Source organism: Gadus macrocephalus, chromosome 22, assembly GCF_031168955.1.
Source record: "Gadus macrocephalus chromosome 22, ASM3116895v1".
Lineage (NCBI taxonomy): Eukaryota > Metazoa > Chordata > Actinopteri > Gadiformes > Gadidae > Gadus > Gadus macrocephalus.
The window spans coordinates 10,231,460-10,293,702 of NC_082403.1; the positions used below are offsets into that span (position 1 = coordinate 10,231,460).

Here is a 62,243-nt window from a genome sequence, read left to right on the forward strand (position 1 = left end):
TATGCCTGGTCGAAAAGACGTGGGCGATAATAAATAAAAGAGAGAGTCTTGGAGTCTAGATGGGAAAAGGGGTGATACACTGCAGGAGATGTATCGCAGTGAGAAAGTAATCCATAATTAAACAAAAATGTAGATGTATATGAAAAATAAACGAGAATCAAGGCATTAATGGAAAAGAAACTTGAGAGAGTAGGAAAGGTCGTGCTTTGGTGGGCTTAATGACCTTTAGTACGGAGTGACTCATGACTCATGGCTAATGGCTGCATGGAGGTGTGTGTGTGGGGGGGATACGTGGGTGTGTGTGTTTGTACCCCAGTCTGGTAAAAGAAAATCATGAGCCAAATATATAACGCAGATAATCACCAATAAGAAAAATCCAACGGACAAACCAAAATAATGCGACCTGCATCATTTGGTCTAATTTTAACAGAATGCCAGAGAACAGGTACAGGCTCAGGGATCATCAGCTGGCTAGAGAAGCGTTGTCATAGACAGGCCAGGCTGCCAAGAGAAGGCTGACTGTCTGATCAGGTACACAGAAGAGCAGCCCGAAACAGAGCTGCACTTCTTAACCTCCTGCAGACTATATGTAGACATCAGGAACACTTATCTCCCTGGGATCACTCTGAGGACTGTAACAACACCCCAGATATGAACAAACTGAACAAACTCTCTGTCAGGGATTTTGCAATCACAGCAGCACGTTTTGTCACCAGTGGTGATGAGAAGAGGGCATATGACACATCACAAAAACTGTCAGCACTCTAGAGATGCACCTAAAATACATCTCTACTGTACATGTTTGCTATGTCACACTATAATGCCTATATTAATTTACTCTTGCAATACTGCAAGCACAATTTGACATGCAACCTTCATAATAATTGTTTCAGGAAATATTGTCGCATTCTATTTCAAACCCTGTCATGCTATTTTATATTAATCTTATATTGTGCATCTACATTGTACAGAGGGCATAGGGAGATGGGTGAAGACTCCTTCTGTGGCCCGAGCCAGGGAATACTGTGATTTACTCACTCACCATTATCTCATTTTGTGCACTTTGTACCGATAATTGATATGTTCCTTAGCTCTTTTTGGCTGTTATTTTCCTTCCATTAATTGTTTAACTGCTTGGCAATGCAACAGTTTTATCATGCCAATAAAGCCTCTTTGAATTGAATTGAATAGAGAAATATAGCAAGTATTCACACAACAACAAGGTGAAACGTGCCGGATGCAATCTGTGTTAACTATGTGCATATATAGGCTTTGAGATTAGAATGTGTGCATGGACCCATATCTTTTGAGAATGTTGATATGCATACGCGTGTCTATGTTCCCCAGTGTGTGTGTGTGTGTGTGTGTGTGTGTGTGTGTGTGTGTGTGTGTGTGTGAGTGTGTATGCGTGTGTGTGTGTGTGTGTGTGTGTCTTTAAGTGACACAATGATTGACAGTTCCTTACCGGCAGTCTCCATGCCAGAGATGTCAACATGGTTTAGTTTACCCTTCCATGCGGAGCCGAGCCACTCACTTTGCTGTCAATTCATGAAAGGGGACACGTGCACATGCTACACACACACACAAACACACCCATAGTGCTAATGAGCAGCAGCCAGTTAATCCAGGTGCACGGGGCTTTCTGAGACACCGGCCCACCTCCCCCGTCGGGACACTCGCCCGGAGTGACCGTTGGGTCGTCATGCATAAACCAATGACACGGCAGCATCTTGGTTTCGCTTCCTGATTGACGGCGCTCGTCCAGCCAATCAGCTGAGAACAGGTCACGCTCTATTTGAGGATTATCTCTGCATCTGTCCCTGAATGTCTCAAGACTCTCTAGTAAAACCCAGGCACCCAATGTCAACACAGACCCATCCTGCTGCTACTTTTTCAGGGATTTTGCCTCGAGTTTAGAAAAGCACATTTTCAACGACACAACCCTTAAGCGTTAGACCTTCAAACATAAACTCAATATTCCCTCCCGCTGTGCAGACATTTCTTGTGGTTTATAAAATGATTAAATCTCCATTGATTTCTTTCTTTATCCACCGCTGGGATGACGACTCATTAGAATAGCTTGTATGTTGTATACACAACCCCTTTTCTGCTTATCGTTCATCGTGAATGTGCCCAGCACTTAATAGAGGACACGATTACAGCAATAAGCAGCAGCCCATTAAAACACATCAACACAACATTTAGAAACATAATGAACAACATTATATCCATTCAGCGACAAACCAAATAAAGTCGAAGACGATGACCCCCCTGCCATCTGCTATTTTTGCTAATTTCTGATGACTAAAAGAAGGAATAAATACGTTCACGCGTGACTAAGTGTTAAGGAACAACATGGAGGGGAGTGAGGATAGGAGAGTGAGAAGGAAAGGAGAGGGGGGGGGGAGGGAGGAGGTGACACACAAGAGAAAGAGATGGAAGAGAGGGGGAAAAAAACGATAGAAGCTGATTTTGCAGATTAATCAGGCAGGATTAATGGCAGCCGGAGAGATGGATGGGGATGCGGAACAGCCGGCTGTGTCTGCATGCTTATTGCCCCCGCGCGCAAGTGCACACACCGAAGTGCGGCATCAATAAAAATGGTAATCACTTAAAAGAACATCTAAAAAAAAGATTAAGAAAACAGTAATAAATACACTTTTCACTTTCCATTACTCAAGCCACTTGACAGCACAAGAGGAGGGGGGCAACAATCTCCACCTCCGTCTCGTTAGGGCTGGCTTTGTTTTTTCGCAAAAAGCCTATTGCGTCGGTAAAGTGATTTATGTGTGCCTCCTATCGTGATTTCTGTCCGTTTTCAGAAATCCCCCAGTATTTACAGAGTGACTCTAAATCCTTCAGTCTGCTCGCGGTATATCGGGCTGTGCAGAAGAGCCAAGAGGCTCTCCGTTGAAGGCAGCCCAGTTTCCCCTTGTTCACCGTTCCTGCCTGATGAACCAAATCCATCCTAAACCGTCTCTTCTTCTTCTGCTTCTTCTTGTTGCAGGTGAGTCCAGCGCAGCCCTGTCTCGCCTACAGCGCCCCCTGTCGGCCCGGACGGCTCACCATGCCCCGGCGCCTGTGAAGGGGTACCATGTCAGCCGCAGCATGTCCCAGCACTCCTCCGGGGGCGGCGGCGGCGGTGGCGGAGGAGGGGGCGGGCCCTGCCACTGCATGCCCGAGGACCTGGACCCCGCCCTGGCCCGGGAGTTCTACCAGGGCCACAACGACGCCGGGGGCCACTACTACCCTCCCTCCGAGGCCCTGGCCCTGGAGCGCCATCACTCCCACTCCCACGCCCACGCCCACGCCCACGGCCACTCGGGCGGGGGCACCTTCCCCCGCTCGCACCCCAGCCAGCAGCACCCGCCGCTGCAGTCGCTGGACTCCTGCGAGGAGTGCGTCGGGCCCCCGGGCCACCACCACGGCGCCAAGGGCCACCGCGCCCCGCCGGGCCTGGCCGACCAGCTGGAGAAGCAGGGGCCCTTCCACCCGGACGGCTTCCACACGCTGCAGTACCAGCGGGGTCCTGGCGGGGGGGGCGGGGGAGGGGCCGGCGGAGGGGGGGCCGGCGGGGAGCCCCGCAGCGAGAGCCCCTCCCGCATCCGCCACCTGGTGCACTCGGTGCAGCGGCTCTTCGCCAAGTCCCACTCCCTGGAGGCGCCGTCCAAGCGAGAGCTCAACGGCACCCGCGACTACCGCGGCGAGCGCGGAGGGGGGGGCGGGGGCGGCCACCGGAGCGGCGGGGAGGACGGGGGCGGCCCGCCGGGACACCACTCGGGCCACCAGTCGCGCTCGGCCCGCCGGAGCAAGTCCCGCGAGCGCAGCAAGAGCGGCGACTCGCGCCACGAGTCGGGCCGGCGCCACCGCAGCCGCACGGCGGGCTGGTGGAGCTCCGACGACAACCTGGACAGCGACAGCAGCTACATGGTGGGCGGGGGCGGCGGCGGCGGCGGAGGCGGCCGGCGCGCCCCCCCCGTGGGCCACGAGAGCCTGGACGCCGCCATCCAAGATCTGACCATGAGGAAGCCTAAGGAGAGGGGTGGAGGAGGGCATGGGCACGGGCATGGGGGCCCGGGCCCCGGGGAGTGCCTGGCCTGCAACGCCATGGCGGGGAATGAGACGGGCCATCACGGGGGCCACCACCACCACCACCACCAACAACAACAACAACAACAACAACAACAACCACAACAACAACAACAAGGCCACCACTCGCTGAAGAGGAGCACCTGGTCGGCCATGACAGTGAGCCAGGCCAGGGAGGTCTACCCCTCCAGCCGGGGGCAAGGAGGAGGAGGAGGAGGAGGAGGATATGACAAGGCCCTGGTTCCCTTGGAGAAACAGCTGAAAGAGAGGAGCTTCCACTACCTGCAGGTGTGTGTGTGGTTGTGTGTGTGTACGGGTGAGTGTGTGTGTGTGTGTGTGTGTGTGTGTGTGTGTGTGTGTGTGTGTGTGTGTGTGTGTGTGTGTGTGTGTGTGTGTGTGTGTGTGTGTGTGTGTGTGTGTGTGTGTGTGAACATGTGTGGGTGTGTTTGAGTGTGGAGGGGGAATGCCTAAGTGTTTGATTCTGTGCACCTGTTCACTGAGTGTCTTTGCACATTCATGCGTGCTGTGTGTTTGGACAGGAAACGTCAGGAGGTAAAATAGGGGGGTTCACCACGTCTATACTCCCCACCTGTATATCTATACCTGTATATATCTGTTCAATCGGCTGTAAGTAAGCTCGGTGCCAATACATCCATAGGGCACACATGTCTGTACACCATGTGCGTATTAGACGCCATTGTTCGACAACAGAGTCGCCGTGGGGACAGAGTCTAGCAGACAGACGGAATCACCATCTTGGAGACCGTGATTGACACGGCTCCCCCTCTCTCTCTCTCCCTAGACCATCTGTTTCCCTCGTCCCTCCGGGAGCTCTCTCTCTATATATAGATATCTCTCTCTCGCTCTCTTTCTCGCTTGCTCTCCCAATTTCTATCCCATCGCTCGCCTTCTTTCCAAGTGAGTAGAGAGGGAAATAGAGAGAGAGAGAAAGAGAGAGAGAGAGAAAGGCAGACACACACTACACTGAACATTATTTTGATGTGCGTTTTGTCCTTTGTGGTTCAGTTTGTATACATGAAGTCCCAGAGTCCCCAAAGTGAAAAAGTTAATGGTTGCTTCAAAGTACCGGCATAGGCAGCTGAAAGGACACACACACACGCACATCAACATGTATAAATACACACACCAAAAAGTTCTGCCTTCAGCTGTGCTGTCATTGGACAGCCTTGCGAGGTGCGTTTCTACGGTAACTGCCTCCACAGGAGCTTTCGGTGCTTCAGATCTCATCCTTTGAATCAAGAGACAGAGTGAGAGAGAGTTTGAGAGAGAGAGAGGGTGAGAGAGATACACAGAGAGTTTGGGAGAGAGAGAGAGAGGGAGAGGGAGAGAGAAAGAGAGAGAGAGAGTTGGAGAGAGAGGGATACACAAATAGTTTGAGCGAATGAGAGAGGGAGGGAGAGGGTGAGAGAGAAATAAAGATTCAGAGAGAGTTGGAGAGAGAGAGAGAGAGAGAGAGAGAGAGAGAGAGAGAGAGAGAGAGAGAGAGAGAGAGAGAGAAATACAGAATTGGAGTGAGAGTGATATAGCAAAATATATAGACAGAGAGGGAGAGAGAAATCCGGAGACAGCTATTCCATCCATTTCTTTTTCAAGGCACACCCCTAAAATAGCCTGTTTCTGTGCTATAGGTTCGGAAAGTGCTTTGACGACTTGCTCTTTGCGGCTTACTTTTCAATCTTCCGGCTTGCTGCTGCTGTATATATACATATATACAGTGTGTGTATATATATATATATATATATATATATACTGTATATATAGATGTATATGTTGGTGGCGAGGGTGGAGGTGGTGGTGGTGAGGGTGCTCGGTCATCCGCAGGCACACAGCAACACTAGCTCCATATTAAAGTAATAACTTCACTTTTATAACCCCCGGACGAGGCGAGGCATAGCCAGCGTAGCAAACGTTAGCAAAACATCCTACCCCTGCAAAACGACAAGTTTAGCACTAATGCAGTTTTCTTTTGGTTTTTTTTGTCCAACTTTGTGGGAGAGATTCCACAGACAACACAATGAGAGTGATTCCTCATCGGTGCAGTGCACTCGCAGCCCAGCATGTCAATTGAGATCAGATTAGATAAGATAAGTGTATTTATGTATTGATTTATTTATGACCCAACAAGTTTTCCTCGCCCTCAATCTTAACTCAGTTTACTTCCCCAGAAAACAACAGCCTGGCTGAATCTCTGTCCTGCAAACAAAAACAAAAAAGGGTTTTAACATAAAATGTCATAACGACACATGTACTAGACACCTTACACCCAGGTGAGGTCACATCACACCAGCCAGCCCCCTTGAGACCGAGAGCCACATCAGCTGCCACCGTTTCAACCAGCGAGAAAAATCGGTGACATTGGAATTTGAACCAAAAAGAGTGGTGGTGGTTTAGCAACGGGGGAGATGCTTATCAAAAAATAACGGAGAAAGAGCATGGAGGTGGTCGATCACCAGCCCCTAATATAAATCACTCTCCACATGTTCAAATTGTTACCCGCAATTCCCGAAAGCAATTATTGGGCAGCTCCCCCTGTCCCCAGCCGGTTGATTGTCGCCAGTTCTGGTAAAGCAGGCCAGAATACAGGAGAGGCTTCAATAAGTGAAAAGAAAAATGTCACAGAATCGCCTTTTTCTTTGGTGAATCTTACGCAAGTCGCGTTGAAGGAGCGTTGAAAGGGCAGTTCGGTTTGGCTCTCAATGGGAATTGTCTCGCACCCCCCCTGAAGCCATCCCCACCATCACCACCACCACCCCGTGCCTCCTCCCCCATGACCCTCCTCTTACGCAATCTGACAGATAAGGACGGAGCAGAGGAAAGAGACGTGGAACTGGATCTGAAGATTGAAGGGGAGGGGGTCAGGGGGAAGAACATGTGTGTGTCTTTGTTTTTGTGTGTTTGTGTGTGCGTGTGCGTGCGTGTGCGTGTGCGTGCGTGCGTGCGTGTGTCTGTGTGTGTGTGTGTGTGTGTGTGTGTGTGTGTGTGTGTGTGTGTGTGTGTGTGTGTGTGTGTGTGTGTGGGTGGATGTGCGGGGGCTAGGTACCGACGAGAGGGCGATGTTAACAGCACGAGAGAAAGAGAGAGAGACATCTACTGAGAGAGGACGAGAGACAGACAGAGAGAGCGAGAGAGAGAGAGCTGAAATTACAAGGGGAAGATAACGGAGGGGCCAGGGAACGTGGATTAGTCTGAATCATCTCTTTTATGTGATGACCTTTAAAAACAAACTTCAGAGGCAGGATCCCTGCGGCCTGTGTGTGTCTGTGTTTGTATGTGTGTTTGTGTGTGTGTGTTTGTATGTATGTGTTCATATGTGTGTCGTGTGTGTGCCCATGTGTACTAGTGTGTGTGTGTGTGTGTGTGTGTGTGTGTGTGTGTGTGTGTGTGTGTGTGTGTGTGTGTGTGTGGGTGTAAGTATGTGTGTGTATGTGTGTGGGTGCGTGTGTGTGTTTGTGGGAAGATAAGTGTGGTTGTGTGTTAGAGACCTCTATATATCTATTAATTTACTATTCGCTTATCTTTTCGATTGTTTCCCTGCTTCGTGCCTCTTCTTTAAGCCGAAGTGTATCTGTATGACTGATCTGCCTTTTCTCTCTCTCTCTCTCTCTCCCTCCCTCACTGTGTGTTCCCGGCCCACAGCCCACAATGTCGCTCACTGTACGTCTTCCTATTAATCTCAGTCCGTCTGTCGGTCTGCCTGCGTCTTTCACTCGACTTGTCCAAGTCTGCAGATATGTCTGTCTTGATGTGTAGATAATATCTGCCGATCTGAAGGCCCGCCCACCTGTCTGCCTGTCCATCCGTCTGTATGTCTGTATTCTTGCGGGTATCTATCTGCATGCGTCTCAGTTGCCTGTCTTGTGTCGCAGTCGTCCGATGTTACCGGCCACCTATTTCCGTATGTCTGTTTGTCTCCGGCTCCCTGTTTACCAGTCTGCGTCTCACACTGTCTGTCTGAGTCTCAACGAATCTGTCTGTTGGTCTGCTCGTCTGTCTTTCAATCTGTCCGTCTGTCCGTCTTACAATCTGGACTTCCATCTATCTGTCCGTCTGGCTCGGTCCCGCCCATTGGTCTGTCTGTCTGTCTGTCTGTCTGTCTGTCTGTCTGTCTGTCTGTCTGTCTGTCTGTCTGTCTGCCTGTCTGCCTGTTTGTCTGCCTGTCTGTCTGTCTGTCTGTCTGCCTGTCTGTCTGTCTGCCTGTCTGTCTGCCTGTCTGTCTGTCTGTCTGTCTGTCTGTCTGCCTAACAGACCGTCCGCTGGTCCGTCTGTCTGTTAGCTTCTTGCTTATTCTCTGTTTATTCTCTTCTTCTGTCAGTGTTTCTCCAGCTGTCAGAGTTACTCTCTCTCTGTAAGTGCTCTCTGCCCTCTCCTCCATCCTTTTCCCATACGCCCTCACTTACGTGTGCACGTTTTTGTTTGGCGCGTGTGTGTGTCTTAAAAGAGCACAAGAGCACGGCCGTGTGGTCGGGCTGCCCGGCGATAGTGTTAACATTGTTCAATTCACAGCCGTGTGTGCGTGGGTTTGTTTGTGTTTTCTTGAGCTCATTAGAGAAAAAAATTCAATTCAACCCAGGCAAACATACCTGAGATATTTAAAGTGGGAACAATGTGGGAACAATGCAACCTTAAACTTCTATCTTATCCGAAGTTTAAGTAGTCTTGTTGTTAAAATGTCTTCACTTTTGTTACCCTGCACTTATGTAACAAAAAGTACTGATATGATTATTAATTATAATCCTGCAATGACCTTGTTTATTACTTGCCTTTCCTGACCCAGTAGAAGAAGAACTACTCACTTCCAAAAAACTCATTTTTACATGTCATTTTGTTTGATTGTCATCAAAAAAAAAAAAAATGTTTTCCACATTCTCATTTCCACCCTGCATTCTGTGTGTGTGTGTGTGTGTGTGTGTGTGTGTGTGTGTGTGTGTGTGTGTGTGTTTGTGTGTGTGTGTGTGTGTGTGTGTGTGTGTGTGCATTTCCGTGTGTATGTGCGTGCGCGTGTCTGTGTCCATGTGTCTGGGTATATATGTTTGTGTGTATACCTTTGTGCATGTGTATGTGTGTGTGTGTGTGTGTGTATGTGTGTGTGTTTTTATTGTGTGTGTGTGTTTATGTATGTTTGTGTATGTGCGTGTGTGTGTCTGTATGTGTCTGTGTGTTTATGTATGTTTGTGTATATACGTGTGTGTCTGAATGTGTTTTTATCGTGTATGCATGCATGCGTGTGTGTGTATGCATGCGTGTGTGTGTGTGTGTGTGTGTGTGTGTGTGTGTGTGTGTGTGTGTGTGTGTGTGTGTGTGTGTGTGTGTGTGTGTGTGTGTCGCTAGGTCCCGTCAGACGAGTGGGGCGGGCCCTATCCGGGCGGCGTGGCGGACGGTAGCGGCGGTGAGATCCCGTGCCGGCGCATGCGCAGCGGCAGCTACATCAAGGCCATGGGCGACGACGACAGCGCCGACTCGGACGCCCCCAGCCCCAAGACGTCACCCAAGAGCAGCCTGATCGCCCAGCGGGACGCCTTCCGCCGCTCCATCAGCATGGACCAGAGGTCTGCTCCGTCACAGCAGCACGGTTAAACATAGCAGAGTGCACAGAGAGTATGGTAGAGTAGAGAGTAAAGTGCGGTAGAGCAGCTCGTCCATCCTTGAAAGAGCTATTTTAGATCTCACGGGATTGAAAATAGACGCTGTCGCTAAGTCACGCCCCCCGTCGTTACCATGACGAACTCGGACTAACAAACCAGACCCGATAACAAAAACATACGGAAATATGTCAGCTGACAGTATATCAAAGCAGGTTTTGGAGAGGTTTTGGGTGAAAAAGGATTTAATTTCTGCCAGGATGAATTGAAAGGGACTACATTACGCTATGGAGGGGTATACTAAAAACTTTCAAATACATACAGACGGTAACAAGCTTAAATTCAGTCGGTATTCTGGCCTGCCGCACAGAAGCCGCGTTTAGATGGAAACTTCTCCGATTCGATTTCAAATCGGAATAAATCTATTCCTATCATGCGATCCGAATGTACTGCCTTTACAAAAGTGGTAAGCGCACGTTCGTATGTCTCTCGTGCACACCTGACACATCTGGACCGGCGGCAATATTTTTAGGTATTTGATTTTAATGAAAGCCCAGCAGGAGAGAGCTTTCCTCTGCCTGCTCCTTCATTAAGATGGAGGACAGCATAGCGGCATCAGCTTCTCGTCCGGTCTTTATATCTACCCCCTCCTCCACCGCAAACAATACTGCCGCAAACTGTGCTGTTATGTAAGGGATAATGTTCAAAACGCTGGTCATTATCAGGGAAATAAGCCCCGACAGGGCTTGTCTTTTTACAATTACCATTCATACTGTTCATCAGCAGAGAAATAGTCTGCCAAAGACGTTGAGGTCGCTTACTGTACGTCCACACCAGAAGCGAAATGAGCGACCAAATCGCCGGAAGTCATTCACTTTCTATGGGCAAGAGCGACCAAAGCGACCACAGCGACCAACGCTACCAGCGGCCAAAGTTGAGCGACCAGAGCGTCCAAAAAAAGTTGAAAACTGTTGAACTTTCTGCAAATTACTATGGCGCGTTTCAGCGGCAAAACACTGACAGACAATCGGAATGTAGACGCTCTTCGCTTGCGTGGATTCCAGGGAACACCGGCAGGCACTTTTGAATTGTACGTCATGAGCGACTTGAGCGACCAAAGCGAACAGAAATATTCGCAGCGAAACTTTATGAGCGACCAACGCGTCTTTGACGCGTTGGTCGCTTCTGGTGTGGACGTACAGTTGATAAGTTGCCGGACTACTTGCGGAGTGATAAGAAAGACGTGAATCAGGCAAAAAAACACTTTCCTAGACAGCGGTCAAGTTCGGTTTGCATAAAAGTACAGACGGACCAATTGATTGCAAACTACTGCAGCTGCTGATGCCATCTCTCTAAGTTAAAAAATATTCGCACCCACCCCAAACCAATCAGAATAAGTGTATACATGTTGATTATAGCGGACTACACCACATCTTCTGTTCCGCATGAAATTCTATTCCGATCAGAGAATTGTATTCTGATTGAGGCGTATATATGATCATTTTTTATTCCGATTGAGCTATTCTTCCACTTCTAAATGGATCAGAAGTGTCCATGTAAACGCGGCTAGCCTGATCCACATTACACACTTTCTCTTGTCCCATTGTGGCTGGGGAAAAGGAATGAAATATACCCCATTCTGCAGCCTCTCGGGATACATTGTTTGACCATGTTTATTTTTTTTACACAAACAACATAAATCCACCATTTAATTGTTATATTATGCCTCCTCCCTGTTTCCAATGGAGTTGTCCGAGCCGATGTCGTATATAGTTGAGGCTGGAATGTCATTAGCTCATCTGCGTTCTATGGGCGGAGCTTAGCGACAGGTCAGTTCCATCCATTATTGCCATTCAGCGCACTTGTCGCCATCAAATCAAAAGCGCGGAACACACTGGAGGTGCACAACGACTCTAGACTGGCTTCCACTCATATTACACCTGACTTTCCAGCCCTTGCCGTGGGTATGCAAGCCCAAGGTTCACATTAATCAATGTAGGCCTATTAATGCCACGCACTGTACGCTACAAATTTATTATTAAATAAACAAAAAATAGAAAATTATGGTTATGTACTCCACTGCAGTAGAGTACAGTATAGTACAGTATAGTAAAGTACAGTATACTACAGTATGGTATAGTAGAGTACAGTATAGTAGAGTAAAATATAGAACACAGGATAGTATATAGCAGAGTACAGTATAGCAGAGTACAATATGCTACAATATAGTACAGTATATTATAGTATAATATAGTACAGGATAGTATATAGTAGAGTACAATATAGTAGAGTAAAACAGAGTACAGGATAGTATAGTATAGAAGGGTACAGAATAGTTTATAGAACATTATACAACGGGGGACCTAAATCCAGCGATCTGATTGGTTCCCAACTGTTGTATAATGAGCGTATACATAACTGCTATGACGCCCGATCATTTTGTGAAGGTTTGCATATCACTCCGCGCCTGGAAGTAGAAACAGTTACAAAGTAAAACATATGTTGGATGATGGAGAGGGTGTAAATGTTGTTACTCCGGGAGTGAGCAAGGCGATGGAGAGACTAACGAAAGCTTAGGCACACGGCGAGTGAACTGCTTTGGTTTCTTTTAAATGTAGTGTGTCTATGACTTTCGTTTCGCCATAACACTAACCGTTGTATAAAAGCAATAGATCACTTCAGTCAGTGGCATGTGCTCATTATACCACTGTGAAGGGGGTCGCCGGCCCTCCGCTGCGCGTCGGGGCCGGACAACGCCCCTTAACAGTGGTATAATGAGTACATACCACAGCCTGGCGTGATCTATTGCTTAAGTATAGTATAGAACAGGTCGGTATAGTACAGCATAGTCAAAAATATAGAAGATCCATAGTACAATGCAAATGCACACATATCTAGTTTACCAGTTGTTCCCTCCGTTGTGTTTGAAGCAGGTACTCATGCAAGCAGTGTACGGACACCTACACCAATAGCTGGACCACGCCCAAGAACCACGCCCGATCCCGCAGCTACACGCGATCCCTGACCAGCGCACAGGTGTGTGTATGGGTGTGTCCGTGTGTATTCTTTAAGGGCCTTCTAAGTGGTGTAAGCCGGTCATGTTTTGGAGGAGTGGCTATTGAGGGAGGCCAGAAAAGAGGGGGGTTTTATAAAAAAATTCGATTTGTATATAAACGTTTCATTGCCTGGCTTTAACAATAAGCTTAAACCAGCACTATGTACTTTTCTCCAGTGGCTTGAGTTGTAGCAGCAGTTTAACAAAATAACGTGGTTTAGAATAGGACAATTAATGAAAAACCATTCCCTGGATGGATTCAGCAGAAGTAGTAACAAATAAAATAAACAAAGTGACGTAATGCAGGTTTAAACAACTTTTATGCGTCTCCCACTCTCGCCCTCCCACCCTCCCCCTCCCAGCTGGGGGACAGCCTGAACCGGCAGTTTGAGACGGTGTGTGAGACCATGTTCGGCGAGGTGGAGTCCCAGGCCATGGAGGCCCTGGACCTGCCGGGGGTCTTCCGCACGCGTAGCCACAGCTACGTGCGCGCCATACAGGCAGGCTGCTCCCAGGACGACGACTGCCTGTCCGTCTTCTCCGTGTCGGGCCCCCAGGGGAGCATGAAGGCCGGGGCCGGTGAGAGTGTGTTTGTGTGTGTCTGCTTCTTTCTGTGTTTGCGTGTTTCTGTGTTTCTGTGTTTCTGTGCAGGTGTGTCTATGTGTCTGTCTGTGTCTGCTTTTGTGTGTTGGGTTGTGCGTACGTGTGTTTGTGTTTGCATGTGTCTTTGCGTATTTTTTTTGTGTGCAAAAATGTATTCATGTATTCTTGTCTTTGAAGATGCATAATTTTTTTTTTTGCATATCAACACTAATGTATTTATGTACAGTGGCGCTGGGCTATGTGTGTTTGTGTGTGCATTTGTTTGTGCGCGTGTGTGCACGTGTGTTTATGCAGTGACTTTCATCTAACCTTCCCATTCACAGTACATCCGGCTGTGTGAGTGTGTGTGTGTGTGTGTGTTCAGCCGCCAGTTGGTCATCCGCCTCACTGCTTCTCATCTCTCCTTCTCTGCGTCATTCTCCAGTGTATCGCCAGGGTTCTTCGCTCTGTAATGTGCACTAGAACCCTCATAATTATGATGGTGGTTCAGTCCCCTGCTGCCCCTTACTCTCTCTCTCTCGAACTGGCTCTCTTTATCAATCCCGCTATGCATTTCAACCCCTCACACTCTCTCTCTCTCTCTCTCTCTCTCTCGCTCTGTGCCATGATCCATTTCTTTCTCTCCCGTTTCTTCTCACTCAGCCCTCATTTGCATCTCCAACCATGGAGTGTGTCTCTGTGTGTGTGTGTGTGTGTGTGTGTGTATTTCAACGTATATCCTACGATGGGAGCGAATATGGGTTGGGGGGGTGTTGCTTCATAGTTGAGGTGTGTGTTGGATCCACTGGGCCTCTTTAAAGCCAACGCTTGTGTCCCTGCAGGGCTAATATTTCATGGCTCACAGCAGTAAATCCCCACAGGGATTTATTAAAGCCTTTGTGAAGTGGCAGTACAAACATCAAGCACAGCCACAACCCACAATCTCTACAGCAGACGGAGAGACGCACACGCTCACACACAGCTACGAAAATAGACCCTATAGGTCCACGCTTGGATGGGTACGCCTGATTAGGTTGACACTATAAAATACATATTAGGGGTGTGCATCTCTCCCTTGTCGGGCAATCCGATACGTATCTAGATCCCCGCGCTAAGATACGATACAGGGACGATATATTTTAATTTTAGTTTCAATATCATGCATGTAAAGATTTATAATAAAGCATTTCAAAATAATGTTTTTTTCGACCAGTGAGATTCCTCGAAAAAATATTAGTTTTTATGTTCGTTTTTTGGACTCCTCTTTGACGCCTAATAAAAAATATTATCAGCCTCACTCTGCCCTACTGCACCCTCCGCATTTTCTAGTTTTTAACATTTCGTTGCTAAAGCCTGGTTACCTCAAATTGTTTATAAATAAAACCCTGTGCGAATGATCAACCTTAATGATTTAAAATAAATAGTATTATTTTTGTGTGTACAAAACCCTTTTCCTGTTCCAATGCTGGCATGAATCCCCTACAGTAAAACGTGTTGGTACAATCTGTCAGATGACCTGACCCTAGCCGAATGCTGATCAACCCCTTGAGCATTACAAAAGCAGTTTCTTGCTTCTTCTTTGCTAATCCTTGATACTCCCTCCTGGCCTTCCACAATAAGGATTCAAGTCTTGTTTTATTGAACACTGTTGATAGGTTGATGTTGAAGGCCTTTAAATACACATCCAAGAACAGGATTGGATAATAAGTACTAAACTTAATAGTTTACAGCCTGAACAGTATTGAGACCATTTAAATGCATATGTATCCTCCACTAAATATTTATTCTTAACCAGTAATATCGATACAGGCTTTCTTTGGCAACGACTATAAAATAACATTTCATTACATGTTAAGACTGATAAAATCCTACCTGTGGTCAGTACAAAGTGCCATATGAGATGCAGTCTGTTGTAACCAAACTCACTGCAGAATCTTCTACAGAGGATACAGGCCTCCTGTGCTTTCATGGGGTTAGCAGATGTATAGATACCACAATATTAGACACTTTGAAAGGCCTCATAACACCAAGATCATCCAATCTGTGGTTCAGACAAAAGATCAACACAAACCGGGATTAAAAAGTATCATTGGCTTATATCGGTGTATTTGTCATTTTCATAATTTAATATTGCCTCAGTATGTAACTTTAACTTCTAAAGAGGAAAACTGAAGTATTTTTTTGTTGTCTCTTCTGTCAAACAATTCCGACCAAAAGTTAATAGATAACCTTTCCCCCCCCCTATTTTTTTATTGCTTTTTCGGCTTCTCATCCTCATTATTCTTCCCCATCCTCTTTCTAATGCCCCTCCCTCATGTTTCACCTCTCTTACCTCATAAGACGTCTTCTTCCCATTCTGTCATCATTGTAAGTACCCCCCTCAACCCCGTCTGTTACCTTTTCCCCTAAATTAAGCCATAACTTTCGCTTTTAACAGCCTCTGCTCTGTCTCCGCCTCCCCCTCCCGCCCTCCCCCTCCCCCTCCCCCAGTCTTCCCCTACCGCAAAGGGGCCCCTCCCCCGCTGCCGCCCCGCATGTCCAAGTCTTCCCTGTCGGTGCGCGCCCAGAGCAGCACCGAGTCCACCCAGGACGCCTACTTCCTCAACCAGCAGGGGCCCCCCTCCCACGGCCCCGGCCCGGGCCCCGGGCGCCTCCGGCAGCACAGCAACTCGGTGGACCTGGGGGGCTCCGAGGGCCCCCACGGCCGCTCCTCCTCCTCCCGGGCGGGGTACTACACGGGCACGGGCCCCGCCGTGAGGCCCCGGCAGCACAGCAACTCAGCTGAGAGCCTGGACGGCGGGGGGGTTAAAGGCGGGTCCCGGGAGCTGGTGCCCTACGGGGCGAGGATGGGGACGGGAGGAGGAGGAGGAGGAGGAGGAGGAGGAGGAGGAGGGGGGATGATGATGATGGGCTCCGGGCTGAGGGCCAAGCACAGCAGCTCGGCGGACAGCCTGCTGGAGGGGCCTCCCAGGCCGGCCCGCGAGAGGGACGGCCGGGCGGGGGGCAGCCTGGGGAAGTCGGCCTCCCTGCCCCAGAACAGCATGGTGCTGAGCAAGACCCCCGGAGGGCAGGAGGACGGGCGCGGGGGGAGGAAGTGGCGGCCGTCTATAGCGGTGCAGGTGAGATGGAGAGACGGTGTGTGTGACGACTGTGTTTATGTGTGTGTGTGTGTGTGTGTGTGTGTGTGTGTGTGTGTGTGTGTGTGTGTGTGTGTGTGTGCGTGGTGTGTGTGTGTGTGTGTGTGTGTGTGTGTGTGTGTGTGTGTGCGTGGTGTGTGTGTGTGTGTGTGTGCGTGTGTGTGTGTGCGTGTGTGTGTGCGTGTGTGTGTGCGTGCGTGTGTGTGCGGGGCTCACCCCAGCGTGTCCCTCTCGCCTGTGTGTTGCAGGTGGACAGCTCGGAGACCCTGTCCGACTCGGACCTGGAGGGCAAGGCCCTGAGGGAGGTGCACTCCATCGGGGTCCAGGTGGAAGACGACAAGAGGTGGGACCCTCGTGAAGTCGCAGCGTGAACTCAGAGAGTAGCGGAATGGAAAGGAGGAATGCATATGCACAAACCTTTACACAGCACACCCACAAACACACACATACGCATGCACATTTCCAGCCGTTCTAGAATTATCCGTGCATTGGATTTTCCTTATTATTTTCCGGGCTGAGATTGGGTCGACCTCTATCATGGAGGATCATCAACAGGCCGCTTGAACTCCGTCCCCCGCCCCACCCGCCATTCTGAGAACGTCTCCCGCTGTCGATACCTAACCGGTGTAACCATGACAACTGGAAAAAACTTACCAGACGTGCAAGACATGACTTTGACACCCGGCGCAATTTTCCGCTCATTTATAAAAATCCTCCACCCACAGCTCAGGCGTCCATCTGCCGGAATGTGTGCGTGTGTGTGTGTGGGAACATACGCACACACACACACACATATGCGCCACATGCCACGCAAACACCGATACACCGAGACACACAAACGTGCTCCACACACACAAACGTGCGCCACACACACACGCACAAAAGTGCACCACATACACACACCGTGCACCACATACACACACACACACGCACACGCACACGCGTGCTCACAACACACGAGCACCAATGCGCACAGCGGCCGAACCTCCAGTGATCTCCAGTGAGTGCTAACAGCCCCTCTCCCACCTCCCGTTATCATGGAGGGTGGGGGGGGAGGTATGGGGGAGGGGGGTGGTCAGGGGGGGACAGCGGACGTTCAGACTGAGTCACACCCCTTATCCCATCGGGGGGGGGGGGAGCAAGAGCGCAAGAGAGAAACAGTGACGGAAAGAGAAATAGACAGAGAGAGAGAGAGAGAGCAGGCCCCCCCCCCCCCTCCAAACGTTTTTCTTTCTTTTCACCACTGTCCGGGCGGGGGGGTCGATTGCTTGCGATGGTGTGGCCGAGCACAAGGTGGAACTTTAGACTCATGATATATCATACTGACTTCATTGCTGTGGGTGATGTATGACACTGAGCGGTTTGATGACAGTGAAGGAAACCCAATTGACAATTGCTTTCACCAGTGAAACATTTTCAAATGAATAATATTGACAATATCTGTAACTGAAGGAACGACTTAATACTATGCTAATTAAATAAATGCTGTAAGGGGAAAAAGCCCATTATTGTATATTGTGTTTTTGAATGCCGTTACTTAGTACTAAACTAAATATTTTGCGTTTCGGGATTCAATGTGCCCCTCCAAAACAACGGGCCCCAGTCTGGCCCCCCCCCATGAAAATTGGTTTAGAACCGCCCCTGAGAGAGAGAGACAGCCAGAGAGAGAGAGACAGCCAGAGAGAGTGAGACAGCCAGAGAGAGTGAGACACATGCTAATTATGCTCTTTTGGAGACAAAATGACATTTGAAGCCCAGTGGCGTGCGTCCTGTGACTCATATGTCAATTGGGTGAGCTTGGGGGTGGGAGGGGGGAAACAACAACAACAACAGGCTTCATCTCACGAGCGGGGTGAGCTCGGTGACCACGGCGACGGTTGTCTCGGAAACACGGCTGCACGCAACGACGCCTTCGCTTTCCGGGCCCGCGTGATAAGACACAGAGGCACGGCATGACGGGCCCCCTTCCCCCCCCCCCCCTCCCACCCCAAACCCTCTGTGACTCATTTTTCACCCCCCCCCCCCCTACCCCCTGCAGGCGGGCACGCTTCAAGCGCTCCAACAGCGTGACGGCCAGCGTGCAGGCGGACCTGGACCCCGAGGGCTTCCCCCCGGGGCTGGGCCTGGCCGCGCCCATGCAGGACAAGGGCCTGCAGTTCGGCTGCTCCTTCCAGAGGCACTCCTCCGAGCCCGAGTCGGCCAGCCAGTACGCCGAGTTCCACCGCACCGTCCACACGCAGGGCCAGTGGGCCTACAGAGAGGTAGCGCCGACACACACCGCGCACGCACGCACGCGCACACACACACACACACACACACACACACACACACACACACACACACACACACACACACACACACACACACACACACACACACACACACACACACACACACACACACACACACACACACACACACACACACAATGATTCAGAGGTCAGGATGTGCAGTGAAATGATTGTGTGACAAACTCTGTATTCCTCTGCTTAAAATAGAAACATAATTCAATATAGGTTTTAACAGAAATATATAAACATAAAGTATTAAGTTATTAAGTTATTGCAAGTTTGTTCAGTTCTTGCAAGTATTTACACATGCACTAGTTGTGAAATGAAGAATACTATAAATAGATAAACAGGAGATGTACAAATTGTATTGTTCAATTCAATAAAATATATTGTGCAACACACACACACACACACACACACACACACACACACACACACACACACACACACACACACACACCACCCACCTCCCCCCGAGATCCACATGCCTCCCGTCTCTAGAGGTTCAGCCCCTGATAAGCGTGATCCGATCTTAGCTGGTTTGACATGTTGTCACGCTGCAACCTGGTTAATAATGATAGAATAATAATTGCAAACGCACAGTTCAGATGACATTTTGACGGTACGACGTCAGGGTACACGACGAAAAAAGCTCACAAAACCCCCACTGAGAGGAGGCAGAAACCTTGAGAAGGGATATATTATTAACAGTAAGACACTGCTTATACTTTGCTCTGAGAGATGTGTCATCATTTATCTTAGCTTAGCTTTGGCTTCCCCGAGGATGAAACAGGCCTCTAGTATTTGAACCTATACCTGTAACGTCCAAATTCTGAAGTCATTGCAAGTATGTTGAGTTCTATTATTAAAAGTAAGACGTTGCCAGTACTTTGCTCTGAAGAATGGCCGAGTGTCATCATTTATCTTAGCTTTACCAGCACCGTCCAATCCATATCATGCCCCTCAACCCCCCCCAACACACAAATCACTCTTACCTCTGATGATCCAGCAGGACTACATCCAGGGCGGCTACGCCCCGGAGAGCTGTCAGACCGACGCGCGACCCCACCCCATCCTGCCCTCCCGGGCCCACTCCCCGCTGCCCCTCACCGCGGAGAGGGCCTGGGCGGGCACGCCGTCGCTGGAGGGCCCCCGCAGCCTCCCGGACTCTGGGCGCGCCTCCCCTTGCATGAGGGACGGGGAGTTCTTCCTGCGGCTGCTGCAGACGGAGGTGGAGAGGATAGAGGGATGGTGCCAGGGCATGGAGAGGGAGGCGGAGGAGAACGAGCTGCCGGAGGAGGGTATGGTCCCCCAAGGAGTTGACGTGTTCATTCGTTGAATTCATTGATCCGTACGCCGCGAACGTGGCCACGAAACCATACGTAAAAGCGATGTCGCAGAGCTACGCCACGGGGGTTAATCACAAGGATTTGACATGATGGTGTACACGCAGGAGGGTTGGGTTGAGGACCGGCGTCGACCAGAGTCGTTCAGCGCCTGTACAAATGAGGATCCGCACAAAGTCACCGCCCACTGAGTGCTCGCTCAATATTTATAGGGGAGCGGAAGGAATGCTATGTAATTTACCAAAATGATATCAAGTTGCGGCTGTACACAGTGATGTTTCAAAGCCACCTGCTCATTTCGCCAATTAGACGCAGATTAGACTCTGAATTGGTGAGGTGCAATATCCTAAAGTATTTCTGCTGCAATATTTGATATCAGAAATGGTTCCTGAGGTATCGCTTGAATGAATAAATGATTGAATATCAATAAAGGGTTTGCAGCTTGCAGCAAAAATAAAAGTGTGTTCTAGGCTCCTTAAGTCATATCGATGTGTGGGGATTTTCAACGTCTAATGGAATTCTGTTGTGCGTCTTGTTTTCCCTTCCCACTCCCTCCAGCTCTGGAGCTGATTCGTAATGCCATCGGCAGCGCTCAGATGCTCATGTCTCAAAAAGTGCAGCAGTTCTTCCGGCTCTGCCAGCAAAGTGTGGTGAGTAGGTCTGATCGTGTGTATGTGTGTGTGTCTGATCCTTTTCCTGTTTTTATGTGTGTGTGTGTGTGTGTTTGCACCTGTGTGTGTGTGTGTGTGTGTGTGTGTGTGTGTGTGTGTGTGTGTGTGTGTGTGTGTGTGTGTGTGTGTGTGTGTGTGTGTGTGCGTGCGTGTGTGAAGCTGCTCGTGAATGCATGTTTTTCCCGCAAGCTGAATACTGACACTGCATTGATTGCGGCCAAAAAGCTATTTCAGTGGGTGTTAACGAATCACCCCATTTCTTCCTTCTGAAACTCCGACCTGATCCACCACCACTGCCCACACCCCGTCCATAACCCGCGCAGGACCCCTCGGCGTACCCCCAGCCCACCTCTCAGGACCTGGCGAGCTTCTGGGACCTGCTCCAGCTCAACATTGAGGACGTGAGGGTCAAGTTCCAGGACCTCCAGAGGATCAAGGACTCCGGCTGGCTCCCGGCCGAGAAGAAGGTGAGCGGCCTGAGGGTTCACTCGGCCCTGGCCCCGCGACAGCGCCCCCTGAGGGCCATGGTGGTGCCCTGCAAGAGGGTGACGCAGAAGCAGGTGGCGCCCTCAAAGCCCTTCTTGGCTGAGAAACTGCCCAATGGCCACAGGACCTCGGATGCCTGACATAGTGTGGAGTCAAAGTCTCTCGTGATAACAATATTGCAGATGGCAAAGCGTGTGTTTGTATGCGAGTTTGTATATAGCGCAGCTGTAGAAAGAAGGAGAAAAAGACTGGATTCCTATATGTATAAACTGCCACCCTTTTGCAATTATTAATTGCAATTCACTGATAACACACAAATAACACAATAAATGTTGAAACGGTACCCCATGGCTCATGCAACCAAACTCATTGTGCTGTGTATCTCCTGATAGCTTACTAAAAAACTAACCCTTCTCTTTCATTTCCTCTTCTTTTTGCCTTTTCCCTTCTCATCTCATCTCTCACTCGTCTCTTTCCTGTGATCTCCTACCCGATCACGGCCCGCGCCAATCCACGTTGTTTTTTTTCCATTTCTGCTAATGCCTCTGTCTCTGTCTGTATATCCTGTCCAATCCGTATCCTGTCCTGTGACCTCGCCCCTTGCATTCATTAAACTATTTCTCTGTTTGTCCTCTGTGCCTTGTCCAACCATGTACTCATTTCCTCCCGGGATCATGCACCACCACTCCACTTAACCATTAACCCTATCCATGGACCTGCTCTTCCTCCCCCAACCCCCCAATCCCCCTAACCCCCTAATCCCCCAACCTGCACCCACCCATGATCCTTGTACCCATCGATCATTTCTTCACACCCCACCATCACACACACCCTCACCCCCCCCCCCCCCTCCCAGGAGGACAAGAAGCTTCCTCCCCCCTTACCAAAGAAGCCAGCCGGGGGGGTGAGCGGCAGCCTACGGGCGGACAGTGTCGGAGACGGAGGTGGAGGAGGTGGGGTGGGCGGCGGAGGAGGAGGAGGAGGAGGAGGAGGGGGAGTGGGGGGCGGCGGCGGCGGCGGGGGCTTGGGCGGGACCCTGGCGGTGCCCCGCTTGGGCGGGCGCACGCTGCCCGTCAGGGAGAAGTCCCTGGACCTGGGGGACCGCCAGAGGACTGAGGCCAGGAGGAGGCTGCTGCAGACCAAGAGGACTGCCTCCTTCCGACAGAACTCGGCCACGGAGAGCGCCGACAGCATCGAGATCTACATCCCCGAGGCCCAGACCCGCCTCTGAAACCACTGGCCCCTTTGGTTTAGTTACCCGTTCAACAAACACATTTGAATCCGGGGGGGGGGGGGGGGGGTGCTTTGAGATAGGGCCGAGCTGCTTGAATCTCTAAGTCGTAAGATGAGGCCCTCTTTTATCGGTCTCCCATGGTGGGCCCTTGTCCACAAGCCATTTTAACAGTTGGCAATACAAAATGATTTGCTCTCTGCTGTGGGGTGGTGGAAAAAAAAAAGAGCATGGACAGCCATTTTGTCTGGGGAGTCAAAATGTTCAATTGTAGCTTAACATTGATTTGTTTTGGGACTTTTATTTATTGTGGACCTTAAACTCCATGCCAATGGATGTGGGGTTCTTTGGCAAGAAAGAGAAGACAGTGTTTTTACCAGGTCTTCAGTGGAAGGGTCACGCCATCGTAGCATGCCTGAGCGTGTTCTCTTAGCATCTTCTCTCACTGGAAATAAAGGGCTTAAGGGGATCAGAACCTTTGTTAAGGGAGAGGAATTATCACTCTATATACACTGACATGCTTGGGGCACTCCTTCACAACAATCTATTATAGCTATACCACATGTATTTGTTTTGGTGTGGGAAGGGGGGGGGGGGGGGGGTAGGTTATTATTCAATTTACTTTTAAAAGATGCTTTGAGAATGGCTGTTTAACCGTTTGAATCTGACCACAAAGCCCTCAAAATCGAGTAGTTGGCAATCCCAAAGAACATTCTCAGTGCATTGCTAGCCGGCTACGGATGGCACCTTCACGATTACCCAGGCAGTCACATTAGCCTCACCACCACTGCCTCTACCCCTCCATGTCCTAAAGAATCCTCCTAAACTTCTCTGCAGTTTGGATTCCTGTTAGATTCTTTCAATGATGCGTTTTTGTACATAGTGTGCATGCCTGAGTTCGCCAGAGAGAGCTTTGCAGTGTAGCATCACTAGCCTCATAGAAAAATAATGGAGCTGCTGGCTTTGATATAGCCCTATATATCTATTGTTTTGGGTTCCAGGGGTTGGGGTATATTTTAGGTTTTGGTGTTTTTTTAAAAAAAGAATTGTGCGTCGGGGTTGGTGTTTCCAGACACAATTTCACTGTGAGATTACAGCACCACCTTGTGGTGAAACAACGTAAAACAATACAAAAGATTAACATCCGGGCAACCTTTTTTGCTAATTCATATAAGTACTTCCCTTGTGGCCCCAATCCATTCCTCAAGTCTGGCGCCAGCCCTGTGGACATGTTCTTGAATCCCTGAGAGGCCACATATTTGTGCTTTGTCAAAACTACATCGACATCTCTCTCATTCTCTCATACACACGGGTATTATTGTGTGGCACAGAGACACTCCAAACAAGTCATGCTTGAGAAACTGAAATATTGATTTTGTTTCCCTCCAGAGGTAACGAGGAGTCACGCAACAAAGTCTTAAATTAACCATGACTGCATAATGTGTTCGTTAAGGTAGCTCCAACGCAAGGCATTTTTACTCTTTACTTTCGTCACCATTCCCCGCAATACTGTATATCTATATTGATGAAAGACTGGCATGGTTTGTGAAGGTTTGGGAAGGACCAGCTTATGTCGAATTTGTGTTAAAAACAAATTTTCTCTCGGATCCTTTCTAAGGCTGGTATAGGAAGGACGGAGCATTTCTATTTGTTAAAGTGGTTTATTTTTTTTCAGACTGGCGCATTTGCGCTGAAGCCCAACAAATACACAGACCCAAAAATATGAATTTTGAAGAAAAAAGAAACTGAGCAAAGAATCTTTAGCATGTTGTGTTTTTTCTAATATTTAAGATGGAATGTGTTGTAAAATTGAATATTTTGGGAGATGAATATTTTATAATATAATCTACATTTCTAGATTAGTAGACTATTGAGTACAACATAAAAGAGACATATATCAAATGTGTAATACAAAAGTATTATTATAGAATATAGAATTGTGTGATCCTACAGCTCTGTGGCATATTCAGACTCAGTACGTGAAAAACAGTTTTTACAAATATATATATATATATATATTATATTACTATTACCTTCAGTAAGATAGCGTGCGGCAGGTCCACAGGGTATTTATGGCAAAATAACACTTAGTGCCACATATTTTGGGCTTCCTAGAGTCCGTTAAAGTTTATTCTCTGAGGTTTTGAAAAAAAAATCACACCTGTAACACGTGCCGCAATGCATCCTCCCCCACACCCTACCCAACCCCACCCGACCCACCAAACACACACACCACACACACACACACACACACACACACACACACACACACACACACACAGACACACAAACGGCCCTATGTCCTTTGGAACCAACTACATGTGCCTAACCAGCTAACAATGGGCGTTTTCTTCTAACACAGTTTATATAGACAGATATGACATGTACATACAAAATATATTCAAAATTGTATACAAATAAATATAAATCTACCTATATAGAAAATTGTAAATGCCGTAGGCCTTCACACACACACACACACACACACACACACACACACACACACACACACACACACACACACACACACACACACACACACACACACACACACACACACACACACAAACAAATGCACGTGTGATAAAGAGCAACGGTTGATATGTTGGTTTATTCAAATGTTGGTGCACTGCATGTGTTACATGCCCCAAACTCCTAATTCTTTCACAGTGCAGCAAGGCAAAATGTGTCATTATACATATAAATATACATACAGCATACAATATTTTGTTGCCATTCAACGTTATTTAAAGAAAAGCCTTTCACAGATTACTAAGCAGAAACTTTACACTTCAAAAGCACAAGGAATAATCTGCTTTTATACTGTTAGTCCAACTGTGAATGCTGAATGTCTCCTCAACCATAGGTCTCTTCATCTACAGGCACATCATAGCCTACCAAGAGAGCCATGGCCAGAGTTGGTAAGCTGCCAGCAATGACTATGGAGAGCATGCAGGCAGCAAGCTAGCAGTTAGCCTAATTTTGATAGCTCTACTGTTTTAGCGTCTCATTGACCCTGAGTCTCCCAATCGAATCTCACTGAATTGATCCAATGTACTCCAAAAGGTTTAGCGTCAATCAAATACGTGATGTGGTCTTAAAACCAGTTTTGTGTTGGAAGTGGGTTTATTACAAACACATACAGTATGTAACACCACAAAAGTAGGCTTTTTCCTAGCTTGGTTCAAGAATTCACCTTTCCGTAAATATCGTAAATATGTCCCACCCTTCTCTCTCACTCTACCACGCCGCCCCTCGCTATGTCTCTCTATAGATATCTCTATCTGCAAACATACTTACTTCAGACAGAGGGAGGCCTTTCAGTTAACGCAGTCTCAGCCAGGTGTGGGGTCCGTGGCTCTCTACACCTGTGCCAACCTCCAACTGTCAGGACGCCCAGACGGACGTGTGAACACCGAGTACCTCAGCCCCAATAGCCCCCCCACACACACACACACACACACACACACACACACACACACTGTACTGACTATTTCGGGGAGGGTGGAACTTGTCCGACACCACCACCCCAACCCACTCCTCTGGTACCCTGGTACCATGGCAGTGTGGCAACACTGGGACGGGATCACAGCCAGCGAAGATAGACAACTTACAGGACGGAACTCTATGGGACTAACTTCAAATCAGAGGAGACTTCTGAAGAAACCAGTCGAAATGGAGTAGAGCTGTAGCCAATGTTTGGCTGGTTTTGCTCTTTGTGTCTGCGAGAAAAAAAAGGAAAACTTGAAGAGGCGGAGGAGGGATCTGGTAGCATTGAAGTGTGTGCGTGTTTGCGTGAGTGCATGTGTGTGTGTGTAAGTGCACTGTGATGTTGACACTCCCTCTTTGCAGCACAGACACGGGTAACCATAGGTGACCATAGACGACTCAGCAGTCCCTGTGCAATCAGCATAGTTAGTAACAAGTACGACACCCGCCCTCACGTTTACAAACATGTAAATACCTGTTGTCGTTGGACATTACTCTTATCAATATGTATTGTTATTGCAATTAATATGATAATGATTATTATTAGTAGTAGTTTGAGATCATTGGCCACCAAACAATGAGTTATGTCTTGTCTTGCTCAAAATAGCATTACCATTCAAATACCGTAGCTATGGGGATAACATTACTGTTCTGTACTCAAGGGTGAGTCTCATGTACAACAACAAACAACAAAATAATAGTATTTTCTATTATTGCTGCTACTATGGAGGGGAAGCAAAATAAGAAATGAGACAATAGACAATAGCCGTGGGGGGAGATCTGATTCGTCCATCAAACCCTTTCGACACTCATGGGGGGGTGGAGCAAGGAAGGTGAAGACCACCGCCAAACGGACCAAAGGACGTAGGTTCGTTCCAGGCGGAACCCCGCCCCCTTAGCACGCCCGATCCACCTTCACTCTCGAAGAGGATTGTGTTGTCCTTGCAAGAGGACGACAGAATCAGTGGCGGGCGTTTACATGCTCACTGTATACTCTTATGTAGCAAACATAACAGTTTCTAGACCCTTCCTGGGGTTCACGCTTCTTCTCACATGGCTACACAGGTTTTTAATCTGAAGGGGGACGGTACACGGCGAGCTTCTCTGTATTTGAACTCTTGTTTCGTTCTAGACATAAGGACATTTTATATAAACACCTATAGAGTGATTCAGTGCCAAGTTAGCATATTGTACATAATCCCTTTTACCTTTTCTTTATTTCTCCAAAAAAAATTGGGTTGAGAGGCGCACATAGCAATAGTGACGAACATTAAGCTGAACGTTGCTGTTTGACAACACAAATGGGTACACAAAAAAAACACTGCATGAAAACACCTAGTTGTGTCAAGAAAGGGCCCAAGGGCAGGATACGTCTTAAGCCTCATGCTTCCGAGGGGATGTTGCAAATTGACATGTAAAGCATCATCTTTTTTCCTTTGGGTTTCTGTTTTGTACATAACAAAGTGGTTTATCAAGCCTCAATGTTCTATGGATCTAGATGTGTCCAGAAGCACATTTGCTAGGCCTGAAGCCCAGAGAGTAGGCACACTGTGACGTGGTTTAAAGCCAACACAGAATGTAACACTGTCAACATTGTCAAATCGTTTTCTAATGGCTGATATTATTCCTATCAATATTATTATTATAAAGCTATTTTTAGCGAGTTAAACAATTGCACATCCTCTGTGTGGTTTTTGTGTCGTGTTGATTTCCCACTGATGTCAATGAATATTCAGACACAAAACAATTGGATTGCACCATCTCAAAAGGATCAAACATGAATAAAAAAATAGTAATTTAGCCAATAATATTTGAGAATATTCTAGTTCCCAATGGATTTATTAAAACTTTGATGGCAACCTTTTTGAATAACAAATATTTTAAACGGTTTGAGGCATAGCTTGTAGGTCTGAAAATATAAACAGAAAAGATCCATCGGAAAAGAGCTACTTCAATACTCAAGGAGGGCATTTTGTCTTACATGGAGACAAAATATCTCACTCACAGCCTCACATCGCATTAGCACAAATCTATACGTGCTCTCAAGCAGCCGCCGATGCGCTATATTTATCACACACAGCGCTTTGCAGTAACCACACGTACCAAGCTTTACAAAATATCAAATTGTTGTCGTAAAAGGTCCACAGTTCAATCAAAGAACTAAACGTTTTAGTTCAGGGATTATTGCCATAAGCCATGAAGGTGTAGCCTAGTTTTGAGACCCGACCTTTCAGCTTGTAATTGCAGAATTAAGAATATAATATTTCCTTTCAGATTTAATGACTTTTTTATTAAATCCAATGTTCTAATAAATATAAATGCTTCCCTTTGGCACCGACCCTGTTGCGAAGACATTATTATTAATTTACTCCTGATAGTATTTTGTGACTAAAGGCAAATATTACAATTGGTTATAATACCATGCATAAAGGATACAAAGCCATTAGGGAAATAAAAGCACATTTTAATCATTGCAGCAGACCGTATAAAAAATATGGACTATAAAAATAATCAAAATGATTGATGAAAAAATCTAGCCGGCTTATAGGAGTGCCAATATTAATTTTCCCTTCACATCAAAGACATATTTTTTGTTATGACCTAAATCAGTTCATGATCCAGCTGCAATAAAATCACACCTTCCTTTCCACCACATCGACCAAGTGCAATTTACATTCAAGTCCCTGAGTCATTATTAACCATCTGGACTTTCTACAAGTTGATTAAAAATGAAGGTACAGGTGGTCTCTAGCGAGTCTTACAGGACCCCATCCAACTTGAGAGTCCAGGCTTGTCCAGGCGTGAAGGGCAGCACAGGCAGCGTGACGACGAGACCAGCATCGGCCGTGATCGGGGACCAGGTCAACGGACATGGGTTTCCCAGCAGAGTAACCTTTAGGCAGAAAGGACACAGATTAAGATCCATTGCTATGGGTGGAAGCAAGGCTCCCCACTGGGGGAGGCTGGCAGTGAGCTCAGTGTCTGGGGCCTAACGTCATTTCAAACTCAGTAACGTCCTAGGCTGACAGAGGGATGTGTGTGGTAGCGATATCGCAGTCGACCGCAACGCATTTTCCGTAGTCCTTCTACACAAATCTCATGAGCTGTGTAGGCCAGTTAACAATCCCCGGCAACAGAAGAATAGGGATATGGCCAGCAGAACAAAAAGAAAATGAAAAGGGGAATAAATATATTGTTTTTGAGGAACAATGACAGAAATGGATATTGCGTCCTCCGGAGCTACTCCCCACACAGGGAACACAATACTTTAAAAGATGTCAGGAATAAGAATAACAGAAAAGTCCCCTTACATTGGTGTTGTCTGAAGTCTTTGGTGCGTAGAGGGTTAGAATTACTCTTTTGGGCTTTGTTGTCATGAAGGCGTAGACAGTTGACCCTTTAGATGTAAACCTACACAGGAGATGGTAACACACAGACCAGTCTTCAAACATATTTAGAGGCAATCGCTGGACTGTTGCGAGTTTTCCCACTGTCAAGTAACATTTCGAATGACACACACACAAACACACACAGCTACTTTAGAGATGATAGGTTAGGGCTTGGCGATTATTCAAATTTCGATCTCGATTTCGATTTTAGAGTCAAACGATCAAAGAACTAATATAAACGACTTGGATACATATCTGTACATTATTTTCCATTTGAAAATTTTCTTTTTGACCATTTTGTGTATTTTTTTAAGGCGAAATTTCAAAGTTCTCAGTTACAAAGTGTTATTGGGAGAGACCTGCTGAATAAATACATCTGTTTTCGAACTCAAAAATAATCTTTTGAATAATCGTGATTTCAATATTGACCAAAATAATCGTGATTATGATTTTTTCCATAATCGAGCAGCCCTATGATGGGTTAAAGGGCCAACGTATTACCACCAGGAGGGATGTCGGTCAAACATCCAAAAATATACCCGTTAGGGACATCACAAGTGGGAGTTTCCACCCAGATGTAATTACTGATGGATCAAGCCAACAATCAGTTGGTCCACTGTGAAGGCCGGTAGTTGATCCATGCGTAAACACATCTGGGTGGTGCACGCTCCCACTTGAGATGTCATGTGTTATGTCTATGTCATGACTCATCTACCAACTCAAATGTTCACGTTTGGAGTTCTGTTCCTTTGTACGAGTCTGCCGGTATGTTTATGTCCAGCCTCATTCATTCAATCGTTACATGATTTTGGCTTCAGTTATGCAAGTCCCTTGGACATGCCTTTTTGTTATTGTTTTTTTCACAATCTGTTTTTGTAAAAAATGCTATTCAGGGTCGGGAGTGAAGTTTTCTACTCATCCGCAAAACGTGTATCGTCTGACTCCAAAAAAGGATGAATAACAGAAGAATCCATGTAATCTTAGTGGAAACATTACCGGATCATCCAACAGAGGGCGCTATATTGAATTTGCATATAATTGATTTGCATCTATGATGTTCTGTTCTGTTCAGCCACTTTCATACATCAACGACAGACACCAACGTCCCTGTAGAACGCGGACCTCAACACAAGTAGCTCAACACAAACAAAATATAAAACCAGCGGAGACGCCCTCGCTCACCAGAAGGTGTCGGTCTTGTTCTGCCTCTGCACCCTCCAGGGGCTGGAGCCGTAGATGGCCTCCCCGTTGACGTCCAGCCAGGCGCCCACACCCCGCAGTCTCTCCTCGAACAGCGGGGGGATCATGCCTTCGGGGGTGGGGCCCACGTTGAGGAGGTAGTTCCCGCCCAGGGCCACTGTGCGCACCAGGTCCTGTGAGGCACAGCACCAGACGGCCACCGAGGTCGTGAGACAGGACTGAGCAATGGGCCAAACCATGTGACACAACACCTTTGTTTTGTCACCCATGTTGCAATCACAATACTTCTGAATCTTCACAAAGCCTAACTCGTTATACATGCTAAAAAAATATTTGCTGCTGCCTGAATCGTCAGACAAAGTTAAACATTTCAGTATTGTCACGACCTGTTTCTTTGTATGCACTGGGCCCGATGCCACGTAAATTCACATAAACCACCAGTGAAGCGCGGGGCTGTTAAGTAGAGTAAGCAATGGCAATCTCTCCAACCTCGATAATATCGGGGAGGTCCATCAGCTCCACGATCTTCATGTTCCTGCGATAACCCCAGGATTGGAGGTCCACAGACGTACACTTCTCCCACTTGTGCTTGGGCACTTCGCCTGGGGTGAACTTGTCTGCACAGTTGTAGTAGCCTCCATGTTGGCAGGAACAGCCAGCGCCCCATCGGTCATTGGTCACGATCGTGTCCTATGAGAGAATACATACACTTTTACAGACAAGCGCATCAGCTCTTAATAACTCTGTGTGCTATATATCAGCATTTCTCATAGCTGATATGGTGGAAGTATGCTGACTTTAACTGGGCTGTCGTTGTAGAGCCAGGCGAGGAACTCTGTTGAGTTCCAGTACGTGTCGGGTGCTTCCCAATCTCCGTCAGACCAGATCAACTCAGGCTTGTACCTACAAAGTAAGTGTTAAAAAAAATAATCAACTTGGATACACTTATCTGCCAAACAGCAAAGAGCTGCATATAATCTGACTGAGGATCACTTCGGGGTTGTTTATACCTTACGACCATGTTATAAAGCTCTGGGAGCAATTTGTGAAGCACAAACTCCTGTGTTTTGAACCCATTCTTCTTGTCAGACAGGTAAAGAGGATTGAACCACTCGTATAAGGAGTTGTACAGCCCATAGTGCAATGACCTAGATCACAAAAACAACATATAGCAAGGGAGTTGACAAACAAAGGACAAAAGTATCATGCGTGAATACGATAAACAATGCTAAATTATTTTTGTTGAACATCCAACACTTAATTAAAATTCACTAGCGTTCGAACTTTAACCAGTTAGATTGGATTGGATTGGGATCAACATGTCAGCTACACTGCATCATTTATCAGCGTATGCTTGTGAGGGACTACTGATCACCTGTTGCGCACTGCGTTTCCCAGGTCGCCCACAAGGTCTCTGTGGGGGCCGTTGTCAACGGAATTCCAGTTCCAAGAGTTTGGAGATCCCCAGTTTGTGAATCCCTCGTGGTGCTTGGCAGTCAACACAACATACCTGCAATCACGTGTTTATTAAATAACCAGTGCACTGACAAGACAGTAGATACACTCGAGTTTTAACAAACGCACTCACTTTGCACCAGAGGCTTGGAATATGTCGGCCCAATCCTCCGGGTTAAAAAACTGAGCGTGGAAATGGGGTGCGAAGTCTGCATAACTAAACCCCGGGGGGTAGTTCTCAGTCATGTAGCGCACACACTTCTGATCGGGGGGCTGCTGGCCCTGCCAGTGCCACCAGAACCACTCACTTTCGAAGCCAGGCACGGAGAACACTCCCCAGTGGACGAAAATCCCGAACTTGGCTTCGTCGTACCAGGAGGGTAGTGGCCGTGCATCCAGACTCTTCCAGTCTGCGGTATACCGCGCGTCGGTCTGTGTCAGCAGCACAGAACCGATGAGGAATATTGCAACTGAGAAGTGCATGGTTGTTGTTTTTATCTCAACACATCTGCCTCAATAGCACTTCCGCATCAGTTCAACAAAAAACATGGTTGTTATATAAATGAACACGCTGCGAACTTAATCTACTACCTGTTACAAAGGACACGAGTTTTGGATAGCAATTGTAGACTTGAGGGAATGCTTCCATGTAGTGTTGTTGGGCTGGAATATTCCTGTTGATGTTTTACGTCACATGACTAGGATCATGTGACCGCTTGTCGAGCGCACACCCACGTGATCTATATAAATGACGGGGCGTTGAGTCACTATCAAAAACGTAAAAAATGCATAAAATGAAAAACTCTTATATTGAATCCTTTTATGAAAAAATAAATAAATACAGGAATGGAATGGAATAAACCTAATAAAAACATATTTTAATTGCTATTACAATTCACAAAGCACTATGAAACATAGAAAAACCTTTGTCCAGCATTAACCTTTGTCCAACCTAAACAACAACACTAGTTACAACAATACAATCCTCAAATGGAAACAGCAAACAACAACTGCACGAAGTAGACAGAAATGTTGCAGAACCACTGCCTCCACTCAACCCTTCTGTTGCTAGGCGGCCCCCTCCAGCTTCAGAGTCCAGGCGTTTCCAGCGGATGCGGCCATTGGAGGCATAGAGATCACCAGCCCGCCTCCCTTCACTGGTTTCCATGTCAGTGGCATGTTAGGGTAGTCCAGGAGTGTCACCTACAAGTAACAATGTGTTAGAGTTCACAGTTGCTATAGTTACTTTGCATGGTTTACACAAGCAAAGGCTCACGTTGGTGGCTTTGGATGTCTTGGGCAGTGATAGCTGAAGCCTCTGGTTGGGGGGCCAGCCGAATATGACGGCATAGACAGAGTTGTTCTTTGCCGTGTAGCTGGAAAGAAAAGGAAGTTGTGTTGAGCACAGGGTTACCCAAGACCTGAAAAAATGTCCATGGGTTAAGGCAAGGCATGTTAATTAATGTGGCACACCTCAAAACCCAAAAGCATGTGACACACGGTACATTCAGCACATTTTACTGGTCAATCAATAAACGACAAACTTTCAATAGAGAAAGGTAAAATAATAAAATAAAATATGAATTAAAAAATTGTGTGGATGTCGGCATGATGTCTATTGAAGGTTCCTTCGTCATGTTTGTCGGCACGGAACCCAGCGGGCCCTGCTCCATGCTTGGTCAGCCTGGGCTATGTGTTGGCCTGAAAGAGTCATGAAGGTAGCCTCATATAACCCACAATAACTAACTCCGCCTTCTCCCACCCAGCGACGGACTCACTAGAGGGGGACGACGGCCGGCTCGGTCTGGTTCCTCCAGGCCTTGGAGCCGTACACCGCCTCCCCGTTAATCTTCAGCCAGCTGCCGATGTCCCGCAGCCTCTCCTCGAACACCGGGGGGATCATGCCGTCGCTCATGGGTCCGATGTTCAGCAGGTAGTTCCCACCGAAGGCCACCACGTACACCATGTCCTGAGAGGAGGGGAGGGGGAGGGGGAGGGGAGGGGGGGGGCGGCATGGTGGGGGTCACCCTTCTAGAGTCTGTAATGCCGCTTTTCCACCGCACATGTAGCTCGACTCGACACGACTCGACACGACACGACTCGACACGGTAGCAGCACGGGTGCTTTTCCACCGCAAATAGTACCTCCTGGACGTGGGCGGGGTCGGCTGCGCGAAAGGGCCGTGACGTATTTGTGTACGCGACGCAAACAACACATACGCAACCCACACATGGACAGAACCCACATAACAACAATGGAGGACATCGATCGCATTACTATTATTAGCTGGCATGTTGAAGAAGTTGGAGAAGTGGAACATGTTGGCTGCGGCGCTGCTATGGATGTTACCAGCATGGTTGCCATGTCGCTCTCGTGACTTCGTCACACTCTCTGGCCAATCAGTCGCCGGCCGTCTGCCGACGTCACCTTTTAGCATCGGCTCAGCTCGCTTGGAACCTAGAGCGAGTAGGTACTAGAAAAAGCAGCCACTTCAGGTACCAGATACCATGGTACCGCGGTGGAAACGCAAAAAATGCGAGCTGAGTCGAGTCGTGTCGAGTCGTGTCGAGCTGGTACCATGCAGTGGAAAAGCGGCATTAGTCAATCCATGGCATGCACTGATTACGATTAGGCTCAACCTGATTCTCAACAAGCCGGCAACCGTTCACATTGCTCCGTCGCACGCAGGTGTTTTTCTTTCTTTCTCACAAGGTGCAACACAGAACGCCACAGGGAAATTTGTATTTAAACTCCTCCCCTTCTAGGAGGGGCTAACTATAATCCGACCACAATAGAATATTTAAGTATTCCATTTGTTCATATTTTTATGTTGGTATTTATATTTGTGTTTGCGTCGATATTTTATGCTACATCAATTTCTAATTGAATACCGACATTTCAATTGTTTTTTCCGCTTGCTAAGCCCTTTGCAATGTGGTCACCCACAGAGGCAAGCGTTTCATACCTGCTGCCTACCGCCGCCATGTCCCGTGAGCTAGCTAACCAAAGTCCCACCCGTCCACTACCTTCAGGATGCTGGGCAGGGTGAGCAGTTCCGTGGCCTTCATGTATCTGCGGTAGCCCCAGGACAGGCTGTCGATGGTCTGCCACTTCTCCCGCTGGCGGGTGGGCACTTGGGTGGGCGAGTAGCGGTCGGCACAGTTGTAGTAACCGCCATGCTTGCAGTAGCAGCCCTTACCCCACCTGTCGTTGGTCACCACCACATCCTCAAAAAAGGGAAACAGGCTATTACAAGTCAGATAAAAAAAGTACCAACCAAGACTAACAACTTCCCTGATATTGGATACTTTGTAGGCGGAGCTGATGTTTAAGGAGGGTTAAAGACTTTATGCAGATATGCATCTGGTACATACAAATTAAATACACTATTAAACATCTCACCGTTTTCATTAAAGCATAATACAAGGTAACAAAAATGTATGCTCATTTGATTACCATGAATGGCCTCTAGATCTTTTGGGCGAATGTCCATTCAGTGCTAGATGATTAGTAATAATTACTCTTCAATAAAAACACATGGTATGTGCAGTATCAAACAGGACTGATATGTGCAACAACACAAGACTGGTGTTCACCTTGACCGGGCTGTCGTTGTAGAGCCAGGCCAGGAACTCGGTGGAGTTCCAGTAGGTGTCCGGTGCAGTCCAGTCCCCGTCCGACCAGATCAGATCCGGCTTGTAATTTTTCACCAGCTGCGCCAGCTCTGGGAGCGCCTTGCCGAACACAAAGTCCTGGTTCTTGAAGCCGGAAGCTGCGTCAGCCAGGTAAAGTGGGTTGAACCATTCAAACATAGAATGGTACAATCCAAAGTGCAAATTCCTTTGTGGAGGAAGGGGGTGGGATATGAAAACATATGATTTATTTATTCTCAAGAACACAATAATAAAGTAAAAAAAAAAAGCTAAAGGCGTCCACACAATTCACAACGTTTCACAATAAGCATGAAAATGGAAGGAATGAACTATATATAATATCAGAATGGAATGTCAATATTGGGATACCAAATGTTTATCTAACCTTTTAATTGAGAGTAGTGTGGATAGATAGATAGATAGATAGATAGATAGATAGATAGATAGATAGATAGATAGATAGATAGATAGATAGATAGATAGATAGATAGATAGATAGATAGATAGATAGATAGATAGATAGATAGATAGATAGATAGATAGATAGATAGATGCAAAGGCCTACAAAAAGGCAAGAGGACACGACTATATTTCTTATGAAGTTGATTGGGTCTCACTTCTTCCTGACCGCTGCAGCCAGTTCTCCCACCAGGTCCCTGTGTGGACCAACGTCCACGGAGTTCCAGTTCCAAGATGTTGGTGAAGGCCAGTTAGTGAACCCGTCATGGTGCTTCGATGTAAACACCACATACCTGAACAAAGACAAAAAAGGACATGCATCAGCCCCTCGTGCATTAAATCCCAGATGACTCAGGGCTATTATATTAAAACGCTAGAGAGTACTCACTTGGCACCAGACGCTTCCAATATTTCGGCCCAACCGTTGGGGTCAAAGAATTCTGCATGAAACTCTTTTGCAAAGTCTGCGTATTGGAAGTCAGGTGGGTAGTTTTTGCGCATGAACTCAATTTCTTGTTGATATTTTAAACCCTTCCACCAATACCAGAACCATTCACTGAACTTCCCAAAACCAGGGACAGAGAATACCCCCCAATGAATAAAAATACCGAATTTCGAATCGTCGAACCATTGCGGTAGGGGTCTTGCGTCCAGACTTTCCCAATCGGCCGTGTATCGCGCTCCGCATCCAAGCGCAAACACAAGAAGGGTCACTATTTGAATTATACGAGAATAGTTTATACCGCCTGCCATGCTTGGCAACGGTGGTGATCTATCAGCTATCCTGAATACATAAACGGAATTCAGTCCTGCTGCTATGATGTAGTATCCTAACCAGTGTCCTGCCCAACCTCCATAAGAAAAACTCGTTAAACAGGAACTGATTATTCTATTCAACACAGAGCGATGGTGGCTGCAGAGGAATAACCCACCGCGCTTATTTGTTTAAGAAAATAAATTGATGGGAGCGGTCGCCAGCTTCATTATCCCTAGGCCCAGGCCCGGATTAAGCAGTCACAGGACCCTGGGCACAAATGTTGGATGCCCCCCCCCGAAAAAAAACCCAGTGCTGTGGCAGGTGTTTTTTTATTATTAATGATTAGGCCTATTGTAGCCTATGTTACAACAGAACAGAAATGTTTCTATTGCATATTATCAACAAAGCATTATATGCTAAAACAAGACAAAGAAACATTTAACAAAGCTAAATGATATGCTAAAACCATCACCATCAAAATGAAATAGTTTAATTATTTGTTTATTCGATTTGTTTATTCAGTTTATACTAGCCTAGCCCTATCAACTTATGCATAGCTGAATGAACATATGAACATAGAGTTTTTTAATGTGACTGGCATCATCCCTTGGTCTCCTTTCTTCACTCAGGATCCCCTATCACGGTCTGGTTGTCTGTCTTTCTGATTTCCCCACTTCTGTCCTCTCTTTCATCTTGATCCTTAAACTAGTACTCCTCTCCGCCAGGGTATGTCTATATAATGAATGGCAATACATTACACGTAGAAGTTGGTAAACAGAAGTAAGTCTGAATACAAATATGTAACATTAAATGAGAAATAATATATATATGTTTATGTCTCCCTCCCAGACGCACCTGTTAGAAAAACTTCTTACGGGCTCTCCTATTAGCAAAGTCAGTGATAACTTCATCGAATTCCAGGCTCCTGAGTAGCTCCGTCTCGATGGCCATGAGTGACAGCGCGCTGAGGCGCTGTTGCGTCGTTCTAAGCTCATTTTTAATTCTGGCCAGATGTGAAAATGATCGTTGCCCTTCACAATTTGTCACAGGCAGGGTCAAAAAAATACGGAGAGCTATAAAAACGCTTGGGAAAGTTGATTGCAGACCATGTTTTAAGATCATCTTCAAAAGCTTTTGAGGAGACTTATCCTGTTCGTTTTGTATGAAGCTTCTGAACTGGATTATTTCATTGGCCAAGTCGACATCTAAATCAGATGGGTATGACATGCAGAGCACTTCTGCCTGTTCACGGATACTGGTCAAATTGTCAGTTTCCATAAAGAGCACCTTCAATTTGTCCAAAACATCCCGATATGCGTCCATTCTGTGCCCCAGGCAGCTAACCAGTTTGTCAATTATGACATTGAATGTTGCTACCTGATATTGCTCTTGGCCTGTCACAGCCTGTACAGTACATTCCGCTACACTCAAACAGGGGATACTTGGTAAACGTTTCTAATTGAAACCGAGGCAACCGGCGTGCGCTGATATTGACTCATTCGCAACTTAAAGGGGCCCGCCCAAAAAAAATAAATAAATAAATAAAATAAAATCGGGCGAGTCTTGGGCCCTCTGGCTGGGCGGGGCCCTGGGCACGTGCCCATAAAACCCATTGGTTAATCCGGCCCTGCCTAGGCCTGTGACAAAATACAGATTGTTACAGTACTTGGAAAGACCATTTAAAGCAAATAGGCTGCATGAAAGAATACCATTCATCAGATGTACATTTAATTACAGACCAAAAATGAATCTTGTAGCATCAGCTGCCCATAATAGAACAATGAAACAATATAAAAATAGACAAAATATAGTACAACTCTTGTAAATAAATAATCATGTCAAGTCTTTGATGTTACAACGTCTTCCATCAGAACGGCGACAGTAAAACAGAACATTGATTTTGAACATCTGTAATTTGGCATTTTAAAACCTGCCTCCTGCACTTTTTGCAGAGATCACTGCCAATGGTCCATCAGTCCAGCAGTCCGACCAACTAAGGACAAAGGTCAGAGCGAATCATTCATGCAACAATAGCAATATGGCCGCAGTGGAAGAAACACAACAACAGAGTGATGAATATGGTAAATGGACTGCATTTATATAGTGCTCTTATCAAAAGCGCTTTACAATATTCAGTGTTTCCCCCACTGTATGGTTAAGGCGGCCACCTTTACAACAATAGGGCCCCCTCTCCTCGACCAAGACATTTTCTGGGGGAAACACTGATATTGCATGACATTCACCCACTCATGCACACATTCTCACACCGGCGGCGGAGTCAACCATGAAAGGAGACAGCCAGCTTGTCGGGGGCAGTCAGGGCGAGGTGCCTTGCTCACGGACACCTCAACACAGCCAGGAGAGGCCGGGGATCGAACGATTGATCGATCGTTGATTGGGTCTCACTTCTTCCTGACAGCTGCAGCCAGTTCTCCTATAATGTCTCGCTTCGGCTTGTAGGACATGGACATCCAACGGGACATCGAACGTCACGGGATTCCACTTGCCACCCCCACTGAAGTCACAGGCTAATGACTGAAACAACCTAATTGTGATTGCAAAAACATGCATTTGTGAAATTTGTTTTTGATGGGTCCACTCCTTAAGCCAGGGGTGTTTCTAGGTTTTATAAACATCCGGGGCTTAGCCCAGACGGAAAATGAAAATGCCAAAATGATTTCTATGCTTTATTTTGCATGAAATTCTTTTCATAATGCTTCAATAAACAAATGTGCAGTTTATTATAGCTTAAAATAGCTACCTGACTGCTGTGCTGCTTATCCCTAAATGTCTAAAGTTCCATTCAAGTTATTACAGAGTAAAATTAATACAAGTGAGACAGACTTTACACACACATCTGACTGGGGATAGGATAGGTAAATTCACTTGAGGTGGTAAAAAGGTTATGTTTTTAAACTGTTTAATCCCTTGCCAGAAGGACTATCTAGACTAGGCTAGTACTTATAAATTATAAATATTTTTACCTTTATTTTTTTTTTTTAACCCAAAAATTATATTCGGGGCTAATTAAACACAGGGTCTGCGATAAGGATGTCTGGGTTCAGGGTCTGCGTTCAGGGCCTAATCGACCAGGTAAACACGCATCCTGCCGTCCTCCTCCGAGCTCAATACATTCATGATCCAAAATCTGACCGCAGCTGACCTCAGATCTGGTGAACTGGGCTTTTATTTCCTTCACTTCATATGTTTCGACCAATCCTGTTGCTGGAGGCAGTTATTTGCAGACAAACTAGACCAGCCAATGAACATTTTAAAATGTAAATACAGACATTTCTACATAATTAAGGTGTATGAAAGCTCCCTCTGCTGGACAACAGTCTCACACCAAACTACATTTTCCGTTTGAACCAACGTAGCTACAGTGTTGTGCCTGAACGCGTTCATTGAACGATAGTTCATGAACTTGTTTATATTTTCGGCGAACGTGAACTGAACATACTGTATTACTGCCTGATGAACGTTACTGTGAACTCGTTCATTCTGGTGTCTGTGAACGGCACGCGCACTCGGTTTAACTTCGTTCAATTGGGGGGTTATTTGTTTATCAAAACGGCGGATGCGCGCGCAGAATGAGAACATTTGTTTGACCGGCTGCCATGGTTATCTCCGTGTGGTTAATTTGCAGTTGCGGTGTTGTCAGCTTAGGCCACGTTCACATCTAGCGTTTTTTGTAATAGAGAAAAGTTGAGCCTACCGTTTTTTCAACAAAAAGAAAAGCTGGCAGCGTTTTTGGCCCTAAAAGCGCCGAGAGCGTTTTTTTCTATCGCCTAGCAACTAATCCATTCTAGACCCGACGTTACTCGCCTACTACCTATCCAGGCTAGAGCCCATTAGACATGTTGTAGATCTCGACATGTTCTGTAATTAAAACTATTAATCGCTCCACCGGCACTTTCCCGAGTGATTTGTCTGCCATTGTTTCTTGTTTTGACAGTTGAGAGTTTCCTTCGTGACGAAGCGTCAATGTTCCGCTTGTGATTGGTCAGTTGCCCAAAAGACGCCTGACGTCGGCCGCTTTCTTCCTGAAAGTTGAACTTTTTTCAACGCTCCGTATGGCAGAAAAAAACGCTGGGAGAGGCGTTTAAAAAAGCGGCCGTGACTTTTTCCAGAAACGCTCTGCTACATAGGAATATAATGTAAAACGAGCGCTGGCAGATTAAAAAAAACGCTAGATGTGAACGCGGCCTTACTGTTACATTAAACTGCAATCAGAAAATGCGGTTATATGCTATAGACCCTATAGTGTCTGTGGTGTAAAGGCTGGGACGAATTAAAAAATATAAATACACTTTATGTTGAAAGTATAGACCGTCCCGATTCCCATTGAAACGAATGGCGCGGTGATTATTCTTCAAAACGAGATCTGTTAAATTGTGAAAAATGAATCAAACTGTAATCAGACAACACGGTTATATACTATAGACCCTAGAGTGTCTGTTGTATAAAGGCTGAGACGAATTTCGAATTATAAATATGTACAATCCATAACGTTAGCTCTCTGGCTCATAGCTCAGCGGACTAGAATACCTCCTAGAATCATTGCTTGTTGGCCGGAAACGGAAATGGGGGCCGTTTACGTTTGGTTGTAGTCTTTTCGCTCGGTTCTCCGACTCAACAGTAGGGCTAGAACCGAGCGAAAAGACTACAACCAAATTTGAACTACAACCAAACTAGTTCCCTTTCCGCTTCCGGCCAACGAGCAATGAGTCTTCCAACAGAAATCAATGGGATTTACAAAATGCGCTAAATGTACAATAAAACACGATAGAAACTATTTCGCTACGATGCTTGATTCAACCACTCTATTTCATCCTAGACAAATCACGAAGTGGGCTCGATGTTCAAAATACCGGAAAAAAATAATAGCTCACACAGCAACATATTGAAAAAAAGAACTATGAACTAGTTCATTTTTTGGAACTGTGAACTTGGTTCAAATCTTTGAATCATGAACGTTGAAATGAACTAGTTCATTTTAAAATTTGTGAACTGAACTTTGAACTAGTTCACGTAGAAAGTGAACTATCAGCTATAGTACATTGATGTGCGACGGGCTGGTGGATTGAACGTGTTTTAGTAGCAGAGAATGGCCTGCGGGGCAGTATGTACATTGTTAAATACATGAATAGGCTTGAATTTAGTAGTAATATGGAGGTTTCACATTTTTACAAAATGGAATATGTGAACATTGCAGAATAACAATCATGTATATTAATGTATTGCAGGAGTTTAGCTTGACATTAACCAAGTTAAAGGACAATTAAATTAACCGCAACAAGCATGTAGAAGTCAATGTGGGATTTTAATATATAAACAAAAACACTTGACAGATGTTTTAATACAATTTGTAAAGGATAGCAGAGGAAACACTGTTCCCAAATGAATCTTTTCAAAATAATAATAATGAATTTTATTTGTAATGCACTTTATATTGAGCAAACAATCTCAAAGTGCTACATAAGAAAAAAAAATAAAAATAAAAAAAATAAATAAAAAAAATAAAAAAAAATTCACCATCATTCCAAAAGCAAATGAAGAGGTTGGTGTAAAAGCAGTCCTCCCTGACCAGCTCTGTCCCTGACTCTAAACCCTGACTCTCAACCCTAACGCTAAACCCTCTGAGGGCAGGAAGACGCGCCTCCAGTGTAAAGTTTTCAACCACCGAGAAGGAAGAAAAGAGGAAGCAGTAGAAAGTAGTGAAGTAGTGAGGTTAGTGACAGACGTGAGGGAAAGGCGTGTGGAAGCACACGGTTACAGGTGGGGTCAAGAAGATCACTCCCACTGGAGGTCATTGATCCATCAGCCTCAGATGAACTGAGGGGACAGGACCAGCAGGATGTCAGGATCAGGGCGGGTTTAGCTCAGGTGTGTCTACCCCCGACCAAACAGGATCAGGTGAGGTTCAGCTCAGGTGTGTCTGCCCGGACCAAACAAGGACAATGATTAGGTTCAATATTCAAAAGATGCAACATTATCTGAACCAAAGATAAGACATTAAGGAGCAGGCAGGCTTTAGGGCGCCTTGCTCAAGGACGCATCACTGTATTCTGAGGACTTGAACCCGGCACCATTGGTTTGAGAGTTGAACCCCCTACCTAGTCCACTATGTCCAGATAATGCACATTCATGAGGAATCCTTGATGGTAGAGTTCTGGTGGTCCTCAGGATTTGCCTTCCAGATGTATGGCTTCTCCATCAGTCCTCCAGATTCCTGGTCTGGTTACAAACGTAATTGGTCTCTAATGTAAGGTAACAAACAGTAGTAGTTTGTTTATAATGTAAGGTAACAAACACAGTAGTAGTTGGGCTCTAATATCAGGTAACAAACACAGTAGTAGTTGGGCTCTAATGTAAAGTAACAAACACAGTAGTAGTTTGTCTCGAATGTAAGGTAACAAACACAGGAGTAGTTGGGCTCTAATGCAAGGTAACAAACACAGGAGTAGTTTGCTCTAATATCAGGTAACAAACACAGGAGTAGTTTGCTCTAATGTAAGGTCACAAACACAGGAGTAGTTGGGCTCTAATGGTGCGTAACAAAGTAGCAGCTGTAGTTTGGTAAACAACCACAATAGTATGCTTGTAACTTGTACTGGACAAACTAATCCTGCGTTACAACAAGTCCACTCTGTTTATTTTAGGCAAACTTACGAGGATCCTGGTTGGTGGAGTGATGTCGTCCTCCAGAGTCTTGGCTCCTCCATCAGCTCTCCTCAGCCAGAGTCCTGGTCTGGAACAAGCGAGTCTGGCCCCAAAGTCTGGTAACAAACATGTAGTTTGTCTTATTTTTAAGCCCTTTATTTCCAGTTTGTTTGGTTAATACAAACTTACAATCCTTGTTGGTAGAGTGATGGTCATCCTCCAGATTCACGGCTCCCCTACCAGCTCGCCTCCGCTCCAGAAACACGTTCTAGTAAGAAAACACAGCGGTAGTTGGTTAACGCATGTCAAAGTAACAGCTGTATTTTGCCCTTTAAGTCAACCATGTAAGTAAATACAAAAAGAGGAATCCTTGTTGGTCGATTCCTAGTCTGGCTCATATGACTCTTGCATAACGCCCGTATGAATTAACTCACAGCTTGGCACAGATTTAAAGTCATAAAGATGATCAAAACCAGACCTAAGCTACCGTGGATTTTAGTGTTTCAGATGAGCTTGGTGATGGTTACCCTATGGTCCGGTGCTGCAGGCCCCTGGTCTCCAGCCCCAGTCTCCGGTCCACCCTGGCACAACAAGCCTCCGGTCTCCAGCCTCTCAGCCTCGCCTTTCAGCTACAGCAGCAGGTTTATATCAGCATTTGCCCAACAATAAACTTATTTGACTCATCCGAAACAGAGTTACACAATTAATTGAACTATTATTTTATAACTCAAGGCCAGAAAAGACTTGAGACCAGACATGAGCATCCCGTTTTTGGGAATGAAGACAGCAGTCCACAAGTTTAAAGAAGTGGTTCAGGCCATGCATTGAAACTGACCTGAGAAGACTCTACTCACACAGAGCACTGACCTGTTCTGGAGGACTTCTGACAGGAGGTGGAGGTCTGGCTCTGGGTGAGGAGGTGGAGGTCTGGCTCTGGGTGAGGAGGTGGAGGTCTGGCTCTGGGTGAGGAGGTGGAGGTCTGGCTCTGGGTGAGGAGGTGGAGGTCTGGCTCTGGGTGAGGAGGCAGACACCTTGGGACAAACTACACGTTACCTTTTTAACCTTTTACAGTTCTACAGTATCTTCTACTGTAACATGTGGGAATGACGGCCATTATTTTAGCTTTGATATTATCCAGTTGGTAACTCTGCACCAAAGTCGTTGTTTAACGTCATTCCATTGGGTAGGGTTTAACTTCTGTGGCAATTAATGACAGCAGATATTTAGAACGTACAAAAGCTGAAGTAACAAAGAACACTAAGCAGTATCGATATTAAATCAAATATACTCAGCCATATTCAGGTGCTGGGTTCCGTTGAAGAAATGTCAAATTATCTTCCACCTTGAAATGATTTTTAGCCTTCCCTGATGTCAAAAATGGGCCCGCAAGTAGAACGCTGTTTTGTACGCAGTGAGAGTCCCGCAACGTCATCGTGGTTAAAAGTACGGCGCAACCATCGGAAATTATCAACATATTGTACGAAGTACGTCTCAGTATGTATTTAATATCAAACTTTTGTTGTTTAAGATAGGGGCAACAATTCCCAATGGAAAATGACTGAAAAATAGTTTCTGTTGGCAACGCCTCGAGGTTAATCAAATACAATCCAGAACGTTCTGCCAGATTCCCTCAGGGGACTCCCTTCAAACTAACTGCCAGGTGGTTTCTTATGGTTGTCAAGACTACAACGTTCTATGCTAACCATTGGGACTAAATCAAGTGACCGCACTCAGAACCTTCCACGGCGGGAAGCACAAACCGTCCGACTGGAATACGAACATTCCGGCCGGAACCAACCAAAGAAAAAACCAAACCAGCGCCTCACCTTGAGCTGAACGGAGGAAGATCCTGAAGTCCAGCGATGGTCTTCATTAAAACACAGCCAACAGACTTACCTTGAGGAGATCTGTTTGTTGCTGTTGGTCATTAATACTATTCAGTGTACCTTTAGATTATTATGCACCCAGTGTGTACAAGTTATATCACTCAAAACCATACGAAGAACCAAACTACCCAACTACCAAACTAATCCTGCGTTACAACAAGTCCACTTTGTTTATTTTAGGCAAACTTACGAGGATCCTGGTTGGTGGAGTGATGTCGTCCTCCAGAGTCTTGGCTCCTCCATCAGCTCTCCTCAGCCAGAGTCCTGGTCTGGAACAAGCGAGTCTGGCCCCAAAGTCTGGTAACAAACATGTAGTTTGTCTTATTTTTAAGCCCTTTATTTCCAGTTTGTTTAGTTAATACAAACTTACAATCCTTGTTGGTAGAGTGATGGTCATCCTCCAGATTCACGGCTCCCCTACCAGCTCGCCTCCGCTCCAGAAACACGTTCTAGTAAGAAAACAGCGGTAGTTGGTTAACGCATGTCAAAGTAACAGCTGTATTTTGCCCTTTAAGTCAACCATGTAAGTAAATACAAAAAGAGGAATCCTTGTTGGTCGATTCCTAGTCTGGCTCATATGACTCTTGCATAACGCCCGTATGAATTAACTCACAGCTTGGCACAGCTTTAAAGTCATAAAGATGATCAAAACCAGACCTAAGCTACCGTGGATTTTAGTGTTTCAGATGAGCTTGGTGATGGTTACCCTATGGTCCGGTGCTGCAGGCCCCTGGTCTCCAGCCCCAGTCTCCGGTCCACCCTGGCACCACAAGCCTCCGGTCCCCAGCCTCTCAGCCTCGCCTTTCAGCTACAGCAGCAGGTTTATATCAGCATTTGCCCAACAATAAACTTATTTGACTCATCCGAAACAGAGTTACACAATTAATTGAACTATTATTTTATAACTCAAGGCCAGAAAAGACTTGAGACCAGACATGAGCATCCCGTTTTTGGGAATGAAGACAGCAGTCCACAAGTTTAAAGAAGTGGTTCAGGCCATGCATTGAAACTGACCTTAGAAGACTCTACTCACACAGAGCACTGACCTGTTCTGGAGGACTTCTGACAGGAGGTGGAGGTCTGGCTCTGGGTGAGGAGGTGGAGGTCTGGCTCTGGGTGAGGAGGTGGAGGTCTGGCTCTGGGTGAGGAGGTGGAGGTCTGGCTCTGGGTGAGGAGGTGGAGGTCTGGCTCTGGGTGAGGAGGCAGACACCTTGGGACAAACTACACGTTACCTTTTTAACCTTGTACAGTTCTACAGTATCTTCTACTGTAACATGTGGGAATGACGGCCATTATTTTAGCTTTGATATTATCCAGTTGGTAACTCGGCACCAAAGTCGTTGTTTAACGTCATTCCATTGGGTAGGGTTTAACTTCTGTGGCAATTAATGACAGCAGATATTTAGAACGTACAAAAGCTGAAGTAACAAAGAACACTAAGCAGTATCGATATTAAATCAAATATACTCAGCCATATTCAGGTGCTGGGTTCCGTTGAAGAAATGTCTAATTATCTTCCACCTTGAAATGATTTTCAGCCTTCCCTGATGTCAAAAATGGGCCCGCAAGTAGAACGCCGTTTTGTACGCAGTGAGAGTCCCGCAACGTCATTGTGGTTAAAAGTACGGCGCAACCATCGGAAATTATCAACATAATTTACGAAGTACGTCTCAGTATGCATTTAATATCAAACTTTAGTTGTTTAAGATAGGGGCAACAATTCCCAATGGAAAACGACTGAAAAATAGTTTGTTGGCAACGCCTCGAGGTTACTCAAATACAATCCAGAACGTTCTGCCAGATTCCCTCAGGGGACTCCCTTCAAACTAACTGCCAGGTGGTTTCTTATGGTTGTCAAGACTACAACGTTCTATGCTAACCATTGGGACTAAATCAAGTGACCGCACTCGGAACCTTCCACGGCGGGAAGCACAAACCGTCCGACTGGAATACGAACATTCCGGCCGGAACCAACCAAAGAAAAAGCCGAACCAGCGCCTCACCTTGAGCTGAACGGAGGAAGATCCTGAAGTCCAGCGATGGTCTTCATTAAAACACAGCCAACAGACTTACCTTGAGGAGATCTGTTTGTTGCTGTTGGTCATTAATACTATTCAGTGTACCTTTACATTATTATGCACCCAGTGTGTACAAGTTATATCACTCAAAACCATACGAAGAACCAAACTACCATGTACGTCCCACAACAACTTTAAACCTAAAATCCAGGAATCATTCAATACATAACCGTGTCTACATTTTACAATTATCTAGATTATTCAGGGTACAAACCATACAGAGCAAATCTAAACGTTGAGCTCACAGAGAGCCGACCATTGCCCTGCAACGTCACCCTGACCGCCTCATCACCAACAGCAAATCATGCCAGCCAGCCAACACATGTACAGCTCCAGTGAGAAGTGGGCATCTGAGTGAAAGGACTGTCCATAATAAAAAGAAGCCCAATTCCTGAACTATCCAACCATCTTCATGGCTTAAAGATTTACAGACTTGACATTCCATTGTGTTCTAATCACCTTAGTCTGCTCCCTCGTTACTTATAAAACTCTACATCTCCATCACTAGAGTGTTGCATTCTACTCATGGGGGTGCGGTCTGAGTGAGCAGAGATGCATGCTGGGATACAGTGCCGTCTGAAGTCTTCAGTTCCATAGACACGCCCCTCAGGAGAAACCAAGTGTTTGAGAATCTGTCGTGACATTAGTTACATGAGCTGGAATATCCTTCAAGATGGCGCCAGGATTCTCAGAGGAGAAAGGCCAAGAGGAAGATGTGTGGGTTCTTCCTCGCAGCCAGTGGAACACAACAACGGTCTTCAGAGTACCATGGAACACTTTGAAACATTCTCCTCTTTACACCTTGAAGCCCCAGTGAAGGTTTCCTTACCTCCTCAGCTGAAGAGCACAACTTCAGCTTGCAGAGCGCTCTAGCTGGAGTTCCCGGATTGGTTCTGATTTAAGGGAACCAATCGTTCAGCTAGTCCTGTCCGAAACAATTACAGTTCAGCCTGAGAAGACGTGCAACTGAGAGCAAGACAAGATCCACAGGGCTCTCCATCAATCCAGCCAGGTAGGAAGAGCCGTCTCATTACAGGTCTGAAGGTCATCTTGAATATCCATTTAGGTCCCTTTCCAACGTCAGACTCTCCTTGTGGAATTCCTTTTGGTGTCCATCCTCCATTGATCCTGATTGGTGTAGTCCTAGTTTGAAGTCACTGATCTGAACACGCCCCTGGCATCCTTTTACACTTGAGTTGGATCCTCTCCTTACTGCCCAGTGTGTTGGATCTCGCTCAGGGCTCTTCATGTCTACTGGAGGTCCTTAAGTAAACTTGTGGCCGTCCATCCGGTATGATTTAGTTGACCATTCCAATATCCCAAGCCAATCACACAGACCCCCCGTATGAACATTATCACTGTCAAAGCAAGCCGGACACGCACACAGAACCCAGGAAAGGCACGTAGAAACCCATGCCAGGTGTGAGTGGGAGACACACACACACACACACGCGCACACACGCACAGTAGAACCCTACCGATGTTAAAAAAAATCTTCCATCTCATGACACACACACACACACACACACACACACACACACACACACACACACACAACTGAGCCATAAAAGGCCAAACAATCATGCAGGGTAAAAACCTCAAACCCCCCCCAAGCTCTCCTGCCAGGGCACCCATAACCGAACAACCAATGTCTCCAGAGACGTAAATTATGTACAACATTCTTCAGTGGCGTCCCACATTGGTGATGGATTATGCATGGCGTCTCCAAAATGTGTCCCAGGTTGATTCAACATCTCAGAAGTCATGTCTTTGAAGTCCAGTGGTTTCCTGAATGAGGGGCCTTCACAGATGCAAACGGTGCAGCTTTAGTCAGCCTGAGGACAGGAAGGAGATCATCTGTTCAGAAGACCACCCAGTGGAGGGGGGTGGCTCTTGAGGAGCAGGATCCATATGGGGATGGCCCCAAATAAGACCTTCTTGGAAATGAAACTGTTCCTGAGGAGTCACGATGCCTGGAGGGGACTGTTGAATGTGTTCCATGGTTCTGTGTCAGACTGAAGTTGTGTTTTAGTCGTTGAGATGAGGAGCCCCCTCATCTCCCCCTGGTGTTTCTCCTACTGAATCCCTGTCTCCATCTTTAAGAACATTCCAGTCCATGTAACTGACGACACGACAGGTTTCTCAAACACTCGGTTTCCCCTGAGGGGGCGTGTCTACGGACCTGTAGACTCGAGACAGCCCTGTACCCCAGTATGCACCTCTGCTCACTCAGACCACACAGAGCAGAGCTCAGGAGAGTAGAATGAAAGAAGACTGAAGATATCAGAACCCAACCCATTACTCCAGCTTACAACAATAACTTGGAGCCTGTAACCATTTTAACAAATCATTAAAACCAACATAAACCAAACGCCTAAGTAACCCATGAACCAATAAAACATCCTTACTACTCAGATCAACTTTCAGGTAACAGGTTAACTCACCAGGAAGCCAAAATACATCAATGTGCCCAAGAGTAATGAGAAATTAATGACTTACAGTTTGCAGTTATGCCTCATGGTTAAGTTTGAGATACTCACAGAACTGCAGTTAAATATCCATGATAGACCTTTGAAGGAAGGAACAGTTTACTCATGGTTCAAATTTCAAATGAGTTAAACCACCACAATCCCAGATTTCCTTCACACATTACCAGTGATTTATATTCAACACAGTGGAGGCTTCTTCATTGAGGAAAGGGAGGAAGATCCTTCTTAACATTGTTGAGAATAAAAAAAATACAGATTTCCCAGACTACTGTAATGAATTAATGCCCTTAAATATGACTACTTTAATGCCTTTGAATATATAATGTTAGTTTCCCTGGGTAAAGGGACATTAGCACCCCCTATCGCCTTTTGACAATTACTTCAGGGAGGGAGGTCCTCCCTCAGCCTCCGTTGACTCCTGTTTGACTCCCATTCATTACCCAGAAAGTACTGGCGACCGGTGAATAACATTGGTTTCAATGGGAGCGAGGAGGAAAGTCCTCCTCTGAGTGGGTGTGACCTTACAGGCGTCTGATTCGCGCAAAAATCTAGTCGCGCTGCGCTATGAACCAATAAGCAGGATCTCTGGCTGGTGAGCAGTGTTGCCAGATTTCCCACCCAATTGGGCTACTATTAACCACGTTAGGCTGGGGAAATTATCATTGGGCGGGATATTTGCCCAATCTGGCAACGCTGTCGATAACAAACCCGCTCTGCCTGCATTGCCGCTCATGAGACGCAAAGCAGGTGAAATCATCTGAAGGATAACGAAATTCTAACATTTGCGAATAAAGTATACAATGGAAACATTGGAAACAGAGGACATTGTTCATGTTTAATTACACAAAGCATTCCGTTCAGTGAGTTACAGTGCTAAGTTAGCGACCAAAGAAAAAGGTAGACCACGTCAGTGTTGTGGGTGCTACATGGTTTGCTAGGTACTCATGGCTTACTGGTAGCATTACTAGCAATCAACTGTATTGCTGGCCCCGTTTGCTAATGAATAATGGCAAATCTCCAGCGTGGGCCGTTCATGGTTTCCCTGATGTGAAAAATCTTGATAGGGCAACCAAACGCCACGACTTGTCAAGTTCACGTTGGTGCTATGCGACTTTCCTTGCTAGGCACCATGCCTATAGATCAGGTTGAATCTAGAATAATATTCTCGTTCTTTTACTAGTTTGTTACTCTGACCGTTCTGTTTGATATTGTGGAAAGGGTGAATGATTCAGAGCATGATGCATTTTAAATGACATCACTTTTGGTCAGTCTTTTCTTAAAACAATTGTTACTGAAAATAAACATAGCTAAATTACAACCAATAACTTCAGTCATTGAGGGCAAAAATAGGCCCAGATTTTTTTAATTACTTTTACAAATCAAGAGTATGCCTGATTTGAAAATTGGGCTTTGCATCCTTTCCTACTGTCCTTTTAAAATGTAGACCATTTCAAAGACATGCTGCCCACCAGCTTTCAAATTACAGTGATACCACTGGTGGCTTTGTATCAAATTTATTCACATAACTAGCCCTCCATACTATTTTGTAGTTCACCAAAACACCCTGAAACAACTCGAGTCTCACATTCTTATGCCACCATACATCAACAGTGCAAGCAGGCCAATGGCAACCAAGCACGCAGTCCTTCCTCCCTCACTTTTAAAAACTACCAGCCGCCACTGATTCAACATACAAGTCCCGTCAGTTGTGCTTTGCCACAATTCTACTCACATCAGGTTCAGATGCGATGCTCCTCTTTACTTCAAAAAGTCTTTAACCTGTGAAACTGGAAGAGATGTTAAATAAGTCACTACAGACCACAACAGTACACAAACAAATGTACTGTCCGGTTCCCTTTTAAGTGAAACGCACCAGATGCAACCAATTAACTAATTAAGAAAACCACCTGGCAGGCGAGCTGCAGGTTCGGCACCCTGTGGTCTTCTTGGTAACAGTGAGAGGCTATTTCAGCTCTGTGTTTGATCTTAAATGACCTCCCTCATTTTAATTAAAGGGATGAGTCTGATTTGACTGATTTAGATTCAACGAAAAAAGAATTCATTCAATTCACCTTACTGTGTGCGCGAGTCTGTGTGTGTGTGTGTGTATGTGTGTGTGTGTGTGTGTGAGTGTGAGAAGGAAGCTTTCATCAAAAAGACCAGAGAAACTCATTCACTGGTTAAACTGGAGTCATCGCCTACCACCACACATGTTAACACACACACACACAAACCATACAGACACACACAATACACCATAGAGTCACACCATATGCACGCACACACCAGATACACACACCAGATTCACACACAATATTGATACACACAACATATAGATACAAACCATATGCACACACAAACGACAGATACAAACCATGTATATATATACACGCACACACCATAGGTATACACCATATAGATACGCACACACCATAGTTACACACCATATGGATACACACCATAAAGATAAACACACCAAATAAGACACACACCAAAGATTACCCCCCCCCCACACACACACACACACACACACACACACACACACACACACACACACACGATACACTCCATACAGTTCTGGTCACTAAATACTACTCCTTCTCTCTTCTCCTTCTCCCCTCTAATCCTTTTCTCCTCTCCTTCCGTCTCTCTTCCACGCATATCACATTTTTATTGCCTCTACTCAAGAGAATAGATTTGGGTGGGGATTTCTAGGTTTCATAAACATCCGGGGCTTAACCCAGAGTGAAAATGAAAATGTTGCGCTCCAAATTTATGTGTATGCTTTATTGTGCATGCAAACTTTTTCATAATGCTTTATCTAAATAAACGAAATACGCGGTTTATTATAGCTTTAAATAGCTACCTGACCGCTATGCTATCCCCAAATGTCTAAAGTTCCATTCAAGTTATTGCAAATGAATACAAGTGAGGCAGACCTTACACATGTACACATTTTTATGAATAGGCCTATATAGATATATACATATTTTTTTTTTTCAAAGATCATATTCGGGGCTAATTAAATAACATCCGAGGCTTTATCCCCGAATAAAACACACCACTGCCTTAAGCTAACGTATTTATCCACGATAGCAGACACTTTAAATAATAGTTATAATTACATGCAACTTATTTCAAATTTCAAATAGCATACTAGATACATACAATTATATATAAAGAAATATATACGAAAATGAAATGGCTAAAGTTAATGCAAAATTATAATGTAGTCGAGTACAAACTCTCATTGCAGTCTTTGGAAGTTAATTCTGACTGATATACTGTTATCTTCCACAGCATGACATAACACATCTCAGGAAGTGGTGGTGCTCCACTTTGTTGGAGAATCTTCATACTGAAGGGTATAGTTCTTCTGTAGCAGATGTGCTGTGAATTCCAATGTTAACACAACCGTACCAATTTTTTATTGGTTTGTTTGAAGAGAAGAGCAGAAAATAAAATTGATAATAATGGATACCAATTCCAAGAAACATTATTTGAATCTAAATGAAATCATATATTGATGGTTATTAAGCACACAATATACATCGCAAGAAAATAAAAATGCAGACGTTTTTTGCAAAGCAAACAATTTCTGTTTCATTTGTCTCGTGAAGTCGTTCCCCATTTTGTTATACTTTTCCATCATTGCCAGTACGTTTTTTTTTTATGATATCAATATTAATTTAAACAAAAATAAATAAATATAAAGAGAAAAGTCTACTCTCTCTAGTTTTCAATTCAATCCTGTTATTTGTTAGTTTTAATCCGACTGTACATTACTTTGAAAGGATGAACCTCAGTTTTGTGATTTAGAACTCACTTGACCTCCCTCCCAGCGGTCCACGGTGCAATGTTTTTTTTCACCACTGGGATGCTGATGGCGTTACCCGCCTATACATTTTTTTCCTTTGGCGGCCCTCAGTCAAATTTTGGGTTCCTAAATTGGCCCTCAGCTGTCAAAACTCTGAGAACCCCTGTTGTAGACCAACCTCGGAAAACTGTAGTTCCACCATAGAAACGCTAGAGGTCAGCAATACTCCCCGTCGCGCAATGACGTTGGTTAGGAAAAGTGGAGTTGAATTCATTTTAAACAGCGCTGTCTTTTCCTATGTTTGAAAGGAAGCACATTTTCATCTCTCCTTGACCCGATGACGTTTTCCACAAAGGTTAAGCAAAGGATAGGAGATTTGACTATTCGTAGAGGAATAGGGACACATCTAAGGAGTCTCACCGCGTCCGCCATCTTGTCGTCACGTGACAGCACTTGGACGTTGGATGTCCATGTACTACAGCAGGGCTATTCAACCTCCTTAACAAGTGGGCCGAAAAGGAAAACCACTGGGGGTTCATGGGCCACACAGAGTAAAACTACGTGAATGAATCGCTACAAATAAATCGTACTTAAAGTAGTGTTAACTTAATATATATAGTACTACTACATGGAATAAACTTGTCAGAAGCATTCCTTCCTTCTTCACTTTTAATCGTATCATTATGAAAGATTTTGTTCTCACATATTTTGGACACGTATTTAGAATTCAACAATGTTGTTTGAATCACCACAAAACAGAACTACTGTACATATGAGACATTTTGAGCCAGTGAGTCAGTGAGAAAGATTGCACTGCCTTGTTTGCCTGGTTTGGCTCATCCTGAGACACTCATGCAGCTTCTCATAGGTCATGGAGCAACGTGCACTTGTTCTGATGGCATTCATATGAGAAAAGCTAGACTCACACGTATCTCTTGAGCCAAACATTGTCAGAATAAGTGATGCCAGTTCCTGATTGTGGGGTACTGATACTGGCTAGTATCTCCGGCTACACACAGAAACCTGATTTGCATGCAACTATATTTCTCCTTTATTTAATTTATTTTTTGCATGCAACCTCTTGCAGGCCAGAAAAAAATTAAGAGGGGCCGCATTTGGCCCACGGGCCGCTAGTTGAATAGGCCTGTCCTACAGGCTGCAGCGAGACCTTACTCAGTTCTCCTACCAGGTCCCTGTGTGGACCAACGTCCACAGAGTTCCAGTTCCAAGATGTTGGTGAAGGCCAGTTAGTGAACCCGTCATGGTGCGTCGATGTAAACACCACATACCTGAACAAAGACAACAAAGGACATGCATCAGCCCCTCGTGCATTAAATCCCCAAATCTCTACCCTCACGTTTATCAACAACATAAGTATGCTTTATTACGGACAATTACTCCCAAAATTATGCTTTTTTTTTTATGTTGTCTCTCAGGTTTAATCAAACAAATCGATGGATTGGCATGTGTAAACAGTCAGATGACTCAGGGCTATTATATTAAAACGCTAGAGTACTCACTTGACACCAGACGCTTCCAATATTTCGGCCCAACCGTTGGGGTCAAAGAATTCTGCATGAAACTCTTTTGCAAAGTCTGCGTATTGGAAGTTAGGTGGGTAGTTTTTGCGCATGAACTCAATTTCTTGTTGATATTTTAAACCCTTCCACCAATACCTGAACCATTCACTGAACCTCCCAAAACCAGGGACAGAGAATACCCCCCAATGAATAAAAATACAGAATTGTCAAACCATTGCGGTAGGGGTCTTGCATCCAGACTTTCCCAATCGTCCGTGTATCGCGCTCCGCATCCAAGCGCAAACACAAGAAGGGTCGCTATTTGAACTATACAGAATTCAGTCCCGCTGCTATGATGTAGTATCCTAACCAGTGACCTGCCCAACCTCCATAAGAAAAATTTGTTAAACAGGAACTGATAATTCTATTCAACACAGAGCGATGGTGGCTGCAGAGGAATAACCCACCGCGCTTATTTGTTTAAGAAAATAAATTGATGGAAGCGGTCGCCAGCTTCATTATCTAGACCTTATTAATATAGGCCTGTGACAAAATACCGATTGTTACAGTACTTTTGGAAAGACCATTTATAGCAAATAGGCTACATGAAAGAATACCATTCCTAGCATCAGATGTACATTTAATTACAGACCAAAAATGAATCTTGTAGCATCAGCTGCCCATAATAGAACAATAAAAGAATATAAAAATAGACAAAATATAGTACAACTCTTGTAAATAAATAATCATATCAAGTCTTTGATGTTACAACGTCTTCCATCAGAACGGCCACAGTAAAACAGAACATTGATTTTGAACATCTGTAATTTGGCATTTTAAAACCTGCCTCCTGCACTTTTTGCAGAGATCACTGCCAATGGTCCATCAGTCCACCAGTCCGACCAACTAAGGACAAAGGTCAGAGCGAATCATTCATGGAACAATAGCAATATGGGCCGCAGTGGAAGAAACACAACAACAGAGTGATGAATATGGTAAATGGACTGCATTTATATAGTGCTCTTATCAAAAGCGCTTTACAATATTCAGTGTTTCCCCCACTGTATGGTTAAGGCGGCCACCTTTACAACAATAGGGCCCCCTCTCCTCGACCGCCTTGAGTAAGAATTTTTTTGGGGGAAACACTGATATTGCATGACATTCACCCACTCATGCACACATTTTCACACCGGCGGCGGAGTCAACCATGAAAGGAGACAGCCAGCTTGTCGGGAGCAGTCAGGGTGAGGTGCCTTGCTCACGGACACCTCAACACAGCCAGGAGAGGCCGGGGATCGAACTAGCAACCTTGCAGTTACCAGCCAACCCGCTCTCCCTCATGAGCTACTGCCACCCGCCCGATGAACTTTTGGGTGGGGTCACGTGAAGCTACATCCCCACCGGACCAGGCATCTGTTTCTCCCCCAGTCCCTCGACCCGGCCCTCCTCCACGTCGTCCATGAAACTGGACCAGTAGGTGCCGCCGTCCCCTCTCTCGGCCCTGGGGCCGGTAGCCGGCTGTGCGGGGCCCGAGGCGGGGTCGTGGCGGACGGTGCCAGAGCTGCAGTCGTTGCAGACGCCGAAGCGCTTCAGGCTCTCCGTGATGTCACCCCCTTCGAAGGCTCTCCTGCAGCTCTTGCACACGAGCGGCATGTAGTGACGGTGACGCTTTATGTATGGGGGGGGGGGGGGGGGAAGAGACGAAGGCAGGTGGCATTAATTAAATGAGTGTAGGCCGATGCTGGACCCCTAGTGGGACAATCCACTGCAATTGAAACTAAACACACCAAGGGAATGAATTGGCTATTAATGCATTTTGTCTTCCATGTTAAAATGTCATCGTTGAGAGTATACGACTGCCGCATTACATTACATCCACAGGCATAGATTATTGTAAAGATAAACTAACAGGAATACTGCCCCCAGCTCTGTAAAGCTCAGACACATACACAATGAACTTACACAGAGGGCGTGGTTGCGCATATGCTCCTGCCTGGTGAACCTCTTGCCACAGATGGGGCAGGGGAAGGGCCTCTCTCCCGTGTGGCAGCGGATGTGTCTCGTCAGAATGCCCTTCTGCTTGGCCGTGTACGGGCAAAAAGGACACTTGTGGAGTTTTACTGGCATTAACATGCAGTCGCCTGTAGAGGGAGACAGAGGCCAGTAGGGAGATCTCAAAAACCCAGAAAAAGAAAAATGCAAGAACGTATACAGAACAAACAGTGAACACCAGTCCACTTGTTCCGATATGTTCATGTTCTGAGCTAAGCAATGGCTTCAGTCTTGATTCTTACATACAGGTAATAAAAAAACAACATCATCATTTTCAAAAATTTTACCTGTGTCCTCGATAAACCAGTCCGACTGTATTCCCATTACGGACGCTCCTTCCATCCCCAGGCCCTCGTCCAGCCTGCCTCCGTCGATGGCAGCGTCCAGGCCATGGGTAAAGCGCTGGCCCAGGTTCCCCCTGTCCCTTATCGGACTGGAGCCTTCGCTTCTGGCCAGCGAGTCTGTGAAGTGTCTCCCGTTGAGGTAGCCCCCGTGTCCAAAGGGCGAGCGTTCGTTGCCGGCGCAGGGGCTAGCTGGGAGCAGCCTGCCGTGGTCTGGATGAGTGACCCCAGGATACAAGCCCAGCTCTTTGGTGTCGGGGGACTCCCCCATCTCCTCGTCCGGGTCGTACTCGATTTTGGGGTTCAGGAGTTCGGGGGTCAATCCGGCAGAAGAAGAGGAGGACTGGGTGGCCAGATCGACGTGTCCCTTTGATCCCTCCCCCGCCGATAAAAAGCTGCCCCTCAAGCTACAGCTGCCCTGCGGGGTCTTGCTGGGTCCTGGGGGTGGGGGCGAACGCTCCGCGGAGGGCGCTCTCACTGAGACCACAGACTCAGAACCCGAGCCCCTGTCCGCCTCTGCCCCCGCCCGCGAGACGGACTCCAGGGACTCTGTGGGGGCGACGCTGTCGGCGGGCGCCTCTCGACTCTCCGGCTCCTTGACCACCTCCTTCTCCTTGTTGCATATGTCCAGGGACGAGCGGATGTACTCCTTGCAGAAGTTCACCAGGTCCGTCATCTGCAGGTAGCTGGCCGCCGACATGACCTCGATGACGTTGCCTCTGTTGAGGGCCAAGCGGCCCGAGTAAAGGAAGTCCAGGATGATGGAGAAGGCGTCGGCCGTGACTATGTCCAGAGAGGCAGTGCTGTGGAGTTGCCCTGTGTCCTATAGAGATGCAACATTGACAGCTCACGTCAGGCTTATTGGACTGATGTGTCACATTTACCAATTAAATAAGGCTTTTGATAACGTGCATATTTAGCATGTCATACAGTCAAATATAAAAGTCAAATAAGAATACACTTTAAGGCCTTTGCATGCTTAACCAATGGTTGAGAGCTGTGATTGGGGATTCGGCACAATGTTTTGTTTTCGTCCTGCTGTTTTAAAGGTCATCCCTGTGAAGACTGCTGGCCCTAGAAGTATGGTGTGCTAAGCTGACAGGGGATCAGCTATCCCATTATACGTAAATTTACATGAAGTCATTTAGCCGATACTTTTATCAAACAGGACATACAAGCGCTGTTCACAATAATCAAAGCAAACAATCAAAATGGGAGTGCAGAGTAGCCATATAAAGCAGAGATACTAGGATAGTCAACTTTAATCAAGCTTTCTTGGACAACATCTTTCACTGTTGAACACAAGTTCTGGACCAAAGTCGGTAAACAACATAGTTTTTTTCTTGTGGCCTCATAGGCAACTCAACGGCTGTGTGTCCAGATGTGTTAATCATTATTCCTTCTGCTTCGACTTTGTGCTTTGGCAACAAAACAAGCAACACCCATTAGAGGAGTGGCAGCAACACCCCGATTAACGATCCATTTACACGAAAGAACTAATAGAAGAGCCCATGGGTCTATAAAGTGTGATCACAGGGTTCGCATTGGCATCGGGGAACTGTATTGTCTGAGGGTGAAGATCAGGTCAACTCACTAAACATGCTGTGAAGAGTAAATGTTCCTTTGATACAGGCTAAAACGCAAACATTTTCCAGCATTAATATGGTCAACAAAAACTGAGTCTCTCCCTTTTCCTGTGTGAGTGTGAACCCTTGTAGCCCTAACAGTGGAGACGTGGAGGTTCATAAATACTGAATCCATGACGACAATGACAACGAACCTGTGGTCTCTTAACCAGCCAAATCTCACCTGCAAATAATGCACCAGAAGAGCACGGAAGTAGCCGCTCCCAGCAAACAGCACGTTGCGGTGAGCCTTGAATACCCGTCCCTCCACCAGGATGCTACAGTCACAGAAGTAGTCTCTCTTGCGCTGCTCGTTCAGTTCCCGCAGCAGCTTGGCCAGGTAGCAAGGCACTTCCATGCCGGCGGCCTGGCGCAGCAAGTGTGCGGGAAGATCCGTTGGCTGGATTAAACAGAACAGCGCATTTTACGATATAGCTGATGATAAGATTAGAAAAGGCTAAAGTGCTTCATTGAGCGCCATGGGGGCCAAAACAACAGTTGTACAGAGCAGCCGAGTAATATTAAGGTAAATTAAGTTATACGTACAAAACTATATATTGAAATTTATAGTGTTTATAGCAATGTAGGAAATGTGTTATAAATAGAGAACAACATACTGAATAGGAAGTAATCAATAGCCTATCAAGCAGAAGGCGATACTGCCTGCCTACCCATTGCATATGCTGTTAGGTGCTGACCACACACTTCAATAGTAAAGCATGCCGTTTGTTTTTCTACATGTGGCCATATCTGCTTCCTATGTCTCCTTTGGTATAAAAGATCATAAAACACTCCTAACCGTTTGATCATTTTAAAAGAGAGGAGCAGTAATGTTTGTATGTACAATGCGGGTCGACACCCAGTCTCCTTTTTTGTGGACCTTAAAATTGAAGACAGACTCCTTATTTTCCTTCCCTATATTTCCAGAAAATGTGCAGCAATCAACTTGTGGATTAAAACAATCTAGCAATATAGAACATGTTCATAAATGGAAAGAATAGAGAGACGTATGCTTAATATAAGCCATGCCAAACACTGTTGTTGTCCCAAAGTGTCATTTCTGCTAACGGCTTAGCGGAAGATGCTTCGCAAAATAGGGAAGAAACATAAATATTGAAGAGAAATGGGAATCTGTCACTTCTAATATAAGGAGCATGATTACTATGAAACATAAAATATTTACGATAATATGGTAAGCATGGACTATGGTTACGTTAGATCACAAAATAAACCATTACCACGCTGAAGCTTGACCACCGGGACTAGCGACTTCCGTTTTCGTCATTACTCAACGGTGTGAGTGGTCCAATCAGAAACGGGAAATAAATATGGTTGAGAGACAAGTATGTTGTATATACCGGTGTCATTACTTTATTAATAACAAAACATGCATGTTGAATAAGGGTGAGAGTAACACACCTCACCTTACCAAAGATAGTAACAAATAAAATAGACGATCAAAAGACAATGTAATAGAACGTGAAACTGCAGTGCTGAAAACATAATAAGACACTGCGGGGTATTCAATTTTTATTTATATGTTGAGGCCGAAAATAAAAGCAATTTTGTTTTTACTGTGGTATAGAGAAAGAAGGCGTACCGCTTTAAATGTGTATATAATTAATATAGACTACACAAAGACAGATGTGGGGAAAATATTTAGTCAAACTATGCAATAATTTTCCGTCGTTGCTTTCAATTGTGTATTGAGAGTAGAAAATCGTTGTTTTGTTACGAATAACAATTCATAGCTTATGATATTACAGATACAGATTTGTGGACTGTATCTGTAGTTGTGTACAAATATTTTTTGTAAGTATATCTTCGTTGATATAGGCCTACATTTAGGACTTTATTTAAATTTTTTATTATTATTATTTTGAACAATCAAGGGCTATACACTATTCGTATATTAGTGATTTATTTCAATCGATCTCACTCGAAGAAAATAATATTACGTTTCAGTATTGTCTTCATGTGCTTCATGTTACAGATTAAAATAAATCAACACAGTTGTTGGTTTTCATAAGCAGACAAATTCATCAAAATAAATCAATCAAATACAATAAAATAGATACTTTTTCCATTCCCCATACGAAGCTACATTAACCGACCAAGTGAAGGGTGGGGGGTCGGCTGGGGGGGGGTCGGGTGAGGGAGAGGAGGGTGGAGGGGGGATGACAGAGCGAAGGCCGCGGCCGAGCGTCCGCGCCCTTGAGTCTAAGTGTGTCACAGCGCCGCCACAGCCGGCCTGCGCCTGTTCACATTGTCCGCACAAGAATGGCTGTTTATTCGCCTTTCTGCCCCACCAAATAGTGCCTCCTTTTATATCCGGAGCCAGTGAAAGTAAACAAGTAGTTCCTTCAGGGCCGCCGGGACCACACCCTCTCTCAACACAATCCACCACTCTCAGAAGTGTTGTTGTCGTTTTCCCTTTTTTCCTTTTTTTTTGGACACTGAGTGAGGGGTGCATGCCGGCCCCCGGTGACTTATTTGTTTCAGATATTTTCCCATGAAGCGGGCGGACACAAAGGGCTTCGTGGTGGGCCCCGGGTGAGACCGGGCCCCGGGGAGACTGCGGGGAGGGCGTACGCCCGGCTCCGTGCTCAACCCCCCCCCCTTTGGAAAATGAAATTTATGACACCCTATAAAAAAACCTATTCATGCTCATAACCCCTAAATATAAACTCTGTGTAGTATTGGTGCCTCCCCCCCCCCTTCTACCCTCCATCCTCGTTTCTTTTAAACTGGACCCAATACTGGGCGCCATCGCTCGGACCGAAACAAAAAGAGCAAAAACAAGATGGACAAGCGATGGCGCAGCGACGAACCGGGAGAAGGTGAACTCAATCTGGGGCCCCGTGTTGATGACCTTGATTTGC

General features: G+C 45.9%; 4 protein-coding genes and 1 long non-coding RNA gene across 13 annotated transcripts; 1 reads left to right on the plus strand and 4 right to left on the minus strand.

Annotated features, from left to right (window-relative positions):
• Nucleotides 1–2,975: 2,975 nt before the first annotated feature.
• Nucleotides 2,976–28,695, plus strand: dlgap3 (discs, large (Drosophila) homolog-associated protein 3). 6 transcript variants are annotated; one of them, XM_060044331.1, is made up of 14 exons: nucleotides 2,976–4,377; nucleotides 7,747–7,764; nucleotides 8,423–8,455; nucleotides 9,439–9,656; nucleotides 12,620–12,725; nucleotides 13,107–13,323; nucleotides 15,667–15,693; nucleotides 15,817–16,445; nucleotides 16,712–16,806; nucleotides 18,502–18,724; nucleotides 19,764–20,055; nucleotides 20,659–20,750; nucleotides 21,095–21,238; nucleotides 22,114–28,695. In XM_060044331.1, the coding sequence occupies exons 1-14, from the start codon at nucleotides 3,109–3,111 to the stop codon at nucleotides 22,486–22,488; spliced, it is 3,738 nt and encodes a 1,245-aa protein (XP_059900314.1). In that variant the 5' UTR covers nucleotides 2,976–3,108; the 3' UTR covers nucleotides 22,489–28,695. The 6 variants fall into 6 exon arrangements, with proteins under 6 accessions (XP_059900314.1, XP_059900315.1, XP_059900316.1 ...); XM_060044332.1 differs by having other exon boundaries at nucleotides 19,767–20,055; XM_060044333.1 differs by having other exon boundaries at nucleotides 12,623–12,725.
• LOC132451720 (tissue alpha-L-fucosidase-like) lies at nucleotides 28,421–32,741 on the minus strand. Its single transcript, XM_060044339.1, has 8 exons — nucleotides 32,155–32,741; nucleotides 31,942–32,076; nucleotides 31,577–31,714; nucleotides 31,364–31,469; nucleotides 31,056–31,256; nucleotides 30,549–30,739; nucleotides 29,289–29,388; nucleotides 28,421–28,870 (listed from the first exon to the last, which is right to left on the minus strand). Exons 1-8 carry the CDS (start codon nucleotides 32,502–32,504, stop codon nucleotides 28,736–28,738), a joined length of 1,356 nt encoding a protein of 451 aa, XP_059900322.1. The 5' UTR covers nucleotides 32,505–32,741; the 3' UTR covers nucleotides 28,421–28,735.
• Nucleotides 32,742–32,970: 229 nt separating this feature from the next.
• Nucleotides 32,971–37,074, minus strand: LOC132451719 (tissue alpha-L-fucosidase-like). The gene is made up of 7 exons (XM_060044337.1): nucleotides 36,522–37,074; nucleotides 36,292–36,426; nucleotides 35,618–35,861; nucleotides 35,048–35,248; nucleotides 33,800–33,990; nucleotides 33,298–33,397; nucleotides 32,971–33,224 (listed from the first exon to the last, which is right to left on the minus strand). The coding sequence occupies exons 1-7, from the start codon at nucleotides 36,884–36,886 to the stop codon at nucleotides 33,090–33,092; spliced, it is 1,371 nt and encodes a 456-aa protein (XP_059900320.1). The 5' UTR covers nucleotides 36,887–37,074; the 3' UTR covers nucleotides 32,971–33,089.
• A 5,347-nt stretch (nucleotides 37,075–42,421) lies between these two features.
• Nucleotides 42,422–44,040, minus strand: LOC132451225 (uncharacterized). 4 transcript variants are annotated; one of them, XR_009524000.1, is made up of 4 exons: nucleotides 43,739–44,040; nucleotides 43,563–43,641; nucleotides 43,007–43,150; nucleotides 42,422–42,828 (listed from the first exon to the last, which is right to left on the minus strand). It is a non-coding gene; the product is annotated as an uncharacterized LOC132451225 (long non-coding RNA). The 4 variants fall into 4 exon arrangements; XR_009523999.1 differs by having other exon boundaries at nucleotides 43,743–44,035; XR_009524001.1 differs by lacking the exon at nucleotides 43,739–44,040 and having other exon boundaries at nucleotides 43,007–43,127; nucleotides 43,563–43,732.
• Nucleotides 44,041–55,966: 11,926 nt separating this feature from the next.
• zbtb8b (zinc finger and BTB domain containing 8B) lies at nucleotides 55,967–60,721 on the minus strand. The gene is made up of 5 exons (XM_060044340.1): nucleotides 60,600–60,721; nucleotides 59,546–59,761; nucleotides 57,683–58,559; nucleotides 57,306–57,484; nucleotides 55,967–57,011 (listed from the first exon to the last, which is right to left on the minus strand). Exons 2-5 carry the CDS (start codon nucleotides 59,717–59,719, stop codon nucleotides 56,733–56,735), a joined length of 1,509 nt encoding a protein of 502 aa, XP_059900323.1. The 5' UTR covers nucleotides 59,720–59,761; nucleotides 60,600–60,721; the 3' UTR covers nucleotides 55,967–56,732.
• Nucleotides 60,722–62,243: the final 1,522 nt, after the last annotated feature.

Excerpts from the sequence above, each read along its gene's own strand:
- dlgap3 (XM_060044331.1), top strand. The coding sequence starts at position 3,109 with ATGTCCCAGCACTCCTCCGGGGGCGGCGGCGGCGGTGGCGGAGGAGGG. Across the intron at positions 13,324-15,666 it reads GAGCATGAAGGCCGGGGCCG|ACGTCTTCTTCCCATTCTGT; the intron begins GTGAGAGTGTGT and ends TTACCTCATAAG. Across the intron at positions 16,446-16,711 it reads GGCCGTCTATAGCGGTGCAG|GTGGACAGCTCGGAGACCCT; the intron begins GTGAGATGGAGA and ends TGTGTGTTGCAG.
- LOC132451720 (XM_060044339.1), bottom strand. The coding sequence starts at position 32,504 with ATGCACTTCTCAGTTGCAATATTCCTCATCGGTTCTGTGCTGCTGACA. Across the intron at positions 31,257-31,363 it reads ACAACGACAGCCCAGTTAAA|GACACGATCGTGACCAATGA; the intron begins GTCAGCATACTT and ends ATTCTCTCATAG. Across the intron at positions 28,871-29,288 it reads AGACTTCAGACAACACCAAT|GTTACTCTGCTGGGAAACCC; the intron begins GTAAGGGGACTT and ends TTCTGCCTAAAG.
- zbtb8b (XM_060044340.1), bottom strand. The coding sequence starts at position 59,719 with ATGGAAGTGCCTTGCTACCTGGCCAAGCTGCTGCGGGAACTGAACGAG. Across the intron at positions 57,485-57,682 it reads CTGGTTTATCGAGGACACAG|GCGACTGCATGTTAATGCCA; the intron begins GTAAAATTTTTG and ends CTCCCTCTACAG. Across the intron at positions 57,012-57,305 it reads TGCGCAACCACGCCCTCTGT|CGTCACCGTCACTACATGCC; the intron begins GTAAGTTCATTG and ends CCATACATAAAG.
- LOC132451719 (XM_060044337.1), bottom strand. The coding sequence starts at position 36,886 with ATGGCAGGCGGTATAAACTATTCTCGTATAATTCAAATAGTGACCCTT. Across the intron at positions 36,427-36,521 it reads TTGGAAGCGTCTGGTGCCAA|GTATGTGGTGTTTACATCGA; the intron begins GTGAGTACTCTC and ends GTCTTTGTTCAG. Across the intron at positions 33,398-33,799 it reads CCGGCCGTCGTCCCCCTCTA|CTACACGGCAAAGAACAACT; the intron begins GTGAGTCCGTCG and ends TTTTCTTTCCAG.